The sequence below is a fragment of the Nicotiana tabacum genome, chromosome 6 (genome assembly GCF_000715075.1).
Source record: "Nicotiana tabacum cultivar K326 chromosome 6, ASM71507v2, whole genome shotgun sequence".
NCBI lineage: Eukaryota > Viridiplantae > Streptophyta > Magnoliopsida > Solanales > Solanaceae > Nicotiana > Nicotiana tabacum.
The window spans coordinates 157140135-157212223 of record NC_134085.1 but is presented as its reverse complement, the minus strand read 5'-3'; the positions used below and the strand labels follow the sequence as shown (position 1 = coordinate 157212223).

The following is a 72089-nucleotide window of genomic DNA, read 5'->3' as shown; positions in this document are numbered from 1 at the left end:
GGTCCGGAGGAACGACGAGGGGGAAGAAGAAGGAAGAAACGACTATGGCGGCCTCTGAAGCAAGGGAGTATCGTCATCCCAGGCCCCATTTTCCGGAAAGAGCCCTACAACATTACTACCCCCACTCAAATTTGGCATATGCTCATCAACCTTATATGGTCATGAATGCCCAACCTTATAACAATCCACCACAACAAGCCAACCGAGGCCCAGCTCCACCTCCCAGAAATCAGCATCCTTACCGCAACCACTATAACCCACAGCCCCCGCAGAATAACTATCGCCCCCAGGATCCACCTCGATGGCGGACTTTCACGCCCATCAGTGAACAATACTCTACTTTGTTCCCTAAGCTAGTCCAGTTGGGTTTCTTGCAACCAATTCCCCAAACGAGGCAAAACCCAACATCGCCTTCTTACAAAGCCGGAGTCAGATGCGCCTATCATTCAGGGGCCGAGGGACATGATACAAACTACTGCTGGTCATTGAAAAGAGTGGTCGAAAATTTGATAGAGCAGGGGAAAATAGTGCTAAGGGACGAAGAGATCCCAAATGTGACTAACAATCCATTGCCCGCTCACAATAATGGGCCGCTGATCGGAATGATTTGTGAAGACAAAGAGTTCGACCCTGCTCTGAAAGCCATAATTGTCATTGTCGACACGGGGAAGAGGCTTGAAATAGACCAGAAACCAGAAAAGGGGGAGGAGGCCAAGGCTATAAAGAGCAAGCCTGAAAAGAAGGTGGAGAAGAAAGTGGTACCAGCAAAGGGTGGAGTTCTTTACATACCACGAGGTCAAGCCGAGAAGACGCAGAACTTCGGGATCAAAAAGACAAAACCTATGTACGTGCCAAAAGGGGCCTATGTGGTCCGGGGGACGATTCAACCACCTCGGCTGAATGAGCCAGTGGTTATCGGACGCGTGCCACAAAAGCCAATGACCAACCCGTCCACAGTACCATGGAATTATCAAAAGACTTTGGTAATGTACAAAGGTAAAGAGGTCATGGGAGAACTTACAGAAAATACTTTCATTGGAGGGTACTCAAATACCCAAGAACTGAACAACGCCATACAAAGGCGCTTCCCTCCAAAGAAGCATGTGAGTGTTGAAGAAGCGGAAGTGTTCTTCCAACAAATGAAGATGCCGAATTACGAAGTGATAGATCAGCTGCGCAAGTACCCTGAGCAAGTATCCATGCTGTCATTATTGATGAGGTCGACTGAGCATCAAAAGATCCTATTGAAAACCCTGAATGAAGCATATGTACCAGTTGAAACCTCAGTGGAGCAACTAGAGCGGATGACAGAAAGATTCTTCGCCGTCAACCAAGTCTCTTTCAGCAAGAATGATTTACCCCCGGAAGGAGCGGCACACAATAAGGCTTTGCATCTAACAGTTAAATGCGAAGACTATTATGTCAAGCGGGTAATGTTGGATGGAGGCTCAGGTGTTGACATTTGCCCGCTCTCCACGCTACAAAGAATGGAAATCGGGACAGGAAGAATCCGACCCAACAATGTATGCGTAAGAGCTTTTGACGGCATCAAGAGAGATACCATGGGAGAAATAGACCTGTTGTTGGTCATAGGACCAGTCGAATTTCGAGTAACCTTCCAGGTAATTGACATGGACACATCCTACAATTTTCTCCTTGGCAGACCTTGGATCCATGCGGCAGGGGTCGTTCCTTCCACTCTTCACCAAATGGTGAAGTTCAAGTACGAAGACCGAGAGATCGTGGTCCATGGGGAAGATGAGCATGCCATTTATCGGGACCCATCCATCCCGTACCTTTAACCAAGAGAAGGAAGCGAGCATACGGGATCAAGCTTTCGAGGTTGTACTGGCAGAGCAGCACGAAGAGGGAATACCCTGCCCCCAGCCTTTCCTGTCTAATGCCTCGTTTATGGTGGCCAAAGAGATGAACCGGCATGGATTTAGGCCAGGGAAGGGACTTGGACGAACCCTTCAGGGAATAACAGAACTCATTACTTTGCCAGTCATCAAGAAACCTTTTGGATTAGGCTTCAAACCTACTCCAGCAGACGAAGAATGGGCAAAGAAAAGGAGAAATGAGGGTTGGAAGTTACCTCAACCACTGCCAGATTTATACGCAACTTTCATCAGGCCGAGGTACATTGAAGAAGAAGATGATGAAGTCTTCACAGCTGAGGAAATTGAGGAGATATGTGGGGCAATGAGAGAGATGCTCTACGAGGTCCACATGGTTCAACCAGGTGAAGGAACAAGCACTGCTGAGATGTTGTACATGGGGCCGAGCGCCCAACTTCAAAACTGGGAGGCCACGCCATTCCCGACTAGACGGAAGTCCGGGTAGACCTGTCCTGCCACCTTTCCTGTGTCACAAGTTATCCCAGGACATAACTTGAACGTTTTCTTCTTTTCAATTGTTGCTTTGAATTCCTAGTCGTAAACATTGTTGTCTTCCAACTTTCCAAAGAAAATATATAAAAAAAATCATCATTGCTTTCCTATTCTTTCTTTTGTTCTGATTTTTATTAGTTTTCCTTTTATCTTCCTTTTCAGTCCTAATAATGCGGCTTTAAATATGACATGCTTGCGGACTTCACGCCCAGATCACAATGAGTTATTTAACTGCGAATTAATGAACCCAGAACCAGAATATGATGCGGAAGAGGCTTTTAGGGAGATAAACTGAGAGTTGGAATATTTCGAGAATAAACCTAAGCCAAATCTGAATGACACTGAACCGGTAAACTTAGGAACCCCGGAAGAAGTCCGGGAGACCAAGATAAGCATTCACACGGACGAGAAGACGCGAGAGGCGATAATTCAACTTCTTTTTGAATTCAAAGACGTGTTTGCTTGGTCATATGATGACATGCCGGGACTAGGTGTTGATCTAGTGGTTCATAAATTGCCGATTCATCCTGATTGTCCTCCAGTTCAACAAAAGCAACGAAAGTTCAAAACTGAGGTCAGTGACAAGATTAAAGAGGAGATCACCAAGCAGTTGAAAACAGGAGTGATTCGGGTAGTCCAATATACAACATGGTTGGCGAATGTGGTTCCAGTACCAAAAAAGGACGGGAAAACTCGGGTATGTGTAGATTACAGAGATCTGAACAGAGCAAGTCCTAAAGATAATTTCCCGCTGCCCAACATCCACATCCTCGTTGATAATTGCGCCAAACACGAGATACAGTCTTTTGTAGATTGTTATGCTGGGTATCATCAGGTACTGATGGATGAAGAGGACGCCGAGAAAACTGCCTTCACCACGCCTTGGGGCACCTACTGTTACCGGGTCATGCCATTTGGTCTGAAGAATGCTGGGGCTACTTACATGAGGGCCATGACTGCCATTTTCCATGACATGATGCACCAGGAAATAGAGGTGTACGTGGATGACGTGATAGTCAAGTCCAGGACGCAGGATAATCACATCCAAGACTTGAGGAAGTTCTTCGAGAGGCTAAGGAAGTATGACTTGAAGCTGAACCCAGCCAAATGTGCTTTCGGAGTTCCGTCGGGCAAACTTTTGGGTTTCATCGTAAGCAGGAGAGGTATCGAGCTAGACCCAACTAAGATAAAATCCATCAGAGATCTGCCTCCCCCAAAAACAAAGAAAGACGTGATGAGTCTTTTGGGCAGGTTGAACTACATCAGTCGGTTTATTGCCCAGCTGACAAGCACGTGTGAGCCCATATTCAAGCTGTTAAGGAAAGATGCGGCGATCAAATGGACACCTGAGTGTCAAGAAGCCTTTGATAAAGTCAAAGAATACCTTTCGAATCCCCCAGTCTTGGTCCCTCCAGAACCAGGGAGGCCACTTTTCTTGTATCTGACAGTCTTGGAGAACTCTTTCGGCTGCGTCCTTGGGCAACACGACATAACCGGAAAGAAGGAGCAAGCAATCTACTACTTGAGCAAGAAATTCACCAGCTACGAGGCCAAATACACTCTGCTAGAAAGGACATGCTGCGCTCTCACATGGGTTGCACAAAAGCTGAGACATTATCTCCAAGCCCACACTACGTTCCTCATAAGCAGGTTGGATCCTTTGAAGTATATATTTCAGAAACCAATGCCTACTGGGAGACTGGCTAAATGGCAAATTTTGCTTACGGAATTCGACATAGTTTATGTCACTCGCACGGCAATGAAAGCCCAGGCGTTAGCAGATCATTTGGCCGAAAATCCGGTCGATGAGGAATACCAGCCATTGGATACCTACTTTCCAGATGAAGAGGTAAACACCGTAGAAGTGATCTCGGAGGAAGCTCATGTTTGGAAGATGTTCTTTGACGGAGCCGTGAACGCCAAGGGTGTAGGGATTGGGGCAATATTGATCTCGCCTTCCGGTCAGCATTATCCCGCCACAGCTAGACTGCGTTTCTTTTGCACAAATAATACAGCTGAGTATGAAGCCTGCATTATGGGCATGCATATGGCAATCGATCAGGATGTCAAAGACTTACTGATTATGGGAGATTCTGACCTGATCATCCGGCAAGCTCAAGGCGAATGGGAAACTCGGGATGTCAAACTTATCCCTTACCGACAGCATGTGGAGGACCTCAGCAAGCGCTTTACGTCAATAGAGTTCAGGTATATTCCGAGGTGCCACAATGAACTGGCAGATGCACTTGCTACTTTGGCTTCAATGCTACCCTACCCGGGCAACGCCCACGTCGATCCTTTGGAAATCCAAATCAAGGAAAGACACGGTTACTGCAGTGTAATCGAGGCGGGATCAAATACGCAGCCTTGGTACCATGACATCAAGAAATTCCTGAAGACACAAGAGTACCCCGAGCACGCTACTGGAGATCAGAAGAGGACCATTAGGCGACATGCAAGTGGTTTCTTTCTAAGCGGTGAATTGTTATATAAGAGGACCCCGGACCTCAATCTCCTAAGATGTGTCGATATCGAGGAATCGAGAAAGATCATGCACGAAGTACACGCATGTGTGTGCGGACCTCACATGAACGGGTATGTCTTAGCGAAGAAAATCCTCCGAGCAGGTTATTACTGGATGACCATGGAAAAAGATTGCTTTAGCTTTGTCCGGAAGTGTCATCAGTGTCAGGTGCACGGTGATTTGATTCATGCACCTCCCACGGAGTTGCATCCCATGTCCGCACCTTGGCCATTTGTCGCATGGGGCATGGACGTCATTGGACCAATCGAACCGAAGGCTTCGAATGGACACAGGTTTATACTGGTTGCCATCGATTACTTCACAAAATGGGTAGAAGCTGTCACTCTCAAGTCGGTCACTAAGAAAGCTGTAGTAGATTTTGTACACTCAAATCTTATCTGTCGTTTCGGTATTCCTGCGACTATCATTACAGATAATGCAGCAAACTTGAACAGTCACTTGATGGGAGATGTATGCGAGCAGTTCAAGATAACGCATAGGAATTCTACTCCTTATCGGCCGAAAGCCAATAGTGCTGTGGAAGCTGCAAATAAAAACATCAAGAAGATTTTGAGGAAAACAATCCAAAGTTCCCGACAGTGGCATGAGCAATTACCTTTTGCATTATTGGGGTACCGCACTACGGTACGCACATCGGTGGGAGCGACTCCTTATCTTTTGGTTTATGGGACCGAGGCTGTAATACCGGCAGAGGTAGAAATTCCTTCGCTTCGAATCATTGTCGAAGCAGAAATCGAAGACAGCGAGTGGGTTAAGGCTCGACTGGAGCAATTGACGTTGATTGATGAAAAGCGAATGGCCGCAGTTTGTCACGGACAGTTATACCAACGAAGGATGGCCTGTGCTTACAACAAGAAAGTCCAACCCCGGAATTTCGAAGTAGGTCAGCTAGTACTGAGGCGTATTCTGCCGCATCATGAAGAAGCGAAAGGAAAGTTTGCCCCAAATTGGAAAGGCCCATACATCGTAAGGAAGATATTGCCGAGAGGAGCACTGTATTTGGGTGATATCGAAGGAAATGACCCCGACACAGCAGTAAATGCAGATGCAGTCAAGAGATACTACGTCTAGATCATACTCCAAGTGGTCCTGACACATTTGAAAATGGCGAAGGTTTTATCCCCCGCTACTCCCAAACACTACCCAATCCTCTCTACAAAAAAAATAAAAAAAAAAGAAGAAAAAAAGAAAACAAAAACAAAACATTGATTGAGGCCTGAACTACGTTTGACTTGATTCCGAAAGGATACGTAGGCAGCCTCTCCCTGAGGTTTAGTCACACCAACAATAAAATCCCATTCACCCTGAAATTGAAACCGGGGCACGTCGAGCAGTTTAGAAGTTAGTATCATCTACTTCTCCTTACCAAGTACAAGCCTTCAAATCAATTACCAAAGATAGTGGGAAACCAATAAGCGTCACAAATGGAGACCAGCACACTCTGAATTGAGAGAGATAAAATGAGAGAGCCTCGGCGGTGAAAACCTTCGGGCACCACGAAGCGACGGGAGTAGAGAAACCAAAATGAGAGAGCTTGTTTAGTAAAAACTCACAAAGAGTGCTATCAAGCGATGACAGGAAGAGAAATGAGAGAGGTTAGCCAGCGAAAACCCGCAAAGGGCGCTGTTGGCCGAAAAAGAATGACTCCACCCCAAGGAGGTCTCGGCAAGTGCCACCTGTTTGGAATCGCAGATCCGTTCTGGTTCAGGAAAACGCAAGTTCTTGGAAGGTCAGACGTCCAGTCCAAAGAGCATGTCATGTCCTTTAAAGCCAGCGTTATCTTCCTCAGATAAGTCTTTCTCATCCCGAAAAGGATACTCCTTTTCTGATTTGTTTTCCCCTTTCTTTGTTTCTTTTCGAATCTCTTTTATGTTTTAACCCCAAGTTCAGGATACACCGGAAAGGGTAGGTGGCAGGTTTATTTGCACGGAATTCCGTCTCATAAAGGAAAATGCATCATCTCGTTGGTACGATTGCCCAAGCCTGATGAATCATGACCTTCGATGGTGTTTAAAGTAAGGAGGAAAGAGAGAAATCTTCCCCAGCAAGTCTGCCTTCGGACGAATCCCCACAGAGTCTCCCTCTGTACAAATCCCCACAGAGTCTCTCCTTGTACAATCCCCCACAGAGTCTCCCCAATATAAAAAAAATATATATATATAAAAAAAAAAAATCCCCGATGGAATCTCCCCAGCACATCCCAGCGAGTCCCTTTGTAAAATTCCTCAACAAGCTTACCCCGACAAATCCTAGAAAGCCCGCTTTGAAATAAATCCCCAGCATGCCCCATTGTACAAAAATCCACACAAAGAATCCACTTTGTAAATATTCCCCCCACAGAGCTTCCTTTTGTACAAATTCCCATAGAACACCTCCAATAAAACCCCCGTTGAGAACCTCCAATCAAAACGGGACAAAAAGAAAAAAAAAAGAGCCTTACGAGGCAAGTCATCGCAGAATCTGGAAATACAAGCCTGAACAGTTTAGAAGGGTTTCGCCATTCGAATCAAATCAATGGCGGAACTTCACAACAGAAATAAAGACGCAAGAAAGCAACTGGGAACGATTAAGGTCACCAAATCGACCGTCATTTCCGAACTAACAAATGATTCTTGGTCTAAAAAGTTGAAACAGGTCTGATCCAAGACAACCGTGCAAGAAGCAGGTGTCGCCCAAAGAAGAAGGTACACGGGTACAGGAAGTACTTCAGCAATGATGAATTCACTCGAAAGGTAAGCTTCCACGAAACTCCCTTTTATCTTCTATTAAAACAAGAAAACTCAAAAATAGATCGTGTAGTATTCTCGAGCTTTATCCCCAGCCAGTCAGCATTAGGGTTTTAAACCCTAAACTGAATTCTTTCCTTTAGTCAGCATTAGGGTTTTAAACCCTAAACTGAATTTTTCCTTTTAGTCAGCATTAGGGTTTTAAACCCTAAACTGAACTTTTTCCATTCAGCCAGCATTAGGGTTTTAAACCCTAAACTGAGCTTTTCCATGTAATCAGCATTAGGGTTTTAAACCCTAAACTGAACTTTTTCCTTTCAGCCAGCATTAGGGTTTTAAACCCTAAACTGAGCTTTTCCATGCAATCAGCATTAGGGTTTTAAACCCTAAACTGAATTTTCCTTTTAGTCAGCATTAGGGTTTTAAACCCTAAACTGAACTTTTTCCTTTCAGCCAGCATTAGGGTTTTAAACCTTAAACTGAGCTTTTCCATGCAATCAGCATTAGGGTTTTAAACCCTAAACTGAACTTTTTCCTTTCAGCCAGCATTAGGGTTTTAAACCCTAAACTGAGCTTTTCCATGTAGTCAGCATTATGGTTTTAAACCCTAAACTGAACTTTTTCCTTTCAGCCAGCATTAGGGTTTTAAACCCTAAACTGAGCTTTTCCATGCAATCAGCATTAGGGTTTTAAACCCTAAACTGAATTTTCCTTTTAGTCAGCATTAGGGTTTTAAACACTAAACTGAACTTTTTCCTTTCAGCCAGCATTAGGGTTTTAAACCCTAAACTGAGCTTTTCCATGCAATCAGCATTAGGGTTTTAAACCCTAAACTGAATTTTCCTTTTAGTCAGCATTAGGGTTTTAAACCCTAAACTGAACTTTTTCCTTTCAGCCAGCATTAGGGTTTTAAACCCTAAACTGAGCTTTTCCATGCAATCAGCATTAGGGTTTTAAACCCTAAACTGAATTTTTCCTTTTAGTCAGCATTAGGGTTTTAAACCTTAAACTGAACTTTTTCCTTTCAGCCAGCATTAGGGTTTTAAACCCTAAACTGAGCTTTTCCATGCAATCAGCATTAGGGTTTTAAACCCTAAACTGAATTTTCCTTTTAGTCAGCATTAGGGTTTTAAACCCTAAACTGAACTTTTTCCTTTCAGCCAGCATTAGGGTTTTAAACCCTAACTGAGTTTTTCCATGCAATCAGCATTAGGGTTTTAAACCCTAAACTGAATTTTTTCCTTTCAGCCAGCATTAGGGTTTTAAACCATAAACTGAGTTTTTCCATTCAGCCAGCATTAGGGTTTTAAACCCTAAACTGAATTTTTCCTTTAGTCAGCATTAGGGTTTTAAAACCCTAAACTGAACTTTTCCTTTAATCAGCATTAGGGTTTTAAAACCCTAAACTGAATTTTTCCTTCATTCGGCGTTAGGGTTTTAAACCCTAAACTGAACCTTTCCCCAGCTAGTCGGTATTAGGGCTCCAACCCTGAACTGAGCATGCATATCCTCTTTCATCAATTTTATGAACTTCCTGGCGAATAATTAACGAAATTTTCCGAGTGAAACTGGGGCAGAAAATTTCGTTCGTTTGTTTTTCTCCCGCAGGTCTGACCTCGAGCCACATGGATCGAAATGACCCACGAGATGACTCCCAGTTCAGAATCATGAGGAACAAGATTTGTTTAATATAAGCATGGGGAACAAGATATAATGGTGGGAAATAATGCAATTGTTTAATATAAGCATGGGGAACAAGATATAATGGGGGAAGGACAATGTATTTGTTTAATATAATGGGGGACAAAACATTAGATAGTGGGATTAAAAGGGGGATGAGTGGAAGATAGTGGATTTTTTAATTTTTAAAAAATTGCTGAAAGATGGTAATAAATAGAGAGGACTTGGACAGATTTAAAAGAAGAAGAGAGAGATAAAAAGAGAGAGCTGAATATTGAAGAGAAAAAAAAATTCCGAAAATATTAAGACTTCCAAAAATACAAATAATAACCTTCTGGAAATTAAAAGAGTGAGTAGTATACACCTGATATACAATTTAAGTATTCTGATATACGGATTCAGAAATTAAGGGTTAGAACATTAATTAGTCTTTCAAATCTGAAAAGATTCCCTTGGCTTCTGTCCGTTGATTGTTGGTGTTGCTGGATTTTTGTTTTGATTTTAAAATCCGTCACTAGTTTCTCGTTGCTGGTTGTTACTGGTTGCTGGGTGTTGCTGTTGTTGTATGCTACTGAATTTCTGCTGATCTCCCTTTTCTTTTGCCTCCAATATCAGGTACACAACTGACACGCTGGTTACTGTAAACTGAAACATGAAGCATGAATACGAAAATGCAGAGTTGAAGTTCTAAATTTATTTTAATTATATTCTGAATTTTATTTGTAAATATGAATTATTTAGCTTACTCTAATCAGAATCATGTAGTTGTTTAATATATATAGTGGAACATCTGACGATAGCTTAACGGACGAACTATCTATATATTGACTAAAAAATAAATAAATGGTGTAGTAACTCCGTTTAGTTAATTCGTTATTGTTGGATGATTACCATGTTTTAAAAAGCACGTTAGTTCATCAAACGAATAAATCATTCCTGAACTTATAGGAATATTGTTTAGTTAAATACTATTGGTTAATTTCAGTATGTAAATGGTCTAGAATTAAAATTAGATTGTTAAGTTTTTTTTTAATTTGATAAACTGTAAACATGCCTAGTATAATGTAACTAGGTAGTAACATGTGAATAAGATGGCCCAGGTCTAGTTTTATACCATACACGTTGGGCCTGGGCCCGCATTGGCAACAGACTGTCCTGTTTGCATCATTTTCAGATTTTATGAATCATATTCGAAACCCAACTATAATAACTCAAGCATATAAATAAATTAAGACGTTTTCTCTTTCATTTTGTAGAGACAAATTTAATAGATAAAAATGTAGGCATTTTAGGATTGTCCTTTAAAAATAAATGAGATGAGCCTCGCCCAATAAAACGCACCAATTGTGGGGCCCTCAATAAATGTTTAATTGAATATTTAGAATTCGGGATGGACTGTTTAGTGAATTTCACTGCCTTCCCCAAAAATAATAATGCGTTAGACTCTTTAGGCGCATTTTAATAATCTTACCTTCTTAAACTCGGGTGTGCATTTCATGCGACCCAAATCCAAATCCCAAAACATTAAATAAAATATGTTCCGGATTGAGGGTGCATTTCATGTGACGCAATCCAAAGACATATTTTTTTAAACGATGTTCACATTCCTTTAAAAATATAATAAAAGCGGTAAAGAGTTAAAATTTGCACATGAGCTCATAATTGTATAAAATTAGATAAACAAGCCTAATATGACAGTTGAACGACCGTGCTAGAACCACGGAACACGGGAATGCCTAACACCTTCTCCCGGGTTAACAGAATTCCTTATCCGGATTTCTGGTTCGCGGACTGTAATATGGAGTCATTCTTTTCCTCGATTCGGGATTAAATTGGTGACTTGGGACACCCTAAATCTCCCAAGTGGCAACTCTGAAATAAACAAACAAATCCCGTTTCGATTGTCCTTTAATTGGAAAAAACTCCTTCACCCCTTGCGGGGACGAAAAAAGGAGGTGTGACAGTATTGTATTCCCTGTTGCTATTATTTGGTAACAGTTATCCTTTATCTCTTCCTTTTTCTTTTATCTTCCATATTTCTTCCTTCCTTGCTTTCCTCTTCTCTTTTTTCCCTTCCTCAGCTGAGGGTCTATTGGAAACAGCATCTCTACCTGTATTAGGTAGGGGTAAGGTCTGCATACAGACAACCCTCCCTAGACCCCACTTGTTGGGATCAAACTGGGTTGGTTGGTTGTTGTTGTTGTTGTTGTTGTTGTTGTTATTGTTGTTGTTGTAATGTTTGGCCTCTTTCTCCTCAACTTCAGCCATACCTTTATGAGAAAAAGAGATTTGGCATCAAGCAATTCTATTATATTTTTTTCTGTTTTTTTCCTATGTTAAAACAATGAACGAATTATCACTTTTGAACGAGAAAAAATTGTTAATTTCTTTTAGCTTTTTGGAATCAATAAACAAAATAGCATTAATCAGAAGCGAGAAGATTCAATTGGAACTATGTTAATCCATTAGAAAGCTTAGAAGCTTTGAATTCGAAAATTAAAATTTGCAAAATTATTTTTTGTTTGGATTGGGTGTTATTGCGAATGGTTGGGAATATCCTTTGGAGTTTACATCTTAATTTTGAGATAATTTGGTGAAGATTCGAGGTGGGTTTGGTTGAAATCTCAGATTAAAACTCAAAAATAAGACATAAATAAATTGTATATATTTTGTATGTCGAGTGTAGAAACGGTATACAAAATATCTAGAACTTACATAATTGTATATAAGTTGTATATAAATTGTGAGCACGTGATTTTTGTTTCGCACGACAATCGCTCCAAAAGAAATAAAAAATAATAATAATTGGCCCCGCTGTACAAATTTTGGATTTTTACATGGCACTTTGTTGGTTATTTGCGATTTTTGCCCATTTTTACTTTATTAAAACAAAATACAAAAAATGTGTGTGTCATGCATAATTCGAACCGTAATCCGGTCGTTAAATAGAAAATCATAAATAGGCATCTTCGTCCATGATTTTATTTTTTGTTTAATTTTAACTGTTTTGAAATATTTTAGTGTGCATGCAAATAATTGAATTGAGTGTGTATTTAATTTTAATTTGATTTTTTTTGCTTAGCTTTGTTTTTAAAATAAATAAGAAAAAAGAAATAAAAATAATTAAAAAAAAAAGACCCCTTCTTCTTCCGGATTGGGCCAATTTTTTAAAAATTGGCCCAAACAAGCAATGCACCCAAACCAGGCCTGCCCGGTCCAGTCCAATTGATACTTAGTGTGTCCAAACGACGTCGTTTGGGTCGTGCCTGATCTGGGCCGTTGATCTCAGATTGATCAACGGCCAAGATCAAATTTCCCATAACCCACTAATGGCCCCGACCCGTTTCCACCCGGACCAACCCAAACCCTTTACCCTCGAAACGACACCGTTCCACTTAAGCCATCAGATCTAGACCGTAGATCTAGATTGATCTAACGGTTGAGATCAACCCACCCACTAACTATATAAGCCTAGAACCTTTACCCTGCCCCCCTATCCTAACCCCCAGGCTGTAGTCGTCCCCTTCACAAACCTTTCCCCTCAAACCCTAGCCGCCCCTGTATCCTTCACCATGAAAGCCGGCGGCACGGACGCCGGTGACCTCGCCCTTAACACCATAGAACCCCCGTGCCATCCTGAACCCAAATCTACCAACCACACGCCTCGAATCTTATCCCACCTTCTCGAATCTTCATTTGAAGATTCGAGTCGGAACCTAATCTACACCGATCTGCCTTAAATTCATACCAGACACTCCTCAGTACCCCCTCATGACCAAACCATACTTGGTTTGGTCCGAATCTGACCAGGGAAGCATGAATCCCAGATCTGAGTTTTGGAACTTTGTAGTTCTTCGTCACTGGTTCAACCGAAGAGATTAAGGTCTAATGGACTTTAATCAAAGTGTTTCTCATCTGAGAAACACCTCGATTAAAGTCCGTTCAGCCTTAAGAAAGGTCTGTTCGAATCCAAGTCAAGACTTTTGATTTTTCGAGTTTTAAGGTGAGTCTGCATTTTTTTTTTCTTTACTTGTTTTAGTCCGTGTGATTTGTTTTTAAAAGTTGTTCATGATTATTGAAATCTGTTGTCCTTGACTTTCATCAACTGTACCTTGACCACTTTGCCTGAACTTCTGTTGTTTGATTAAGCCCTTCCATTTGTTCTGATAATGTGTGTGTAAGTGTTGTGCAAGTAGCTGATTTTCAAATTTGGACTGACTAGTTGACTCCTCGAGTGCAATTCTGTTTAGTCAGTATATTTCGAATCATGCATCGATACTGTTTAAATGTCTGATTTTTTGCTACGATTGTGTATGTTAATGCTAATATAGTCGAGTCGACATGTGTCGTCAATTAGTTTCAACTGCCTGAACAAAATAAATTGATTTGCTTCTGTTGAACATTTGCCTGAATCAATTAGGAACCAAGTTCAGTTACTTATAGTTGTTAATATGATTTCAGAAACCTAAGGCTTGATCTGTAATTGAAATCTGAGTTGATGGCATGTGCACTTGTGCACAGCATGTGCATTGTGCACAACCTGTTTCCTGCATAAAAGGGTTTTTGAGTTAAAAATGGTTTGACAGCATATGCTGTCAGATATATTCTACTGCCCATACCTTGCTTTAGTTTAAAAGTATTAAACCTTTTAAAAGTTAAGTCTGCCAGGGAATGTTGATGGGGGTTAATACTTAAATAACTAATTGGAATCTGAAAATGTGAAGGCACATGGGAGGGTACTGTGATATTCTAAACAGGCTGTTAAAAGGGGTAGTGTGAAGGCTTATAAAGGGGAGGAGGACATCTGATGGGGGGAGATAGAGAGAGATACGCAGAAGAGAGTAAAAGAGAAAAGGATACCACCTGATATTAAAGAGAGGACATACACTGTGAGGATAGAAAAGAAAAAGAAGAGATCTGATAGATACACATAGATACAGAAATAGAAAGAGAGCAAGAAAGAGATAAAACAGATTAGGAAATCAGAAACTTGGTCTTGTTTGTCTGAAGTTCATCTGTTGTCAATACGTTGGGCAGTGTTGCTTCTTCTAAGTTTCAATCGAGTTTATTGTTAATGTTTTGTTGCATTTGGTATATCCCGGAATTGGATTGTCTGGAGTGTTGTTGCCATCACACTGTGTGCTGTTTCATTTGGTTGTTTCTTCATCAAACTCTAGTTCCACCTCGCAATAGAATCCTTTCTGTTGTGTTGTTCTGATTGCTGCTGTTACTCTGATTCTTGCTGCTGCTATTCTGTTTCCTGTTGCTGCTGTATTTCTGTCCTGCTGCTACTGCTAGTTCTGTTTCTTGCTGCTGCTGATTTCCCTACCTTTTTCTCCTTCTCCTTTGCATTTCAGTATTTCCAGGTACACATTTCGAGTCCCCATATTGGTGTAACCGAAATAGTTTTGAAAGCATGAAATGAAAAAGAGTTGAAGAAGTTCAAAGTTATTTGTTGTAATATTTGTGGTATATTAATGGGCCTGTGTGGTTGTTAGTTTACAATTCAACAGTACGAAAATGTATGTTAACTAACACTCGTCTGAGTTTAGTCCTTCATGTTTTAGTTTGTAGTTGTTTTGTTAATACGGGGTATAGATACTCCAAACTTATACAATGCTGCCCTGTTTTTATTTTAGTCCTTTTGCTGTGTCTCGTTAGGTAGTACATAAGATCACATTCAAATCCCATTAGTAACAATGCCTAGTAGTTAATCCCTTTAATCTTGCCTAAGTAAGTTTAGCTAAATTCAACTCAAGAAATGTTCGGAGTATGTAGCGTTTCACCAGCCTGTATGTCATTTTCATCAAAATCAAAGACAGGGTCCGCGAAATACTGCGTTTTTCATCTTGCAAACAATTCACCAAATGAATCAAATGATTGACAGGAAATCCGGATTTGGTTAAGTAAATTAGCACGTACCTTTTTCTTTTTTTTATTTATTTTTTAGAGACAAATATAATAGAAAATGTAGCTACTTTAGGATATCTCTCGTAAATAATAAGACGAGCCTCGCCAAATAAAAAATACAAATTGCGGGGCCCTCAACAACTAATCATAATATTTAGAATTCGGGCTAGGCCGTTTAGTGAATCTCATGGCCTTCTCAGAAAATAGTAACGCGTTAGACTCTTTAGGCGCGGCTTAATTAAATCATATTCTTAAATTCGGGTGCACATTGATGTGACCCAAATCCAAATCTCAACGAAGTCCAAATGTGTTGACGATCACGGGCGCATTGATTGTGACGTGGTTCGAGATGCATTTTCACGACGTTGCAATTCTATAAAAATAAGTGATAATAATAAAAGCGGTTTTAAACTTAATAAAAGCACATAAGTCACAACATGTATTTAAATCCGATATTTTGCCATTATAACAATTTAAGCGACCGTGCTAGAACCACGGGATTCGAGGGCGCCTAACACCTTCCCTCGGGTCAACAGAATTCCTTACTTAGAATTTCTGGTTCGCAGACTTCATTTGGAAAAGTCGAAAATTTCCTCGATTTGGGATTCAAGATAAACCGGTGACTTGGGACACCAAAAGCCAAACATTTCCCAAGTGGCGACTCTGAATTAAATAAATAATCCCATTTCGAATATTGTCACTTAAATTGGAAAAACTCCACCCGCGCATTTTTAACCCTTCGGGGCCGGGCGCGCAAAAAGGAGGTGTGACATAAATTATATGTAAATTGTATTTGACCGGATTTTGTACAACAATATGTATTTAAGTTGTAGATAAATTATAGATTTTGATATATATTTTATAAAAAACTTTAGTTATTTTTTGTAAATATAAAAATTAAAAAAAAACGGATAAATAAATTTAAAATCTTGTATACACGTGAAAAAGTGCCCAAATAAACGGGTATTACAACGTGCCCCATTTTTCAACCGGCCCCAATTCAACTTGGGGTAGTTCTGACCAAACAATAGGGGTTTAATTTAATCTGATCTAGTATTCTTATCATAATCATAATAGGGGATTTTACACAAATGTCTCAAATAAGTCTCAATTTAAATATCTGGCCATTAGTCATAGACTTACCAAAACTAGCCAAGTACATATAAAAATTGAAAAATCAAATAAATAAAGTTCTTTCTCTCAAAGAATCACATGCAAAAATCACTCTTCATATTTCTAAGCGTGATTAGCAACATTAGATACAAGACAGAAAGGAAATTTCATGGACGAGGTAGCAAATAAGATGATGAAATACAAAAAATACAAAAAATACAATATTCCAAAAATCTACGCAAAAAAGGAATTTTTTCAATGCGTATAGTTGAAATTCATTGAAAATATATAGATAATTCAATATACAAAATTTGAGGAAGATTGGAGGTGATTTGGACTAATTTTGTATCAAAATTCGTAATTAAAACGAGATAAAAAATTCTTCTGCGACACATGTATCAAACATGTATCTCACACATAGGTATACATGGATATACATGTGATACACAATTGATACAAATATGATACATATATGATATATATATGATACATAAATGATAACAGTGTGATACACATATCATTTTTTTTTCATGTTCAGTTTTTACTTCGAATTTTAATTCAAACCACCTCAAAACTTTACCAAATCATCCCAAAACTGAGATTCAAGCTCCTTAAGATGTACCCAATCTATTCTAATAACACCCACAAAAGGAAGCAAAAGTTTGACATTTTTTTCTACAAATAGTTAATTGGCTAATATTAATAATATTTGGTTAATATTAGTAATATTTTATGAATTGATCAATTTTTGTAATGAACTACTTATAAATGGACATAGCTGGCCCATCAAACATTGAGCGGGTGGATAGATGATACGAACTGGGGCAAATGTAGTCTTTCGACTACGAATTCAATTGAATACTTTCGATACGATGTATGAATTTAATTTATATGTAAAACCTACTAAAATTTCAATAAATATTATATTTGAACTCATAATTTTAACAATACATTAAAGACAATGCTAAAAATCCTAAAAATTTGACCTAGTTAAATTTAAATTTTGAATCTGACTCCGAACGGAATTTGGGCCAAATTTGACAGCTCTACTGTCACAACAACAACAACAACTACCCAGTAAAATCCCACAAAGTAGGGTCTGGGCAGGATAATGTGTACGCAGACCTTACCCCTACCCCGATAGGGTAGAGAGGTTGTTTCCGATAGACCCTCAACTCAGAAATACGGAAATAAAAAAATAAGAAAAAGACAATTCCTTAGTAACTCCAGTAGAAACCGTAATAGTAACAGAAGCATAACAACCAAAAGATAAATGACATGCAATAACAGTAATCAGTATCTAACGCCCGGGGCTAAGATAAACCGCAAGGATAGTGTGGACTCAACATAAACTGCAAGCCATCTAAGATCAACCCTAATCCAACTCCGCCTCACCCCGGGTATGAAGTAAGGAAAGCTCTACTACCTTCTAACCTACAACCCTAATGCTTGACCTCCAGACCTTCCTATCAAGGGTCATGTTCTCGGAAATCTGCAATCGTACCATGTCCTGCCTGATCATCTCTCCCCAATACTTCTTAGGCCTCCCTCTACCTCTTCTCGTACCCACCACGGCCAACCACTCACACCTCCTCACCAGAGCATCAAAGCTTCTCCTCCGCACGTGCCCGAACCATGTGAGCCTCGCTTCCCGCATCTTGTCATCCACAGGGGTCACGCCCACCTTCTTCCGAATATCTTCATTCCTAATCTTATCTATCGTAGTGTGCCCGCACATCCACCTCAGCATCCTGGTCTCTGCTATCTTCATCCTCTGGATATGGGAGTTCTTAACCGGTCAACACTCCACCCCATACAACATGACCGGTCTAACCACAGCTCTATAAAACTTACCTTTGAGTATCGGTAGCACTTTCTTGTCATATTATATAACTTTCTTTTATTGGCCCCGTCACATTACTGAAATTTAACCAAAAGGGAAAAGAGGAAAACTTGCGGCTTTACATTGTAATTTCTTGGAGAAATCTTTTCATTTTTCAAAGGACTTTTCCGCTAAAAGAAAGAAGAAAGTGGGCGCATGTGCAAATGTGCTTTGGTTCGTATAATATTTTGCTGCTACCACTGCTAACGTAGAGAAAAATGAAAAGAAAGAATATATCTAGCAGGAAAAAGAACAGTAAAAGAAAGAGTATATACCTTGCTTGCTTCTTCCCCAACCTCTCCTTTGATACTTATCAAATTTTCAGCAGAAAAAGTACAAAATGTTACAGCCTTTTGATTCCAAAAGCTCTTTCATTCGTACACAGCGCAGCTTCTTTTACCTAGAAAATTATGTCAAAAAATTGGATTCTTCAGTTCACTTTTTCTCATGGGAACAACAATTCCTTTTTTCTTCCCATTGAATTAGTTGACTTATCTGCTTTAGTGCTTTTTTCTCATTAGCTTCTTCTTTTACTACACCTCCGAGTTCTTTCATCATTCAGTATGTATTATATGGAAAGACGATCTACCAACAAGTTTGTGGTGGAGTGGTAAGTACTCCTTCATCCTTAACAAGAGGTTTCGAGTTCGAGCTTTTGGTATGCAATCGCCTTTATTAGGGAGCGATTTACCCCAATATGTAATCCGGAATAGTTGGGCTCCACTATGGATATTGGATATCGGACGAGAAACCAAAAAAATATATATGGAAGGAGAAGAACGATTTCATCTCTAATCCAGCTTCCGGAAATTATTGAATTATGCAAATGATTTAACTGCTTGGTAAAATTGCCGTAGAATTTGGTAATTAAATTTTAGGAAAAAGTTCCATATTTACTGGTTTACTAATCAAAATATCTTAATTTTACCGCATTATACTTTAGGATCATTCATCAAAATGTTCTTTATTTGCCCTAACAAAGCTCCTAGGTGGACCAAGTGAATTGGACGTGCCAAAATATTTTTCGAAAAAAGGTTCAAATTTATCCATCTATTTTTGCTATTGCTCAAAATTATCATTTGTTATACTTATTGTTGGAGATCTGTTAGGTCAAAGATATGCAAATTTGAGAGAATCTGCTAACGGTAATGATATAAATAGTTTCAAAGTATAACGAATAGTAAAATTAAAATACTCCGTATGATAGAGGAGTGATATCTTTTAACTGTTTCCCTAAATTTTATACTACTTGAATTCTCCGTTGACTTGAGCTATTCATTATTTCCATCCTATTTCTTAATATCTTAATTTCGGAGATGCCCCTTTTATCAGGCTTCGTTGTTATGAACTCAGAAGGATTTCATTACTTCATTAAATTTTGAGAGTAAGCAACAAAAGTGGATTCTTTTTCCGATAATTAAAAATGAACTCAAGCACCATGTGTACGTGTATTTTTTTACAGTATAATAAGTTAGCGTTATGAACGAATTTAACTTTTAATTATTCTAAATGATTAAAGACGTGCTAAAGCTGGCGAAATATACAACATAAAAGATATATATACTCACTCTTAATGAAGCATATGTGGACTAAATAACCATTTGTCAATGTTGAATATTTCTGCGATAGAAAGAAAATAAACTAACTCGATCTACCATCAACTGGTACGTCAGAAGGTTTGAGTCACGTGAAGAGTAAGTAGCTAGGACCACGGTTAATTTCCCGTGTTAAAAAGGGAAAAAGAACAAAATATATTAATTATTGCATCAATCAGAAAATGAAAGTATATCAAAGAGCTCGATTGCTAGCTTCTTCATGCTCTACTAGACCACTTGGACTTGAAGAAACCTCACTTGAATCATCATTACTCAAAGAAGAAGAGCAAGAGGAAATTGCTCTATAACTCAAATCTTCTCTCATAAAATCATAATACAATGTCTGTTTTGGTGTTTGGACATGCTGATGATCAGCCTCTAGAATGTCTTGATCACATTTTCCATTTCTTCTTTTCATGAATATATGACAAAGTACCCAATTTCCAATTTGAACCATAGAACTCTGCAATTGCAAAGAAAATGATATTAAATTCAAGTAAAACATTTGACATATATTAATAGTCTTTTTAAGTTTTAAACTTATAAAAGAGCAGCCCGGTGCACTAAGCTCTCGCTGGGATTCGGGGAAGAGCCGGACCACAAGCTAAGGGTCTATTGTATGCACCCTTACCCTGCATTTATGCAAGAGACTGTTTTCACGGCTTGCAACACGTCACATGGCAGTAACTTACCAGTTACCCAAGGCTCCCTTTCTAAAACTTATACTACTAGAAATGAAAATGGCCAAATGGAGCATTATATTACCTGAGAGGATTTCTTGAAATGGTGGAAATTGAAGGGTTGATTTTTGGGGAGAACAAGGCGATATTCATGCATAATCCATTCAGTTCTAGAAGCATGAGAACTCTTTCCTTTGTAGAAAACTAGAGTTTTCTTCATCCCAAGAATTGGCTTTCTTTTTGAGCATGTAATTTGTTTGTCTAAACCAGTTGGTTTCCAACAGCCACTTGAAGTTGCCCTGTTGGAGCGATTACCATTCCTGTATTTAGCTTCCTTGTTGCTGAAGAAATATCTATCCTGCTCTATATCACCTGTATATCATCAAATATATATAGGTAATTAAGTCTCATACTGTATGTGATGGAATTTTTTTACCCTAAACTATTCTTGAAAGTTAAGTTTAGGAATAAAACTCTTTTATCCTCATCAAGATGTTTTCTTAGCCATATTTTCTAGTACTTCTTCTATCAATAAGTAGTAATAAGATTATAAGCAAACTATATATCCCTATGCATGCACGTACGATTAGCAAGTTTTGAATTTAATTGGTAAAATGAAGTATCCAACCGAATGGACAATTCTTTCAAACTATGTACCGAGTTAATTTAATTTTCTTATGTAACTATTAACAATCACCGCAAAGAATTTAACTTTTGGAAAAAGAAAAATGAAGAAAGTATGGAAAAAGGGAAGTAGGAAAGAAATAAAGGGGGAGTGAAGTTAATTACCAGGCAAATCCCAGGGGTCGTGCTTGCAAATATTGATTTCAGGAATGATAGAAGCAGGTAAGGGGCAAGAAAATGTTTTGCGAATCAAGTATTGAAACACAATCTCTTCTTCAGTTGGCTGAAATCGAAAACCTGGAGGCAGTTTTATGGCTCCATCTTTTACGAAGTTGAACTTGTCCATAAATTAATCTTCCACTTAATTTATGCACTGTATATCTCTCTCAAGCTTTTGAGTGTTTGAGATGGAAATTAATGAATACCAGAGAGAATTAAGGAAGGAAGAGTAGTGAGTAGACGTAGCAGTAATATTGACTATTTATAGTAAGATCCAATGAAATTGAAAGGGATTCTATACGCAGCTAATTTTATCTTCTTACGAGTGGGGCCCTTTCTGATCATGAGACAAAAGTATCTTTTCTTTTTTAATTAAAAGTAAGTGAAGTTTGAACTCTTAATCCTTACGATTCCTAGCGAATACTTCTAATTGAAGTTCATGCAGCACATATATCAACACGAACTAAGCTCCCAATTTCCTTTAATATTCCTTCTATATTCAAACAGTATAATTATACTCTGATAATATAAAAAAATATTACTCATTACAAATGATACTAGAAGTTTGAAAAAGATAGAAGGGGAGCCTTGTCGTAACTAATATAGTTGTTGTCATATGACCAGGAGGTCACAGGTTCAAGCAGTGGAAACTGCCTCTTGCAGAAATGCATTGTAAGTCTGCATACAATAGACCCTTATAGTCCGGCTCTTCCCTGGACCCCGCGCATAGCAGGAACTTAGTGCACCGAGCTGCCGTTTTTGAATATAAAAGATAATTAGAGATATATATTACTCATTAAAAATGATATTAGTAATATGAAGAATAATATGGCAAGATTACTAGTTATGACATGTTAAAATAAGATGAATTAGTGTAACATGGTATATGGTTAAATCTATAATCAAATAGATAACTATATATATATACTATGCTCTCTCTTTTCCTTTCTGAAAATTGGGTAACTTTTGCATGAGTTAATCTTTTATGTCTTCCTTAAAACTTCAAAGAGAAGCAAAAACTTTGCATGGAAGTCGCGGCACACAATGTAATACTAGTAGCTTGTAATAAAAGCGGACAAACAAAAGGAAGTTCCTATACCAAATAAGGGGAATAGAATCCCTACACATGAAATACACTAGCTTCAGATTATGCTTTTAGTTCTTCTTTTATTGGGAACTAGATGCTAGTTAGGCAATTCCATAGATTTATTTATCCATTTACTCTTATGGATTGAGCTTTAATTCATTGGTAAAACTTCTATTTTTGCTTTAAAGGTGTATAAAATTTAAAATTCAAAGGTGAACAGAAAAAGGAAGAAAAAAGCCGTTAAATTCTTGTTCAATCATTCCATTCTTTTTACGTTATAGTAGATTATCTATAGACTGTCTAGTTAAAGCGTTTGGAAGTCGTTTCCTACCTAACATTTTAAAAACTCAACAAAAAACCAAAATGTCACTCCTATAATATAAATAAAATTAGGTTAAAAAAAAGAATAAATAAAAATGATCATGCGTAGAAATTGTTTGTTGACAACAATAACAAAGATTAATCTTTTCTAACTTTATATTTCAAAAGCAAGCGAAAAAAACTAAAGAGTCATAAAAGCAACGACTGGCTCACTTGCAACGTTTGACATTTGCTCTTGAATTGACTATTAATCCAACATATAAACTATTATAATTAGAAAAGAAAAAGAGATGCACGAGCCCGATAAAGTTTCATGCCCTCGTGTATTTAGGACGTGGTAAGGTTTACTTTATTGTGACTGCATTTTGGACACAATTGAGTCATAACCCATGTAAACAAATGCCTTGTTTTTTTCTTTCTCAAAACTTATAAAGCAATCAAAAGCAGTAAAGCAAACCATCAATAGTGCATGCTTAGCCCCCTATCTCTATTTTCACGTTTACAGATATATAAGTATATATCTTTCATTATTTTCTTTATTTTACTCACAGTTTTCTTTCTTACATAGCAAGGAAATAAACATATGACCACACTACGCAATGTAAATTGTAATAAAAATAAGGAATTGCCAAAATAACAGAGGGTCTGTCCCAAATTTCAATTCCAAATACAAGGAGAAATACAAATTTAATTGATACTGTTAAATAAAATTAAATTAAATTTTGTTCTGTGCTTTCTTATTGTTCTATTCATCCCAAAAATATACTCATATGAATATACTGTTATTTGAAGTTCAGTAGAAATGTGTGTAAAGGTTTCAAGTGTGAAAAGATGGCCTACGTATTACTCGATAAGACGAATTTCAGTTTGAAATATTAACACGTAATTATCAATATGTATTTACTTCTATTAGCTTGAATATGTGGAAGGAGATAAAAGATATCATGCAAGTAAGGTCAATTTTGGACCAATAAAAAAGAAAAGAAGTTCAGATTGCATTAAGAAACAATCTCATGTCATAATAGTGTTTACTTTTGAATTACTAATAGATATATAGTCTTTCACTTTAATTTGATATTGGAATTCTGACTTAAAAAGCTCATCCCTCCACATCTTCCTTGTTATAATTGCCTCACTAATTATTAATTGATTAATTAGTGAGAATTCGGCAGAGAGAAATCTGGTACTGTGAATTAGTGTAATTTCTTTTCGTCAGGGTTGTTTTTTGAAAATCTTTTGGCTCGAAAGTAATAAAAGAAAGGAAGAAAAAGCTATATGCTTTTTTTGCTTTGAGAAAAAAAAGGCAAAGATATATCCTAAGAAAAGATAGAGAGGTAGAAGGAGTGAGAGGGCCAATTGACTGATTTGGAATTGGATAGGTGCTTTGCTTCGTTGAGAAGATGTTGCTTAGCTTTTGTTTCTCCAAAAGATCTTTTCTTCATAAAAGTCAGCTCCCTTGTGGCTGATTTCATCCATGGATATAATTTATTTAATTTAACTTACATAAGCTGATAATGTAATGAGTTGAGTTTTTATCCGAACAAAGAATTTTACTCTGCTTATGAACGATTTCAATAGTTATCTTTTTAGTGAGTAAAAATTATTTTATAAATGTCGATATATAAAAGTTAAACTCTAATTTAAGTTCTTTTGTTTCTTAACCTCGAACTTGTAGAATATTCTAAAAGCATTTCTTTTTCTCTCTTTCTTTGTCAGTTCCTTCCGAGGCTAGGAAAATTTCATTGACGGGACAACATTAAGTTGTCATTCCACTGGAAATAGGACATAAATATCCCTCCATAGGGGGCAAAAAGGAAAAAGAAAGAAAGATAATTTAAAGGAAAAGCCATCATTAGATGGTTGGTTACCTTTTAATTAAGATATACAATAGAGCTTTACATAAGCAAAATTTATTCTACATTTTGGTTTGTCGAACTTGTTAGTAAAAAACAAAAGGAACTGCAATTTTTGTTTGTGAAAAAATGATATGCAGATTGCTTTTACCTCTTAAATTTGACATGAGTCAGGCTCGTGAATAATACATATGAGAAGGTAAAGTAGAAGATCTAATAACTTTTTGATAGGATTAGAATGTGCAACTATCAAATTGCAACTAATTTGAAATGATATATCCAAAGTGTATTCAATTTAAATAGTTAAAATTATGGACACTAATAGGGTAAAGAAATTAATTCTACACATTCAAGGTACTTAAAATCCAATTATAAGTATCATTGATAGAAACATGGAGTAGTAACCTATAGAACATGAAATGGCTTGTTGTTGTTAGTAAACTAAAAAATACAGTTTGAAATCTTTTTATATTGTCAATATATATATATATATAATCCAGAAATATATTTTTGTCTAACGAAGAATTTAATGAGCAGCATCACTTCAAGTTTTAACCGTATTATCTCCACATGTAACTAAATCTAAAGTAAATTAAACAGGCGATAAAAAATATCCAAATTAGGTTAATTGCTTCGTAGTGTCTAACAAATTCTTCAAAATCACTCGAGAAAAAGAATTCTTCAAAGATAATGACACCTTCTATGCTTTAAAACAGAAAAGGGAAACCACACATTATAATCGTTCCCATAAATAATTCAGTAATATATATATATATATATATATATATAGGAAAACTAAATATTTACATGTACTTTCTTCTATACTTATATATTTCTCGGAATGCCCCCCAAGATAAAATAAAATTCCTAGATAAAATAAAATTATATAATTCTTCTTAGATGGTATGGTTGATGATATGATAATAGTAAAATTATCAAATGAAGTTGTTTTCTTTATAGGTCTGAACAGATTCTCTTATTTTGTTTTAGATATATAAAATGTATGGCTAAATCTGTTATCGAGTAAAATCTGGTTTCTATGTCTAGCTTAAACTCTTCTAAACTTGTGTTTAGGCTTCTAGCAAATAGTTCTGGATTATAGCTCGGGAAATTAATAGGCATTAAATTTTTATTTTTATTTTATATATTGTAAGATCCTACTCAGTGCTCTTCACTCAAGATCTATCATATAAAGTCAATAAAAATAAGTATATAATTAAAAATCTATAATAGTCAATAACTTTATGGTACGGTAAAATTTATAAGGTAAAAAGATAAAAATTTTGTGGTAAAAATTTGTTGTGATTAAAGTCTTATGTCGTAAAATCCTACTCGGTACTCTCTCTTTCTTATTCTGCAAACCTATGTTGTTACGGTATTATCAAAATTATGAACTGAAATTACCCCTTCTATACTATATATATATATATATATATATATATATATATATATATATATATATATATATATATATAGCTAGAAAATTTATATTTTATGTAATTTTTGCGGACGGGTCATGTAACTTGCCCAACAAAAAACCCTTAGCAGGCTTATGCGTAACAGATAACAGTGGGCTAATAATCCGAATTTGGTAGGAAAACGGGCCTGTCCTAGTTCTGGTATCCAATTATAGCCCATCTCATATAACCCGTCGGCTTCAACCGACTTTTGTTAGGGTTTTACCTAAGGTTTTAGTCAAGAAATCTTTACTCTTCTCCGCGAGAACCAGAAAATAGCATTCGTAAACCAAAAGTTCCATGGATCCATCAGCCCTAAGCTCTCCCGAATTGCAGCAATTTCTCAGTGTAAGTTTCAATCATGAACAGTTTTATTTTATGTGTATTCACTTATCTATTTTTTTTGGTTCCTTATAGTTTATGCTTTGATATTCGTAAACTGATCTAGCCTATGAACAGTCTTTTGGCATAGTATTTTGAAAATTTATTTGGGCATTATATATTCGTAAAGCTACTCTGAGTCTCTGCTGCACTGGTTTTAGAAAGATTGATTCAGACAGATTATGCTTCTTTTGTGGATATTTGTTTGAGTGACTTAATGGGTAGGGAAATTATTACTTTGATCTTTGATCTTTTTGGTTTAATCTTGTCTGTAGTTTGGTGTAATTTGTCGGATATGCATATTCTTGTCTGTAGTTTGGTGTAATTTATAATTGTAAAACATAGAGCAAAAGTAATCTTGAATTAATAAGACTTCAATAGATATGAGTTAGAATGCATAACCAATTTTTCGCTACAAATGCAATGACCCAAATAACTTGTACAATAAATTGTAAATAAATCCGTTTTAAACTGATGGGTGTATATGATAACATTGTAAACAAAAATCACAATTGACAACCTTTCAATTTACAATTATTTATCAATTATATACAAATGTCTATTATTACATGACTTAAAGAACAGACGGCAGGTAATTAGAAAGTTTACCTCAAATCACAAGGATGTCGATACTATATCTGTGTCAATACTACTTGTTTGAAAGTTTACCTTTACGTCGATACTATCAAGAGTTTATGATAAAGAATGTAGAATATTGACTTCTTTTATGGAAGTTGTCGCAGCTTCTCCTTGTTCTAAATTATTTTGATTTTAATATTCTTCTTCCCTCGATGGAAAGGTGTGGAGGTCAGAATGGGTTCGCATGTTGATAGGTAGACGAGGGATTCTCTTAGTCTTACCGATAGTATTAGTAATATTCATATATTTTCTTATTCCTAGATCTTTTTATTACACGTGTCATTCTTTCCAGTAGAATTAGTACTATTCTTGTATTTCTTGTCTCTAGATCTTTGTTATTACACGTTTTGTCTTTATTTTTTATTTTTTTTTGTTCTTTTCTTGTTGTTGTTATTGTTGGTTGCTTCCTTGTCACTGTTCTTTGAGCCGAGGGTCTATCCGAAACAATCTCTCTATCTTCACAAGGTGGGGTAAGGTCTGCGTACACATTATTATCCTTCCCAGGCCTCACTTGTGGGATTACAATGGGTTCGTTATTGTTGTTGTATTCCAGAATCCTAAAGTGAATCCTAATCCTAAACAAAGAAAAGATACAACTATAGAATCCTTAACAAAGAAAAACCTAAAGAATCCTAAAGCTAATGGAAAGCCACACAGTATTAAAGAATCCTAATCCTAAACAAGAAAAACCTAAATACACCGCAGTTTTTATTTTTTCCCGAAAATAAAAATTTATATTACAATTACAATTATATCCAACTTAGGATTCACCTACTAAGGGTAAAAAAGATAACAATATTCCAGCAGGGGCTTTGTGCCTTTTTGATGAAGTAAGTGAATATTATTAACAAAAGGCATCAAGAAGATGCAGATGTTACAAAGAAACAGAAAGTATCAACCCAAAAATATTAACAAAAGATCTATCATAAGACTAAGGAGCTGATAAATTCCAAAAAGGATTTAGGGTTATAAATAGGGGTAAGATTAACCCAGCTAAAAAGATTAACTAAACATTTGGCTTTAAGAGAATGATTGGCAGTTGAGATCCCATCAAAGCATCTTTGATTCCTTTTGGTCCATATACACCACAAAATACAAGCAGGAACCATAGCCCAAGGGGCTTTGTGCTTTTAATATAGTATAGAATTTGTATTTTAGAGCAAAATTGTCTAAACATAACGTTCTTTAAATCTTAAACTCATTCTTATACTGCTATACATATAGTTAATGAAACAAATAGGACTCGTTGGCAACGCTGAACACTAATGTGTAATAACAGCGGTTAGGCGTTAAATTCAACTAGTTAGTATTATCATTATGGATCTTTTGCTTCTTCCGATAGATTGCAGGTCTTTTGACACAACTCTATTGATGTGATTTTAGCCTACCGCATTTCCTGTTAGCACATTCATTCATCCTTGTGTCATATCTACATACTGATGCATATTAAGGTGTGAATAGGATATTACCCAGCCATTTTAGGCAACTTTCCACATTGTCATTTACTCGTTACTTGTACCCCCTACTAGATGTTATAACCTAGTCAATATGCTTACTGAAAGATATACCATTTTTTAGAGGAAAATAATTGCAGTAAAAACTTTTCTTTCAGAAATCCTTCATCCACTTCCCAGCCGACTTCCTTCTTCATTTCCTTTACCTTTATAAGCTGCCAAAATGATTTTTTTCCCTTAAAATTTCTCTGACATTGAGGGATTAAAGAGAAGAAGTAAAAGTGCACAGAAAAATTGAACAGACACCTATTGTGTTCAACATAATACTGTTTACTGGTTTCTTGGAATGTTATATTAACCAGTTACAAGATTCAAAAGTCTCACTCCATATGAGAACATTTTAACTGCCTCCTTACAACTAGAAAGAGGAAACAGAGAAAGCAGAAACATTCTAGGTATAAAGCACTTGTTACTTAAGCTCATTACTGAGGAAATTGTTTCAAGTGCCCTCAGATTTTTCCAGTGTGTCAGTCCAACAGTACACAGTTTTAGGTTTGTCTTTAATCTATTGTCTGTCTTCCCACTTATTATTGTTTTTATTATATTATCGAGTATCAAAGTTTCCCTGGCTTACTATATTGTTTTGATACGTCGAGAAATGTATCACCATTGCTATTTTCCTAGATGTGTTGGAAGAAGTCAGAAGACATTGCATGACTACTTAGTTGCTTGATTTGATTTAGTTGCCCCTACTTTCATATTGGGTTTTAACAAAATGGCAGTTCCCGGTTTTGCTCTTCTTTGTGTCTTGTGGCTTTCTAATATTTGCACCTGATTTCTTCATTTATGCAGGAAGAGAAGGAAAGGGCCATGCTCAAAGAAGTAGTTGCAAAGCTTACAAGTTCCTGCTGGGACAAATGCGTTACCGGTACTCCTGGAAGCAAGTTTAGCTCTAGTGAATCTAATTGTTTAGCCCACTGTGCACAACGCTATATGGAGATGAGCGCGATCATTATGAAACGGTTCCAGGGCATGCACTGAAGAAGAATTAGCCTTATAAAATGGATATGATAATCCTTTTGATTCCTTTGCTCAAAGATATTTGAAAGAGACTTGTAATTTTTTTCTTGCTTTTAAATACTATTGATGTGGTGTTACTGATGATATAATTTTACGAAATGCAGAGATGCTCTCATTTTTATTTTACTCATTTTCTCCTCTTCATGAGCGAGGACCTACATCCCAGTCCACCTTCCCTCAAAAATCAAACTACTAGTAAATTCTCATGAAATATGTCAACAGCCAAGGCTAAATGAATTTTGTTCCTTTTGCTTGTAGTGAAATAAGCTGTATATTGTTGCCAGTAACATAAACCCTAACATTGACAGAGCGAGAGTAAAGGTGCGCTCTGTTTTTTTTTTTTTTCCAACACAAATAATATAATGTTTCAAAAGAGTTACATTATTTGTGTGCTTTTAGTCCTTGTAAAAGCAAACACATTGCTTAATTCAGGGTCAAATGTGTTAAGTCGAATATTATAATAAAAATAGCACGGTATAGCCAGTTTTCTGGTCATTCAAAAATAGCCAGCGTTTACCAAGTCAATAAAAAATAGCCACTATTTTGCTGCAATAGAGATCGGTCCAGCATAATATACTGGAGTTCGGTGCACCTGTGTATGAACTGCAGCATATTATGCTGGACCGTTATACTTTTGAAACTGGGCTATTTTTGAACGACCGGTTGTAAATCTGGCTATTTTTAAATTTCACCCAGTATTACAAGGAATACAGCTGACAAATTAACAAAAACATGTGCAAGGTGCCTTTTGCGTTGAATATCTAAAACAAACAAGAAAACAGTGAATTTATAGGGAAAAGTGAAGTTCTCAAATGAAATTGAATCATTTCTGAAAAGCTTTTATTCTAAGCTGGAATTATATTATCATAAATTGTTCGATTTTTTTAAAAAAGTGACTGGACCATAGGTTGGGAATCTATAACAAATCAACTGAGCAAAAAAGAGAAGAGAAAAGAGATGGGAAGCATAAGGAGGAACTTGATGAATATGAGAAATTGGGAACGGAGAAGACCATGAATTGCAGGAATCATTTCTTCCAAGTATCCCTTGCAAAATAAACACAGCGCAAAGAATTTTGGTTGCCTTCACATAAGAAAAGAAAATTAAAACCCCAAAAAGAAAAAGAGAAAGAAAATAATATACACACAGAGAAGCCTGGAAGATTAAGTTCACAGTGGTTGATCCCACCCATAAACTCCATCACCGTTGGCTAATGATCTTTACACTTGTCAGTTCTTTTACAATAATTGTAACAGCGCCCAGGTCAACAACTATTGCCCGTTTTCAGTTGGGAAAGCACCATCGCTGCCAGTTATCCGATTTGAGTCTCCAATCTCAGATGCCATAGCAACTACATCAGGTGGTATTTCCAAGGTCCCACTTCTTCTTCCCCAACTAGAGCGCCTCGGGTGTAGTATACTACGCCCATCTGCCAATGTGGCACCACTTAGCTCTGAGGATATAACTGATAGCTCCTCGTCCTTATCTAGTTGATTGTCATTTCTAGGTTGTCCTTCAAATTCATTTCCTCCTGTTGCTGGCTCATGCCAAGCAGGCTTCCTTCCCCTTTCTAAATCACTCATTGTTTTCTCCAAGTTTGGACTAACAAAACCACCTCCTACTTCACGAGGTGCTATCCCAGGTTCTCTTGCCACTTTGGCCCTGAAGTTGTTCTTGGAAGGAGGTATACTAGTGCAGAATATCTCCAAGAAATTATGAAGTACACCTTTGTTAAATGGGTTGACTCGACGATCATACCGATATCTGAAATTCTCATACGTTGACTGCAAGCACACAGAAGATTCAAATGTCAAAAAAAAAAAATTGGTACTTCAATCTCCGAAATTTACATGTTAGAGAACTAGTGCATGAGGGTAAGTTTTCCTCTTTGCCTAGAAAAAACAAGGGGAGTAATTTAAAGAACAAAACATTACCTGATTTGTGCCAATAAGATACAGATGGAAGACGGTCAGGCCACCAACAAACCAAACTGATATAAATGTATAAATGATAAGCACAATAGAAGCAGGAGTCTTGGCCATTGCCTTCCAGATTGAGGTCTGCTCACCATCCATGATCCTTTTAATGTAGACCCAGCAAAAGCCATGCACGTATATGCAAAGAAGTGTTGTTGAGAAGACAAACATGAAGAAGAAACGGTAATTCCTCTGCACCAACAAACATAATATGGTTAGAGTTAGAAAGCCAAGACACGAACAACAACATTACAGAAACTTTCTCTGAAAGCTCAGGCATTATAGAAGTAAACCTTTGCTGTCAGAACAGCATAACATCTGCCATGAAAATATAAAAGCAGGAGTCTAATACAAGTTCTAAAGTACTTACAAAACCACAGCTTCAAGATCAAGATGTCCTAACGGGGTTAAGATTAAAGGGCAAATCTACAGAATCATCACAATCAGAAAAGGTCTCGACTTAAAAGTTTTTGTAAAACAATTAATGAAAAATAAAGACCATTCTCCAGCAAAATCCACTCATTTTGGAATTGTTTAGTAGACTGATACCTCAAAAATTAACAAACCCATTTTGTTACAAAGATTCTCAGTGAGAAGAAAAACATCAAATATGCTTAGTCGTTAATACTTGAGCAGTGCACGGAATTGCAAGAATGGGCAATATCAGCTATGGAGAGTTGAATGATATACACATCACTCAATAACTGACCAGCACCCTTAGCCCGAAGAGTGCAGGGAAGAAAATGTAAATGGAAGCACTGGCAGCTCTTTCATGAGTTGTTCTAGCTAACCTTAAGGAGGAAGAAGACGACCCAGAAACATGCTTTTAGGGGAGAAGTTCTATGAATTTAGGGGAGAACTTCTATGAATTTTGGAAAGGGCACGCGATAGCGCAGTTATGCAGGACATGGTTTCACATGACGATGAACTTAGTTGTGCATGTCCTGAGAAATTTAAGAATAAGAAAAAAACAAACTAAAGGTGAAAGAAATGTGCCAATGTACCTTCATACATCAAACTAATACTAGATAATGAAAAAATCAATGACCAACACCCGTATAATACAGAACCATGGATTGAGAGGATAACTAAAGGAGGAAAGTCATGAATGCATTGTAGCATCAAGGTCAAAGTGAAAAAGCATTTCTTTGAGACAGCTTTTAATGGCAAAAGAAGATGTTTGAATTTAAAATGAGGTACTCACCAGTCCAATACATTGTCCGACCCAGGGGCAGTGATGGTCGAAACGTTCGACACAGTTGTTACAAATTGAGCAGTGTGAACAACGTGGAGGCCTGTACAGCATGCATGTATCACAATATTTGGACTTTACAGTTATTCCATTGACATTCACATCCTTGATGCGGGGCAAACGTAATTGTGGGGTTTGACCAGGTCCAGCTTGAGTACTTCCTTCAAAGTTTTCTGGTTCTGGAGGATGAGGATTGCGAGGAATTATACCGGGATCTCTTCCAGAAGTCAGTAGAAGAAGGACTAAGACCTTTGGAAAGAAAATATCGATTACTTCATATCGACTCATAAATGTACATGCTTTGTAGCCGTAAAACAAAAGAGATTACGGTAAAAACCACCCATTCATAGTTCATTTATCTTAAAAAGTTTAGCCTGAACATTGTAAAAAATTTCCTTACTAAGAATTGAGAAGGTTATCTGCTTCATGGGGTACTCGAGAAAATAAAGGTCGCCCACCTTCATGCAATATCTACAAGGAATTCATAAGACTGCAAGAACCTAGATTCATTCCCTTGTACGGCAAAGAAAATACAAGCAACTTAACATTCTCCATCATGAACAGACTAATGTAAGAACAAGACAAGATGCAAGGATTACTGCTTTTAACTGTAATTCTTGTCCTCCTGATTCCCTGGGTTCCTTAAGGAATTTGTTGATTCTCTTTCAAAAGTCATTTGCCCAAGCGATTGGTCAAGAATATCTCAAATGTCATTCTTTAAAAGTGAACTTGGAGAACAAAGGACAAACTTTTAGAACTCCTGGCAATTGATTTCTTCTGCTTAAAAACCTGAAGAAGTGGCAGAAGGAAAACGAATTTGAAGTTCAGCCAGTTCACCAGAGAACAAGTACTTACAAATTCAGATTTTTTTTTATAAGACCCAATTCAGAACTCTCATTGCTCAATCTTCACACAATACCCAGTCTCTGTTCTCATTCAAAGCCTACTTTAGCTGGAGAGTGTTGATCATAGACATGAAAGGGTTAAGAATCGTATCTTTTGTCACAAGAAAGTATCAGTGATACTTTACTACTCCAGATTCCAACTATTCAATCTTCACCCTTTTTTCTAAACTTCGTCATCAACTCAACATGCCAGCTTGATTCTGACAAATTGTCAGCAGCTTTTATATGTACTAGCATAAGAGTTCCACAGTTCCTCTATCATTCCCTTGCCCGGCAAAGCATAAATCTTGTTCACCATATAGGACCAAAATCGCTCTCTCATTCCTAGTTTCTAAATTACAGTGAGACAATACAAAATCCATCAGGCTCTCGTAAGAGGACTTTCACTTGGTTTGAATGGATGGACAATGGCAACATCACGTGATGCCTCTTGTTGCTCAGAAGATCTCAATTGCCAATCAACATTAGAAATAGCCTTGTAAACACTCTTGAGGAAACAATATCTATTTGTCAAGGGTAATGGTTCAGTACTTCAGTTTGTGCAGCCAGAATAAAATGGTGGAGCATGAACTAAATATTTCAAACCCAATACATTTTCAAAATATATCTGCCCTTCTGGCCACATCTCCGATCTCTTTTTTTGAGTCGACGGATTTCACATAACTATCGATCCAATCACTTTTTATAACAGTGCATCACCAATCAAAAGAGCCAAGTCCTCGGCAATTCTTGATCTAAAATGTCGTCCGAGCTACAAAGTTAATAAATGCAGAAGATCGATGTATTCAGATCAAAATTCTTAAATCATCACGATCACAAAGGCTTTCTGCCACATACCATATCCAGTCCAACTGCCGATCCAAAATAAAGATGTTTGTCACCTATGAACTCCCAGACTACTCATTCACCATTTTTTTTTTGAGAAGGAACTACTCTTTCACCATTCAATGCCCAAATTGAATAAAAATTATGCAAGCAAGAAAAGGAAATTGCCAGAGTAAAACACACAACATTTGCACAAACAAGGGAAAGGTAGTCAAGTTTTTGGAATAATTTATTATCTCGCTATTGAGAAGGCTAATATAGCCATAAAACTATACTTTAAAAATAACGTAGTCAGTGGAAGCAGAAGCAAAAAACAAACACTTACATAAACTGTGAAAACAACAGCGGCGATCATGATTGACCACCCCCAGTCACCAGCAAAATCATCCACCATTTTCCTCGCAACAAAGACACAAAAAACAGCAACCGGGGCAACAATAAGGAAGATGGTCATAAAGACCGACCTCACATCAGGCCCAAAGATAAACCTTCCTTGAAGAATAAATTTCTGCACAATGAAGAGGCAATAATGTCAAGAAAAGTGCGCAATCACTAGATGTTACCTAAAGAACTCTTTAATTGGTAGAAAATGTCGAATTTTAGCAACTACACATCTAATTTGGAGAGCATGTTAAGTTGTTAACAGTAAATGTCTTCAGAAAGCAAAGATAAAAAACTTCTGTTAATATTTACTAGTATCTCACTATATCATCCACGGAGATGTATCCTTGAGGAACACAGGCGAGTAAACTCCAATTAAGTTTGAACTTTGCTTCTATTTAACAGCAACAGAATATTGAGGCATCTCAAAGTTATGTAGAGTTTTAAAATTAATGCATTAATTTCTGCTTTCCTCAATTGCTTCTTTTTCTTCTTTCATCCTGGGATTTCAACTTAAGGTATTTGTCTTTACCTGATTTGCCATATTTTGCAGAAAATTCATGAAAAAGTTACCTACACAATCGTTTTTTTTTTTCAAATTAAGAATGTTAATGGGAACTTTAGTTTGTCCAAAAGAATCTCATAGGAATATATGAGGAAAGTTTGGTTTTGGAGTCTACAAATGCATCATTGATATGTATTCTTTTATTAGAGTCAACTTTACAGCAATTATGCTCTTCTGGTTTTATGTTATGTACTTCTAAGAGATGACTCAGCTAACATTTATAAAGTATTACGAAAATAATTCCAAAAATATCAAACATTAAATGCTCATTCGATAATTGAGACTCATAGAAATAAATTATGAACTTGCAAAAGAAAATCTGAGATTCAAGCAATACTCAATAGGAAACCTACATAATAGAAGAGCAGAGGGAAAAGGTGAATCGCTTACATTGCTGCCTTTCCAGGCCTGATAAGTCCGGATAAAGGCGGACTGATCGGCGGCACCACCGCCGGAATCTGAACTGTTGGGCGGAGCCAACCCATACATCTCTATTTTTTTTTTAAATCTCTTTCTTCTCTCTCAATTAATTAGAATAAAGTAAAGGAGAGAATATTTAGTAGTAGTACAACTTGGATTGGGAAAAGGTCAATGAAAACGAAAGGGAAAAAGTAAAAAAGGCGGCTTTGTTCTCTTCTCTCTAACTTTTAATTATTACTTGCGAGTTGCGTGGAATGAGTCAGCCACGCGGAGTCATTGCGTCAGATCCAGGTGACAATAGGTAGCACCGGCGGCGGCGCACGGCAATTTTGGTGGCAGTGAATTTTGAGAATTAGAGAAGTTGTTTATTACTGTGAAGAAGAGTGTGGGCGAAGTTATGTTTATTAGAAAGAGTGTGTGTGGGCGTGAGTTGGAAATGAAATGATTGAAGGAGGAGGAGGAATTTTGAATAACTTGAAAACACCACCCTCTTTTCTCTCTCCAAACTTTCCTTTCTTATGGGACTTCCGCGGCTTATCAACAGCGGGTAAAACCTCAACTTTCATCTAAGGTAATAATAACCCAACGCGGCTTATAATGTTATTTAGCATTATATTTTTTAAGTTATGATTTATATATACTATTTATTATAATATTAATCACTTATTATATTATAAATTATGCTCTGCATAATAAATGGAGTAATAGATTAAGATAAACCCAGTACCATAAGGCTCGATACGCCCCTGCCCCTGACAATTACATAGGATAAATAATGATAGGTACATAAGGTGTAAATAAATTTTTTATAATACATAATTTGCAGAAATTAATTTTAAGATGAGCAACTTCTCATGACAAAAGCAACGATATACTTATAAAGTACTAGTTTGATCTATCATTTTAGATTTATGGGTTCCTACAAAAATTAAGTTAATATACAATATTAACCGGATTAACGAATTGGGTTCCAAGCTAAATATTCTTATAGATTTAATGAATTTTTCAATACAAAAACATATTCGGGACAAAAGCTACTGGGTTCACGGGAACCCGTAGCTAATGAACTGAATCCGCCTCTGTTTCTATGCACGTGCGTTACACGTATATGCTGAATCATGTGTTATACGATTTGAAAGAAAATAATATCAATATTATTAAAATAAAGTCTTGAGTAAAATTACACATGGAAGTAAAGTATAGGTTTTTGTGAATGATCAATGTGAATCTTCGTTGTGACTTGTTTGACTAGGTCAACATGATTGGATATCGTCCGAACTTATAGATTGTTCAATAATAATTTAATATTATATATATATATATATATATATATATATATATATATATATATATATATATATTATGATTTTTTACTTCTTTTAATTTTATGTGCAAACATGTAATGGAGCATATCTCAGGTAACAATATTCCTGCTGCATGTAATTTCTACCCACAAAACAGATCCAAACCTAGTATAAATCAGTCGAAACTCCACACCAATATTAATAATAATAACTAATAGCAAACAATTGTAATTATGGATGACATGACCCAGGCAGGCAGGCCAATATTATCTTTATCGACTTCATCATCAATATCTTTAAAGATGGGGTTTTGTAGAAATTTTTTTGTATATCTTGACTACACCATCATACTCACTGTAGGGTAATTCTAGACGATCACTATCTCTATACACATTTTTAATAAAATTCAAATATTGTCTATTTCAATTAAAAATTTATTCCTTATAAAAAATCTATCTATATTATTATATAAAAACACGAATGTTTTATGCTAAATGTTGAACGACTAAAATATTCTTGAAATATTGATCGACTTATATACCCTTAATTAATTGGATATCTCTACAATTTTAATGTACAAAAAGGTAAAAGTCTTGCAATTAAAGTCCAAGGTTTTGTAAATAAGACCAAATTTTACGTTGAAGATTGTATTTTACAATAAAGAATACTAGAAGAAAGAGATAATTTTTTATGAGAGTTAGGAGAACGGGAAGCTTAGTTGGAAAAGAAAGCCATATTGTAGCCAGATATAATTTGAACACAAACTACCCGTTTGGACATAAGAATTTTTTCATTTTCTAAAAAGATTTTTCACTTTTTTTTCGAAATCAGTGGCCATAAAATTTTCAATTTTCATTTGAAAATGAATTTTGAAATTTTTCGAAAATTTGAAAATCTGCAAAAAGTTATTGTCAAAAAATTTACTCAGATCACTCACAGAAATTCAAAAACAACCCAAAATTATATTCTTGTCCAAACACAACTCTAATTTTCAAATATCATTTTTACTTGATTTTTTTTTTTTTGGAATTTTACAATTTTTATGTCCAAACACCCAATAAATAGTCTAAAATTTGTGTGTCCAATATAGAGTTGAAGTTTCAAAGCAATATCACTTGGACTAGAACACTGTGAACCACTTATTGCCTTTATATGAAGGTCACAATTTATTTTAACGAGTAGTACCTTTTTATTGGAGTATCACTATTTTGACAGGTAAATTCATTATTTCTTCCATCACGTGAATTCTATCGAAATTTAATTTTTATGTATCAGTACGGGAAGGAAGCAGTCATCCATAGTAGCATTTATGCCTTGAAAAATATAATTAACGTTCAACAACTATTGTTGAGCTGCAAAAAGTACAAGAAAGCTTCGAGAAAGCAGTGGCGGACCCAGGATTTTGTGTAAGCGGGTTCTATCGGAGAAGTCCATAACTAACATAAGCGGTATAAGCCGTATAAGCGGGTTCAAAAATAAATTTTATACAAAATTTACCTTGTTTTAGCCATAATTTATACATATACGCAGTATTATTTTTTGACGAAGCGGGTTCAATTGAACCCACCTTTCACTACTTGGGTCCGCCCCTGCGAGAAAGTTGTTTCTGCAATGAACAAGCATTGATGTCTAACAATTTCTAATTAGGGAAAGAAGGTTGAATTCGTGCTTGGATTTGTTTAGATTTTCAATCATGACAACTTTCTAAGTTTAACTCTCTAAACATAAGAGGTACGAAAGAGTAGACATAACTTGATAAGGTAATTTTCATTTAAGTTTGGTCTAGGATTTTGTTTACGATAATTTCATAATCGAGTTCATTGTTGAGATTGGCAAAAGCAAATTGTATCTATCTCAAGTTTTTAATATGAAGACATCACTTCCGTTGTGCAATCACCTTCTTTTTACGCTAGATATTAGATCTTGGATATAGCTGACCAATGATTTGAGGACTTGCGTTACAAAGTTAAAGTTTTGTGTCAATTTATTTAATGTTATTGTTTTATGTGTTTGTTGTATAGGTTCAATATGGAAGTTAACAGAACTTTTCTAAAACTTTTATCAAGAAATTTTATTTTGTCACAGATCTGAGTTTAGGAAGCTTGATTGTTGTGAGAGCTATGATTACGGGAAAATCACTTTAGATTTGTTATGTTACTATATAACTATTGATATAATCTTAAAAGGAAGAATAAAAGATTAATTACAAGGGAAAAAATTATCAAGTACGTAGCATAAATTTGCTAATTAGCTACGAAGTTGAAAAAAAAAAAAGGACACGTGATTCATAAACCAAGTTCAAGAGATATGCAAATCTATTTGGTTATGTTCTTTTTTAGATATTTTTGGGATTAAGAAATCACAGGCTATATAACTCTTTTATAGGAGTAAAAGTTATAAAATTTGAACGAGAGATTTCTCATATATAATAGGGAAAATTTCACATAAGAACAACTAGGCTCCCTACTTTTTAACTTTATAGGTCATATTTCAATTTATAACCAATTAGTCCAAAAATAATAGGCTAATACCCAACATTCAACTCCAACGGATTCTCAAAATTACTATTTTATTTTTAAAAAAGATGGCTCAAGCTTTTAAGTTAATTTTTGAATCAGTAACTGTGACTCAAATATTAGTTCAACAAACCAAATCTATTTGGGTGGTGAAAATTAGATTTTTAACAAGCTAAAATATGTGGGTTTAAATTTCGAATTTGATTTTAAAGAAATTTAGAGTGGGTGTTATTTAGACTTGTTAGAAATAGTATAAGGAGGTTGTATATAAAATTTGAAGTCATTTAATGGAGATTTGGACTGGTTTTGAACAAGAATTGTAATTGAAAATCGTGGAAGAAGTTCGTCTACAGACGCTTGTATAAAGGTGTATAAAAGTGTATAAGATATGTTTATACACTCATATACACTATTATACAAGATTATACAAAAAACTGACTTCGTCTTCTACCTGCGTTTACTCTGAAATTTAACTCAAATCTTGCTCAAATCTACTCCAAATCACTTCAAATTTAAAATTTGACCTCCTTTTGATATTTTCAATCAATTGGAACAACGCCCAATCCAAATAACTAACAAACTCAAAAAATCCTATTTTCGAAAGCAAAGCTTTGAATGGCCTTCAATGGTGGACTTCTACTCTTCAATTTTCTGACATTGCAAACAGGGGGAGAAGCAGAAAATACGCGGCCCATTGAAGCATATGTAGAAGATGTAAGAAGAAGAGAGAGTGAAAGCAAAGGTTGTGAGATTTAACTCTATAGCTTTTAGAAGCAATGGTTATAATAACACATATTTTGACTTTGCTAATACTTTCATGTACAATATGGGCTAGGTAGGGTAAAACTTAAAAATATGGGCCATTTTTTGTTATGATGTGAAGTCATGTGTATTTCTTCCTTGTAATTCTTTCTATATAATATCTTTATAAGTAGCATGAAATTAATATTGTCTGGCAACTAACAATCACTTATAAATATAAATTGATAATCGCATCTACGGAGTACACTTTTAATACCTACTTTCTTATATTATTATTTTATTTATTTATTATAAATGTCGAACGATGAAAGTATTTAAATTTGGACAAGAATAATTTTAGTTACACTTGTGTTTCGTAGAGAAGATAAATAAAGCGCATGATCATACAATCTCAAATTATAGACTGCCGTTGTTGCTACATGATTTCTCGCATGAACAATTATATGTTGAATTTTTAAGAGGGATATTAATGTCAACTACAAGAATTTGTTGTTCCTTCTTATGAATAATTGACTAAATATTTACGTGCAAAGCACGTATATAGATATTAGTACTATATTAAAAGCACGAAAGCCCTTAACGAAATATCGTTCGCCTTTTTTTATCGTTTTAAAATAGAGTTTATATTAGACAACATAGTCATTATATTATTTTCCTTATATTTAGCACTTTATAATCAAGTAAAATTTTGCTTATTAAAGTTTTCCTTATTTGAATTGCTACACACTGTCTCACCCTTTTTACCCCTCAAAAGATAATGTGTGTTATGGATTGTGGGTTAAAGAGTTTTTCCAATTAAAGTGACAAATTTGAAATAGGGATTATTTTATTTACAGAGTCGCCACTTGAAATTGATTTTTGTCGGTGTTCCAAGTCACCTTTTATTTGAATCCCTATTCAATGGAAGGTTTGACTCTATTATTATTGGTCTGCGAAAACAAAGTCCGGGTAAGGAATTCTGTTGATCGGGGAGAAGGTGCAAGGCATTCCCCGAGTCTCGTGGTTCTAGCACGGTCGCTTTATTGACTATATTTGGCTTATATTATTTTGGATAACTTGTGTTTTATTGGATCTCATCTTTTACCTATGTCTGCTTTTATTGCCTGATTAAAATTATGAAAAAAGTTATCTTGAAATAAGTTAGGCGTACTAATACTTATTTTGGTACGTATCACAATTATGCCACGGAGACCATACACATAGCCATGATATTTAATTATTTAAAGCGCACCTAAATAAACTAGCGCATTTGAATTATTTTCCTAAACTAATTTAATATTATTGTAAGGCCAAGAGTTATGGAATTGTTTGTGGAAAAAATGTATGATTTTAGATATTTGAATAAATAAACTATCATATACCAATACCCTACATCCCAACAATTAAAGTCTAAACTTATTAGTGTCCAAATCTTCCAAACTTTTAGCAAGTTTAAATACTATATTTTCAAAAACATGATTAAGCATATAACATTTAAGGATTGATTCACATTATTATTTATAAAGTTTAAAGATAAATAAATAAAATCACATAAAATAAGATTAAAAAACAGAGGGAAAAATAAGCCTTTTAATGCAAGATTTCCAATCTCCAAGAATATGCACAATAACTTAGACGAACGCCGAACAAGCATAAGCGAAGATGATCATCAAAGCCGGTGAACAGAGCTCCAACGTAATCCTCGACCTCGACTGTTAACACCACTCTTTGGCGTGTAAAAATGGATGTTTTGAAGTATTTTTGTTGGTTTTGGGGTGTTATATTGCTGGAAATTTTCGAAAGAAAGAGAAAGAAAGAATGACACGAGTAGAAATTATCGTAGCGTAGAAGAAGAAAAAATTTGTTTCTCTCAATTCTCTCCTCTCTTTTCTCTCCTTTCTTCTTCATTTCTTCTCATATTTTCTCTTCTATTTATAGCAAAAAATTTCAAAATTATTCAGATTTGTTGTTTTTCTAAAATATTTTTTAATTACTTTTCTTTTAAAAATTCTACTTTCTTTTACTTTTCTTTTTTTTAAATTTTCAGCCATCTTTACTTTTATTTTTTAATTCCCACTTTCTTTTACTTTTTATTTTTTAAATTTCCACAAAACTTTACTTTTATTTTTTTTAATTTTCCACTTTTTGTTTTTACTTTTTAAAAGAGAATTCCACCTACTTTTACTTTTATTTTTTAATTCCCTACTTCCCTTTTTTCCTTATTTATTTAATCTCTCCCGAAATAAAAAAAATTAATATTTTCGGATTTTTTTAATTATTTTAAAATAAAATAAAAATAAAATAATATTAAACCCCTATAATAAAAAGTGTAACAAAGCTAAAAATTGTAGTTAAAACCCCTAAAATATTTACATAGAAAAGTGACAAAAATTAAATATTGTCAAAAATTAGGTGCTCACACACACGAAAACCTAATATTTAGGACATCCAAATAAAAAAATTAACTTGTGCAATCAAACAATTTATTAACTAGACTATTTGACTAGCACACGGTACCTACATCATCCGAAAATTACCTAGCTTTTTTCTTGTCTTTTCTGCAATTGGAATTCAAGTGTTCAATTAATTTCATCAATCCAATGTAATGAAGTTACATTTTTGCCATCTACTTTAAAGGTTAATAACTGCTTTGAGTAGTAAATATTTCCTCTATTTCAATTTGTGTGCTTTACTATAGTTTTTTTAAAAAATTTGTTTAAAAAAGTATCTTTTTATGCTTAGTAACTCTTTAATTTCACCGTTTCACATGACATATTTAAGACAATTAGATTCAATTATATTTTTATCAGCGGATACAAGATTGTATTTATTTCTAGAACAATAAAATAAAGATTAATTATATCTATCTATATTAATATCTTAATATCTATATCTATCTATATTATATTAAAAGCACGAAGCCCCTTAGCGAAATGTTGTTTGCTTTTTTTACCATTTAAAAATAAACTTTACATTAGATCAAATCTTTCTTTATTTGAATTGGGTAGGAAGTCTTAATAATAAGGATTTTAAAGTAGATATTATTTGGGGAAATAGGAGTAATATTACGTTTTCTTTTCCTTGTATATCCGACGGCAATTTCAATAGAAATATGTTTCACATTCATTCTTCTTATTGGGAAATTTATAATTCTAACAAGATGCACTTTTAAAAGTAAGAGATATTGTACTAACTAAATATATATTTTAATTATTAAATATAGTTTTAAATATTACACAAATTAATAAAGAGAATAATATATTGTTCGAGTAGGAAAAAAGTTCAAAAATAGTTGGTATCTTCTATACTATCATAAAAGAATGAAATTTCAACAAATAATTAAGTCGTTGAATTAATAAATTAGAGGGGGAAAATGATTCATTTTTTTTTCAAAATCATTATGTAAGTAAAATTATTTATCAAGTTGATAAAACTCTTAAGGTACTTAAATTTATTTTCACAAGAAGAGCATTGGCCATGAAAAAAAATTAGAGCAAAATTTATTTAATATAGCATTAAAAGTTAAATAGCTAAAAATGCTAAGTTAAATCATTAAGGATGTAACATAAACAAAAGGTATTCAAAAGACGTTGTCATTATTTTTTTATATTCATTCCCATAAATGATAGCTTCCTATATTTTTTGATATAGTATTATATTATTTTTATAATTCAATATTAGTCATTTAAGACTTTAGATTGTTATTTATCAATATCTTCTAGGTACTATAGTTCTACCTCATCACTCAAAAATTTCTAAAAGATCAAAAGATTTAGATTTTCAATTTATTTTATTATTTTTAAATAATTATGGTAAAAGTATTTTTTATGTTATTTGTTTATAGTATTCGATAACAAAGATAACAATTAATTTAATAAGATATTTCACTCCTCATAAATCATAATAAAGCATATTAAGACTTATATGAAGTATGATTTATTTGTTTTATCGGGTTAGCTTAGTGAGATTAACATTAAGAACTTATATATTTAATATTTATTCAATAATTCAAATATATTATCTAATAATATTTACGTAATTTTTAAAATTATATTTATTGATATAGGTACATCTGCAAAGCGCGTACCCTAAGACTAGTATAAACTAAAAGAACGGAATGACAATTGGGGATATGAATATTCCGTGAATAATTATAGTGTTGTGACCTCTCCTACAGCCAATTTGCAATATAATAAATACTGCCTCAAACGTATAATCAACATTACCCTTTTGGGGGTTGAATAAAGTAGTCGTGATAATGATGAATTAATGAAAGTATGTTTAAGTATCTTAATGAAAGAAAACCGAGCCTGTTTGGCCAAGCTTCTTTTTGGTCAAAAGTATTTTTTTTTTTGCCAAAAGTACTTTTGGCCAAAAATTGAGGTATTTGACCAAACTTTTGGGAGGAAAAAAAGTACTTTTGAGGAGAAACAAAAACAATTTTGGAGAAGCAGAAAAAAGTAGTTTATCTCCAAAAGCACTTTTTTGAGAAACGCTTTTGAGAAAAATACACTTAGAAAAGCTTGGCCAAACACTAATTGCTGTTCAGAAGTGCTTTTCAAATTAATTAGCCAAACACAAACTGCTTCTCACCAAAAATACTTTTAAAAAAAGCACTTCTCAAATAAGCTAATTTTTGCAGCTTGGCCAAACGAGCTATAATCTGATCAACTACTCCTAAAGAAGAAAAAGAAGTGACGTTTATCAATTAGGGGTCGTTTGGTAGGATGCATTAGATAATCTAATGCATGCATTAACTTTGCGTATTAATAATATATTGCTTGGTAGACATTTTGAACATATGCATTAATTATGCAAGCATTAGTTATACATCCTATTTGGTATTATCCTATGCATAACTAATGCATAGAAAACAATGGTATTAGCAATGCAATGGGTTTTAATGCATGCATTAGTTTAGTTAAAGACAAAATTGTCCTTCAAAATTTAACTTGATTAAAATATGCTAGTTAGTATATTAATGCAAGTTCAAAATAATCCAAATAGTGAGAAATAAATTTATATCCCTAGTAAATAAATAAATACTTAGCATATTTCCTTTTTTATAAATAAATATTTAATTTTATTTTACAATATAGGTAGACAAATAAAATAATTTTTTTAAAACTTTTTCATATAAAAATATTTCTCAACATATGTTTCTTTTAGAAAGTTAGAGTGTGGACTAGTTTTGAGGGTATTTTTGTAAACAAACAATTCTTTTTAGAAATTGTACAATGCTTTAATACATCAAACCAAACAATGGATAAGAAATATATCAACATAACTAATACTAGCATAATTAATGCAAGCATAACTAATACCAGCATTACTAATACACCCTATTCAGCATTATTCTTATGCACCCACCAAACGACCCCTTACTGTTATCTATATCCATTTCACACCACTTTGTTATCAAGCAAATCTATAACAGAAAAAGCTAAGTAATTAGTACTTAATTTCATTCACTTTTACTTGTCAACTATAATTATAAATATATTTTTATTTTTACTTATCCGTTTTAGCAAATTAAGAGAATTTTTTTTTCTTATTTTATCTTTATCATTAACTACTCATTTCTAAAATTATTTTTTAAGATTTTTTGAAATGCTATCATTATTAAGGGTTATATGGTAAAATACATACTGCAATTATTATTTTTTAAGGGGTGTAAAAAGTTCAAAGTGGATAAATAAAAATGAATAGGAGGAGTAATACATATTATCATTAATGAAGACGTTACATGTAATTACACAAGGTTGTTGTGTATGCAAATAATCAAATCCCTAGCTAGGGCATCTGTTTCGACCACTTCTTTAACGCCTTTGTTGAAAAGTGTTTGAATTTATTTCTCTACTCTCTCAAATTACTCAAAGTACTATGTTTTTGATTTCTCATCCGGTATTTGGTATTTATATTGGGATCCGACTAATCCGGATTCGCACCGGGAAGTTCCACATTGGAGGTAAAGTGCTCCCTAACAAAGGTGAATCTATACCCAGAGGCTCGAACTCGAAACCTCTAGTTAAGGATGAATGAGTATTACCACTCCACCACAACCCTTATTGGTTCGAAGTACTATGTTAATTTAGTGCTTCCGCGTTTTCGGTACATAGTCGAATTGTCAATAAAGTTAAACTTAACTTGGTTTCATGCCACTTCAATCCTCTTTTCTTAAGATTCACAACTTTTATTTCTATTGTACATAGTGCTAATAAAAATAATACTCCCTATTTTGAGTTAAAATTAGAGTTTTAACTACAAAAAGAGACATAGTTCAATTACAACTTTTTGGAGAGTTAAAATTCGATGGATCAATTGAACATGAACTGAAATAGAATTATTAGAAGACTTCATTTAAAACGTGTTCCCTTTTAAATACTCTTTTATCCAATAAATCATATAATGCAAGTGGCGTTGAGATTTTGCACGGCAAAAAATAATCTTCAATATTGTTTAGAAATTTGCTACCTGTTGTTAGTCCATACAATTGCACAATTTAACTTTCCATACCACTTCAATCACAGGTTGATTCCTAATCCGCTAAATCCAGGCTCATCGTTCTGCATCCTCACTGAATTACAAAAATTTATTTCAAAACTGACATTAATATCAAGTATAAAAAAGTTAGGGAAGAAGAAAATGGCGTATGAAGGTGGGCTTGGGGTCTGTTTTTAGCCATTATGTTTTTAAAGCATCCCTTCATATGAATGTAGCGTTTCATTTTCCTTTTATAGGTAGGGTACTTGGGTTTTTAAAAAGATTTTTAGGTAATTTAATTTTCTTTAGTTTCAGGGTATTTAGAGAAATTGTTAATAAAGATACATAAAATTAGACTGATTCTTTCGTCGGTGATAAGATTAGAAGTTGTTAATAAAGTTCGACATTGTAACTATTTATAAATATTTCAGTAAGATAAGTCCTTTAGCCTAGCTTGCCACAGGCTTATTATAGAAAACCACATATGACAATTATATTTGTCACACCTCCTTTTTGCGCGCCCGGCCCCGAAGGTTAAGATGCGCGGGTGGAGTTTTTCCAATTTAAGTGACAATATTCGAAATGGGATTATTTATTTAATTCAGAGTCGCCACTTGGGAAAGGTTTGGCTTTTGGTGTCCCAAGTCACCGGTTTATCTTGAATCCCAAATCGAGGAAATTTTCGACTTTTCCAAATGAAGTCTGCGAACCAGAAATTCTAAGTAAGGAATTCTGTTGACCCGAGGGAAGGTGTTAGGCACCCTCGAATCCCGTGGTTCTAGCACGGTCGCTTAAATTGTTATAATGGCAAAATATCGGATTTAAATACATGTTGTGACTTATGTGCTTTTATTAAGTTTAAAACCGCTTTTATTGTTATCATTTATTTTTATAGAATTGCAACGTCGTGAAAATGCATCTCGAACCACGTCACAATCAATGCACCCGTAGTTGTTAACGCACTTCGACTCCGTTGAGATTTGGATTCGGGTCACATCAATGTGCACCCGAGTTTAAGAATGTAATTAATTTAAGTTGCGCCTAAAGAGTCTAGCGCATTATTATTTTTTAGGAAGCCATGAAATTCAATAAACGACCTATTCTGAATTCTGAATATTTATTATGATTATTTATTGAGGGCCCCGCAATTTGCATTTTATTTGGCGAGGCTCGTCTCATTATTTTAGAAGGGTATCCTACAGTGACTACATTTCTATTACGTTTGTCTCTAAAAAATAAAAAGAAAGATGATACCGAACTTACTTGTTTGAACAAATACAGACTGAATCTTTACTATGTTTGCCGAACCTAAATTTGTTTGATTACCTGATTGATTGTTTATGAGGTGAGAGTTACCTCATGCTTTGTCTTCATCGAGTGAATACGCTTATTAATTTGCTAAGTGAGATTGCAAGCAAACTAACTACATATACTGAGTTATATTTAACGACCTCCAAGTTTTATTTTTAAACGCTAACCTATTTGGACATGATAAATGAAATTGGTTGTTTATTAGGAAAACTACTACTAATTGAACTCAAAAACGCCTATTAGTTTTCCTCAACAGTCATCGCATTATTTCGACACAAGGAATCTATACCGAGACCCGATATCGAACCTATATCGGAACAAATAATTTGACAGGAGAGCTGGCATTCATAGCCATACTCTTAATGTGACTGCATGAGAGTTTGTTTGGGATACATTTATCCCAGACCAAGTACCACAGATTTGTCAATTCAGTGGTCTAGGCAAAATACATACAGGTACTTGCCATGGTTCTATGTTATACTGTCATAACTAAATCAAACAGAATGTTATACTGAACTGAATGTATACTAAATCAAACATACTGTCTATGTTATACTGTCATCACTATTAAACAATGCTATCTAATAGTTCATCTCAAACAGAATGTATGTTAGTTTATACAGAGCAGTTGCAGTTGAGCTTAAACAAATGCAGGCCGACTACCATTCGACCTATGGCCATGTTTTGAACACGGGTATTGTGAAAGAATCAACATTCATTTCTTTTATTTCTGCTTCAAGGCTTCAAACTTTCAACAACAAATAGTTTCAGAAGTGTGTACCTGGAAGTCTTTTGACAATTGAAGAAAAGGGAAGTCAGCAGAGCAACAATGACAACAATTGTAGCAGCAGTAACAGCAGGTAACAAAAATCCCAATGCAAGATGCAGTTATAGCCAATGGGAAGAGGCAACAAAAAATGACAGCAAAAAGCAGAGGAGTGGGCTCAGAATTCAAATGGTCCAATTCCAAAAGAAAGCAAACCAATAAGAACCAAACAACAGAAACCTAGCTGATACTTGAGAGGAAATCAGCACTTATTTGAAACAGGTTGAACAAACTGGGAATCGAACAATCAGCAGGAAAAAGAAGACAGTTTCTGCTTTCTGTATATTCCCCCTCTATCTTCTTTCTTTCAAAATCCAAATATCAATCTTCAGTTTTGAAATTATACTGAAGTTATTAAAAGAAATCTTTTCCAGTTCCTTCTGTCTCCTTTCCTAACATTAGGTGGTATTCTTTTCCTCTCCTCCTCTTTTGTCTCTCTGTGTATGTCTGTGTGTGTATACTCCTCAGTGTGTATCCCCTCTCTCTCTTTTTTAAAGATCCTCCCCAGAACTGATGGAAGTGCCCCCTTTTATTGAGCCTCAAATCATCCCTTTAAACAGCCTGTTTAGACCATTCGAACACCCTCCCATGTGCTGTCTTCTTTTCAGTTCCACTTAGTTATTTAAGTATTAACCCCCATCAACATTCCCTGGCAGACTTATCCTTTAAAAGGTTTAATACTTCTTAAACTAAAGCAAAGTATGGGCAGTAGAATATATCTGACAGCATATGCTGTCAAACCATTTTTAAATCAAAAGCCCTTTTATGCAGGAACTAGGCTGTGCATAATGCACATGCTGTGCACAAGTGCACATGCCATCAACTCATATTTCAATTACAGACCAAGCCTTAGATTTCTGAAATCATATTAACAACTATAAGTAACTGAACTTGGTTCTTAATTGATTCAGGCAATGTTCAACAGAAGCAACTCGATTTATTTTTGTTCAGACAGTTGAAACTAATTGACGACACATGTCGACTCGACTATATTAGTTATAACACATACAATCGTAGCCAAAAATCCGACATTTAACAGTATCACACAAGGTTCGCATTATATTGACTAAGCAGAATTGCACTCGAGGAGTCAATTAGTCAGTCCAAATTTGAAAATCAGCTAATTGCACAACACTTACATACACATTATCAGAACAAATGGAAAGACTCAATCAAACAACAGAGGTTCAGGCAAAGTGGTCAAGGCACAGTTGATAAAAGTCAAGGACACAAACAAAACATGAACAGACCTTTACAACAATCAGATGAACCAAAACAAATAAGAAAAGAAAGAACTCACCTTAAACCTCAAAAGATCAAAACCTTAACTCGGACTCGGACAGACCTTTCTTAAGGCTGAACGGACTTTAATCGAAGTGTTTCTCAGATGAGAAACACCTCGATTAAGGTCCATTAGACCTTAATTTCTTTGGCTCTAACAAGACACGGACCAGTGACGAGGAACCCTAAGGTTCATAAACTAGATCCGGGATTCATGCTTCCCTGGTCAGATTCGGACCAAACCAAGTATGGTTTGGTCACGAGGGGGGTCTGGGGAGTGTCTGGTATGAATTTAGGGCAGATCGGTGTAGATCAGGTTCCGACTCGAATCTTCAAATGAAGATTCGAGAAGGTGGGATAGGATTCGAGGTGTGTGGTTGGTAGATTTGGGTTCAGGACGGCAAGGGGGTTCTATGGTGTTAAGGGCGAGGTCACCGGCGTCCGTGCCGCCGGTTTTCATGGTGAAGGGTACAGAGGCGGCTCTAGGGTTTGATGGGGAAGAAGGTGAAGACGGGAGCTGGGGTATTGGATAGGGGGCAGGGTAAGGTTAACGACTTATATAGTTAGTGGGTAGGTGGATCCTGGCCGTTGGATGAGATGCGATGAAGGGCCAGGATCCTTCAGCTCGAAGGAAACGGTGTCGTTTCATCTTTTAGAGGGTTTGGGTTGATCCGGGTGGAACGGGTCGGGTTTTGTTTGTGGGTATGGGAAATGTGATCTTAGCCGTTGATCAATCTGAGATCAACGGCCCAGATCAGGCTGGATTAAAACGGCGTCGTTTGGATACCCTGGGTATCAGCTTGGACTGAACCGGGCAGGCCTGGTTTTGGGCATTGTTTGTTTGGGCCAATTTTAATAAATTGGCCCAAGTCCGAAAAGGGAAGGGCTTTTCTCTTCTTTTTTTTATTTCTTTTTTTTTTCTTCTTTATTTTAAAAACAACATAAGCAAAAAATCAAATTAAAATTAAATACACACTTAAATACGATTATTTGCACACCATTACAATATTTCAAAACAGGTAAAATCAAACAAAACAAAATCACGGACGAGGATGCCTATTTATGATTTTCTATTTAACAACCGGATTACGGTTCGAATTATGCATGACACACACATCTTTTGTATTTTTTTTTTAAATAAAAATAAAAATGGGCAAAAGTCACAAATAATTAACAAAGTGCCGTACAGAAATCCAAAAATTGTACAGCGGGACCAATTGTTATTATTTTTATTCTTTTGGAGCGATTGTCGCGTAAAAAACAAAAATCACGTGCTCACAATATTAGACACTACAGTTTGATACTGTGTAACTCTATAAGACTAACATTGTACCAAAAACAAATGAAAAGATGAATAAAGAAATGGAGAAAAATCTTTCTATTGTAAATTAGGATTTTCGTGAAATTAAAATTATATTATCTTTTTAGCTCTTATGTTTTAGATAGAGTCAAAAGAGAAAAACTGAAGACGTTGGCTCTAAGTGTAACATAAACTCCATGTTATTCATATTTGTAGTACCAAGGTACAAAAACATAATCCTTTAGCATTTCAATAAAATAAAATGATTCTACAAAGATCGCTTGTTTATTTTCAATTATCTTGTCTCTAAAAATATAGATACATGTCTTGGAACATAAAATTAAAAACAAGATATAATAGATCACAAAATCAACAAGCATACCAATGTAGTACTTTGGGGAAATTTCTTTTATGAAGCGTGAACCACTAACGTATTGGATAGTTAACCAACTTTCTAAAGTGTACAAAGACAGCTTATTCACCATATGAGTTGGTGCAAAAGGCAAAGGTGTACCAGAAAAAATGTATACTATTCGAGAATATAATTGCAACGTTGCATTAATTAATTAGAATTATTGACATAGAGATTGATATCATGCCAAGCGCCACCAGCCAACGAAACAAGCAGCGTCATCGGGTCCCCATGATACAAATTGTGGGTTTTAACAGGTAATTTACTTGTTTTTTCCTACTTTCTTGTCCATTCAAGTAAGCAATCTTCAATCGCCACATGACAAAAATTGAGAGAATGAAATAACAGCTTAGAAACGAGATAAGCTTGTTCCTTTCCTTTTTATGACAAGACAGGTGCTCAGACCGCAATAAATTTTTTACACCTTACTGAATATGAGAAAATTTTATTTTGTGTGTCATACAATTTATAGCCCGTTTGGCCAAGCTGCAAAAATTAGCTTATTTTGAAAAGTGTTTTTTTTTAAAAGTGCTTTTCTCAAAAGTACTTTTAATAAGAAGCAGTTTGTGTTTGGCTAATTAGTTTTAAAAACACTTCTGAACAACAATTAGTGTTTGACCAAGCTTTAAAAAACTGCTTCTAAGTGTATTTTTCTCAAAAGTGCTTCTCAAAAAAGTGCTTTTGGAGAGAAGCGACTTTTTTCTGCTTCTCCAAAACTGCTTCTGCTTCTCCTCAAAAGCATTTTTTTCCTTCCAAAAGCTTGGCCAAATACCTCAATTTTTGGCCAAACAGGCTATTACACTAGTTGTATGAGACATCTTTTTTGTCTCACAGTTTTGTGGAACTAGATTTTTGTGGACCCAGAAGTGTAATATTGGGGTCCACAAATTTGTGAGACAAAAAGGAGCCTCATACAACTAATGCCAGTTGTGTGAGACACACAATAAAACTTCTCGGATTTGTTCAGTTTTGTCGGATTTTCCGAATTTTTTGCGTTTTTTTGTTACATAAATATTGTTTCAATCTTACTTTGTCAAATTTTTGATAAGCAGATATATTTTCAGTAAAAATTGATAAATATATGATCTATTAATATACTCTTATGAGAGAATTTTCTTAGTAACATATGATAGTTATTTTTTTAGTCGTCTGACAATAATTTTTCGTTGATGTACACTTTCAAGGTTAACTAAATTTAGTAATTAAACATAAAAATCAATATGTTACCTATATAATAATATGTTCTATTTAATTTTAAATTATCGAAATACCACTTCAAATTCGACAAAAAATATAAGAATTTAATAAATCTTGACAATATGGAAGAACAAAGAGATTGACACATTTCACTAACACTTGATAAGAAAGTGATCATATAATCTATTATTTAAAGTTAATAAAAATAGGGCACTTTATATTTAACTAAATATTACATCCCATAAGAGAATCACAAATATTTCTAGATATTTTCTAAAGAAAATTCTGTGAAAAATCTTAAAAGTATATATAAAAATGATATATTTATATGTCGATTTGGTTCGGATATTTTTACTCAATACAAAATCAAATCAAACCAAACCTAATCGGGATTTTTATTCAGTTTGATTCGACCTTTTGGTTTGATACAATTTTTCGGTTCGATTTGTACACCCCTATTACTTATAATTATATCGTTAGTTTTTTAAGTCTTCTCTTTAATTATTCTACCGTTTCAACCACTTTCTTTTATTGATATCTATTGTAACATTCAACTTCGTAACTTCTAGTGATTACGACTCTACCTAGCGTCAACTACTTTCAGTCCTATCAAATGTTCTAGATTCTTTTTAAAACAGTGAGTATTTGGTAGTAAGAGTTTTGTAGATGAAGAAGAGAGGTTTAGGGGATATATACAACAATTTGAATTCAAATGAGAATCTTAGCTCTGTGTCCTTATCCTTATCATGCCCCCGCAAGATTGGCTCCACTGGCTGGAGGCCAATCTTCGTCACAAAGTCAGAGAAAGGTCGTTGATGTAGAGGTTTTGTGAGGGCATCTACAAGCTGTGAGGCATTGCTAATGTGCTGAACATCAATTTGATTCCTTTCAACTTGATCACGGACGAAATGAAAATCAATGACCACATGCTTCATTCTACCGTGGAAGACAGGATTACGACTGAGATAAGTGGCTCCAACATTATCGTATAAGATTTTGGGCGGAGTCTTAGGTGGAAGATGTAGTTCCTTAAGGAGATTAACAATCCAGTTTACTTCAGCTACAACTCCTGCAACAGCTCGATACTCAGCTTCAGTGGATGAGCGAGCAACTGTTCGCTGCTTTTTAGAACACCAACTGATAGGATTGGACCCAAGAAGAATGACATAAGTTGAAGTGGAGTGTCTGGTATTAATCATTCCGCCCCAATCAACGTCAGAGTAAGCCTGAAGTATGGTAGTGGATGAGGGCCTTATGAGAAGTCCATAGGTGAGTGTTTCTTTGAGGTATCTGAGTAAGTGCTTAGCTACTTGCCAATGTCGAATCGACGGAGCATGTTGGAATTGAGCAAGCTTATTGATGGTAAAACAAATATCCGGCCTTGTAAAACTAAGTTACTGAAGAGATCCAATGACTTGTCTATACAGCTTCACATTTGCTGAACAGGATCTATCATTAATGCTTAGATGCTCACTGGTAGACATTGGAGTAGCAACACCATTTGCTTCGAGCATGTGAAATTTATCTAATAGCTCAGCAACGTAATTGCTTTGAGTAAGTAAGAGGCCATCTGAATGTGGAATGACTTCGACACCAAGAAGAAAATGCAAAGATCCAAGATCTTTGATAGAGAACCTGTTTCCCAACAACTTGATGGTGTGGTCGACATGCTTTATTGATGAACCAGTGATAACAATGTCATCGAAATACACCATAACAAAGATAAGGATATTGTGTTGACACCAGACAAACAGTGAGTTATCCGAATGAGTTTTGCTGAAACCACATGAAAGAAGAAAGTTCTTGAGCTCTGTATACCAAGCTCTTAAAACTTGGCGAAGTTCATAAATGGATTTATGAAGTTTACAGATATAATTGGGATAAACAGGATCAACGAATCCCAAAGGTTGTTGCATATAGACTTCTTCATGCAAGGTGCCTTGGAGAAAGGCATTGTTGACATCTAGTTGTCGTAAGGGCCACGTGAAGACACTGCTAAATAGATAATTAGACGAATGATGGTATGTTTAATGACTGGACTGAAGGTAGAATGAAAATCAATACCCGGTCTTTGGTGAAAACCTTTTGCAACTAGACGCATTTTATAGTGTTCGATTGATCTATCTGGATTGTGTTTCACACGAAACACCCACTTGCAGCCTATCACATTTTGTGATGAAGTTGGAGGAACTAGGGACCAAGTAGCATTATTCAAAAGGGCTGAGTATTCAGCCTGCATTGCATAATGCCATTCAATATATTTGTTTGCTTGCTTAAATGTATGAGGTGCTAGTGGTAGTGTTTTGTTGGGCGAGACAACAAGGTAATCAAAAATTTGTTTGGGCTTGAAGACATTATTTTGAGATCTCGTCACCATTCTTGAGGGAGGAAGAGGTACCACTTGTGTAGTAGAAGAAGAGTGAAGAGGCGTAGTTGTGGAAGAAGAACAAGGTGGAGAAGACCGTACCTCCAGTGAAGGTGAAACATCATCCTGCAATGACAAGCTCGGTGAACCTTCCATGGGTGGCTCCTGACAAAGAGAGTTGCTTGAAGGAGGCAATGAGATAGGTTCAAAGGCAATATCTGATTGGTTTTGTGCTGGAGAAACATTGGTTGGTTCTGTGGAGTGGATCCAATGGTACAAGAGTGATGGTTCTATTCTGGGAAGACCTAGCTGAGTATTTTTTAATTGAAATATATGTTCCACAAAGAGGATAAGTCTTGAGATGAATGTAGACATGTGATTTTTGACCCTCCCCAAGATTTTACATATTTTAGCACTTAAATACTTAGTTTAGGCCTAATATAGTTATTTCAACTAATTTTGACTCTTTTACATTATTTTTATCACATAAATAAAAATTACGAAAATAGTTTCCATATTTCTCTATTTAATTCATGTATTATGTATTTTTAAAAGGATATGTTACTTTGAACCTATTTTAGTGTATTATAATTCTTGAAAATATCAAAAATAGCTTCATGTCATAATATAGTTTGTTTTGATTAATTAGTAATGATTTTACAATTTTATAGTATATTATTTTAGAAAAGAAATCAACATTTTTAGTCTTGCTTGTAGCCCAATTAAACCAATCTCTTAGCCCAATACACATTACCCATTAAGCCAACGCTAGAAGACTTTCTAGACTCTTCTTAATAAAAAAAATAAAAAAAGAGACCCTAGAGCCAAGAGTCTCGGCCAAGCTGGGAGATCTCAAAAAAAAAAAGCAAAGAGAAAGCCTCTAGTTCTGTTCATCTCTTTAATCGTGTCTGCACTTTGAAGTCGTCAAAAACTTCTAAGGCTTTTTGTCAACCAAGCTCAACTAACACAGTGAGCATCTTTAAGTTCACACAACCTTCCCTTCTTTCTCCTCTCACCCATGACATTACAGTGACTGAAGCCACCTCCGATTCTATAACAAAGAAGTGACCAACACTAATTTTCCGGCAATTCCAACTTTTACAGCTACTTTCGATACTGTTGAAGGAGACGGCTAGGCGAATTTCGCTGCCATTTCTGAAAATTCGATTTAGATAGGCAAGTGAAATGAAAATGGGTTATGCTTGAGATCTTGTTCGTGTTCGAGGAGTCGGGGTTCCCAATTTGTTCGAGCCTTGGTCTGCGGATTCTTGTTGGCTTATTCCGATTTTGTTCGAGTCCTGGCGTCAGCTTTTGCTTGTGTCTTTTCTTTCCAAACAGAGAATCGTTAAAGGCTATTCAGGTCCATCTCATCTCCCTTTCTCATTTTTATAATCTATATGTGATTGAAATATAATAAGAACCACTAAAATTTGTTTAAGTTTTATGGGTTAAGGGATTTGAATTTTCTTAGTTGAATTTTGGTTTATAAAAATTTGATTTCTGTTTAATCAAGTTTGATTTCGATTGGGCTGTTGTTCGTGATTCTTACTTGAAGAAAGTGGTTTAATTTCCGAGAGTGTGCTGATACTGTTTGTTCACTTCAATTCCTTTTTCCCAATATTTTCCTTCTTAGAGGTTCTAATCAAAAGGACGTAACATATGCATATGCTTTAGTTATTATTTGCATGCTTTAAGATTGGGCCTGGCTTAATGAAAAAATGAGCACGAAATGAATTTCATTTGCTTTAGTTTAATTTTGTTTCTAGTTTTATTATTCGTTAGGAGCATGTTTAGGCCGACCACGCTCGGGTATGCAAGCCTTAGGATTTTTGTTATTTTTGAGGCGAGAGGTCGTTCCCTTAGTTAAATTTGTACGGGGAATGCCCCGAAGGATTTGTACATATTTTATTCTGAGCAATGCCCCGTAGAACTTTGTAATGGGAGACCGAAAAATAGAACCCTTAGTATTTTTGTTTTATTTTCATTTTCTTTTTTCTTTATTTTAGGTGGGTACGACCTCGAGCCTCTTTTGATTGCTTTTTTCATTTTTATTTTTACCTCAATTTGAATTCTGAAAGCCAACTAGATCAAGTATGCAACCGTACTAGTTACGGGACTCGGGGAATGCCTAACACCTTCTCCCCGAGTCAAATGAACCCACTTACCCGAATCTCTGGTGCAAACTTAGTTTTGGAGTCTCAAGTTTTTTGAAAGGAAAAATTATTTTTAGAAAAAACGGAGACCTGACACACCAATATCAAATGTCAGGTGGCGACTATGAGTTAATCCTTTTGAACACTATTTTTTGTCACTTCAAAATTGAAAAATTCTTTTCAAGCGTTTACTAATTTTTTTTATTTATTTAAGAGGGTTAAGTGAAGTTTGGTTAAAAAGGGGTGTGACATCTCTGGCGGCTCTGTTGGGGAGTTGCAAGTTCGAGCTAGTACTACGATCTTGTTGGCTTTTAGAATATCTGGTTGAGGTTTCTGTGCTTTTTCATTATCTTTACTTGATTTTTAGTATGTTTTTATATTTTTGTTATTATTTTCTAGTTGTTTACGTGTTTACAGTTTTTACTTTATGTGTTTACTGCTTTATAACTGTCATCATTTGCATAACCCCGAGTCTTCTTTCTGCAACAAGTCTTCCGGAGTACGTTTGAGCGTACACGGCCTTTTCGCGAGTCACCCGTGTCTTTAGGGGGTGGCTTGGGAGCGTGGAGTGGGCGGACAGCTAGAGCAGCCGCCATCGACCACGTGCCGCCCCGAATTGCTTTGTCTAGTGAACCCCAACCGTAGGTCAGCCTTTATGTCATACTTATGTGCATCATATCATTCAAACCTAGCCGGGTTCGGTCCCAGGCACCGTTGTAGGAGGCCTACACAAATTATGTCAAAATGGGCTCATAGCCCAAAAAGACATTTAATCATTCCTATGTGCTACATATTGCATCTCTTTAGGGGTAAAAGGGTCATTTGACGGACCAATGATATTTGAGGGTGAAATATAAAATGAAGCAGGTGATTTTACACTTTCCCATTATTTTCCAAAAATGAAAAAGATAATCCAAAAAAATATTTTACACTTTTCCATTATTTTCCAAAAAAGACAAAAAAAAAAATTAAAATGGAAAATCCAAAAGATTTTACACTTTTCCATTATTTTCCAAAAAAAATCAAAAAAAGGAGAAAAAGAAAATCCAAAAAGATTTTACATCTTTTATCATTTTTCAAAAAAATCAAAAAAAGAAAAGAAGAGAAAATCCAAAAGATTTTACATTTTCCATCATTTCTCAAAAGACAAAAATATGGTTTTCCAAATTAGTTGCATTTTTTTAAAGGCTTTCTCCCCCGTCCAATCTTCCTGAACTACGCGAACCTGATTCTCATCTCTCGGGGCGAGATACGTAGGCAACCCACATAGGGTCCGATCTTCCTAGTGTCTTAGGTTCTTGGCTTTGTGGGGTCTTAGCCATATCTTGCATTTCTAGCCACTTTCGGCCATTCTTGCAAATCGGGGTCATTTTCACAAAAGTGGTTCAATAACCCATGTCTTAGGATCTTGAGTCCACAACGAGGTGTCATATTATTTTAAGATCCGTCCTTTTCAAGTTTGCATCTTTAGCCACTTCTGGCCATATCGGCCGTTTTTTGCAAAACGGGCCATTTTTGCAAATTAATTTTGGGCCATGATTATTAAGAGTTAGAATTCATATAAGCTTTAGTGAGGTATTCCCATGTATTTGAGTTCACCTTTCTTGAGTTTGCATTTTTAGCCACTTTTGGCCCCTCAGGCCATTTTGCAGAAATAACCCAACCGTCCCCTAGGAAATGTTGTGGTGTCACATAATGTATCGAGTCATTAACCATGTTTTTCCCATTTAAGTATGAATCCACTCACCAATGCTAGAGTATTAATGGTGGTCAAAGTCCCTAGAAGGCTAATAAAATGGTGGAACATGTTCACATTACTTGAGCAGCGTGATTTGATGGGTAAATTAGGGACTCTTATTTCTTTGATGGACATCACTCCCCGTCCTGACCTTGTAGAAGCAATTTTAACATTTTGGGACCCACAGGGAATGGTATTCAAGTTTGAGGATCTTGAGATGACACCCACCTTAGCTGAGATAGCCGGGTTAACCCGCCTGCCATACCTAGACAAGGATTTGATTTACACAAGGGCTCATTCAAGCACCAAGTTCCTTAAGATCATAGGGATGGATTTGGAAGATCACATGGGGTGTCTAGATCAATCTTGGTTATCTTTGGACTTTTTATTCGAGAGGTTTGCTCGTCATACTGGGTATGAGACCTTCGTAGATGAATTTACCATATCATATGATTCTTGGAAGAAGAGGCGTCCTATGGTCTTTGCTATTGTATTGTTGGGTCTCTTGGTATTTCCTTTGGAGGGTAGACATATTAGCACGCATCTGGGGTTAATAGCCTTTGCACTCTTCCATGATAAACACAATAGTAAAGTCACCTTGGTTCCGACAATTTTGGCAGAGATCTATCGTGCTTTGACCAGTATTCGAGAAGGTGAGAGGTTCTTTGAGGGAAGAAAATTGTTGCTACAGCTGTGGATGATGGAACACTTACATCCCGCCACCATGTTTGAGAAAGATATGATTGACCGTTGTCTGAGAGATCGAGTGAAGTGCATCGAGCATAGGATGGCGTTCGATAAGTTTGCCTTACCACTCAGAGTTCAGGATTGGGTTGATTATTTAGGATCCTTGACTGAAGAGAAGATTTTGTGGTCATACCAATGGATTGATTTGGACGTGATCTTAGCAGGGTCTCGTGTGCAAGACTTCTTGGTACTGATCGGACTTTGGTGTACTAGACCATATACCCCTACTAGAGTGATGCGTCAGTTAGGGAGGCGACAAAAAGTCCCCTACATTCCTGATTCTCGTGACTTCATTAGGGAATTTGACACTAAGCCGCATAGGGAGGTCGATATTTAGACCCATTAGCGGCATGCAATGAATATGGGTAGGGATACTTTAGCTACTGACCCGCATTCACCTGGGTATACCCATGAGTACTTCATATGGCTACAGTATACTTAATGGGGGGTTAGCAGGCCATTGCCCCGACGTGTTAGAGGAGTATTTGACGAGGAGGCCACCTCACGGATATTGCTTAGATAGTTGATGGATCAATTTACCCATGCAGAGGAGGCCCATGCAGCAGAAAAGGTTGGGGTTCGAGCTACACTTCAGTCACTGAGATCACAGATGACAGGGTTGGTAGAGAACATGAGATAACACCGTGAGTACCTTACTAAAGTCAGCCTTCCAGATGCAGGCACGCGTTCCGGGATTATCATTCCTAGCTTTGAGGTGTCCTTGCAGGGTATAGTGCAGAGCTTAGATTCGACAGGATTGACGGGGCCATCCGGATCTTCATCGGACCCGTCCCAGCCAGGACCGTCGCATTCAGGAGCAGTTTGAGGAGTCATTCTATTTAGACGTTTTGAGATTGTCTTATGTTGTCCTTTACTTTCGTGTCTTGTCTAGGAGTACTGAGTCCTTTAGGTAGTGTCGGAGTCTGTCATAGTGTAGTTGAGTCTGTCATGTTTTTCATTATCGTAATTCCCATTGTATTTTAATATCGAAACGTTTTCAAATGAAAAATCCCAAAAAAGATTTTATTTTTAGTTTATTTTCCATCACTTTTCCTGAACTATGCTCGGTCTCATTCATGAGGGACATGATACGTAGGCAACCTACATCGGTTTCAATCAAATCATTTTTGATTCAAAAAGAGAGAGAGAGAGAGAGAGAGAGAGAGAGAGAGAGAGAGAGAGAGAAAGAAGACATAAAAGAGAAAAAAATGATAAGAGGTGTTGGAAAAGAAAGAGAAGGAAGAATTGAAATGAGCAAATCGGGATGATGCCCTATGACCCTGCGACCCTCAAAGCCATTTTAGAACTGTTAATTGTTGCTAGGTGTATTGCACGTAATGTGATATTATTATTTGATAAATGCCCTAACGCTAACATGGTGGTTTTTTGTTGTTGTCCTCTGTTATCTTTATTTAATAATAGGAAGGTGGTTAGTTGTTTGGCATCATGGCAAATCATCCATACAACACCCGATCAAAGAATCAAACAGTCATGGCTAGCAAGGAAACAGACACTGGAGTTGTAGACCCACCAAGGGAGATTGTTGAGTCGGAATCGAAATTGCAAGAGGAGGTTCGGAGGTTGAAGCACTAGATGGTGGAAATGTATCAGGCCTGGATTAAGGGACACCCTCCACCCTCATTCCCTACCAACTACACAGAAACCCTGCTTCCATTCTACCCCTCTCTCAATCCCAGATTCCCAATACCATTGATATTTCCCCACAACACGCACCTGACTTTACCTTTTACCACAACTACCCCGACACTTCAGCCCAAACTGTTCATGCTCCGCCAGCCAAAACAACCTCGTACCCTGCTCTGACATCTGCTCCTATTTTTGTACCCCCTCCATAAGCTACCCTCTATCAATCCTCTAGTAAGCCCGCATTCCCTGCTCCACAGATGCCCACTACTATGCACCGGAGCCCACCTTCAAAGTCCCAGATCCTTACTCTTACACTCCCCAATTTGAGCCTCATGTTGAAACTGACAAACCACCCAAGAACGCAGAGCAAGAAGAGATGTTTAGGAAGGTACAAAGTCTGGAGCAATCATTGAGAAATATGCAAGGGTTGGGAAACTAGGTGAGTGTGGCCTATAAGGATTTGTGTTTGTCCCCCGATGTCCAACTGCTTGTCGGGTTCAAAATGCCCAAGTTTGACTTGTATGACGGACTGATCCTGTAGCTCATCTGAGGGGTTATTGTAGTAAAATAAGAGGCGCTGGGGGAAAAGATAAATTACTAATGGCATACTTCATCCAAAGTCTGAGTGGGGTAGTTTTAGAATGGTACACCCGCCAAGACGCCAGCATGTGGTACACCTGGGACGATATGGCTCAGGTCTTTGCCTGACACTTTCAGTATAATATAGACATTGTTCCAGACCGCCTATCTGGACGATATGGTTAAATACTTTCTTCAAGCTCTGGAGCCCACTTACTATGGCCACTTGATCTTAGCCATTGGTAAGTCATTCAATGATGTGGTGAAGATGGGAGAAATGGTGGAAGAGGAGCTCAAGTTGAGTAAGATCATGAGCTATTCTGCTATAAAAGCAACCACCCAGGCAATCCAGAGTGGTACTGGAAGTTTGTTAGGCAAGAAGAAGAAGGAAGATGTCGCTATGGTTGTCTCTGGATCATGGCATGGCCAGAGGGGTTCACCTCATCAATACACCCATCCTCGACCCTGACCTCAAACCTACACCTAAGCTCCATATAATCCACCTCAACATTATTTTTCCCCGCGAAACGCCCAATACTCAGCCAGGCCTTCCCAATACCTTGTTCATCATGCATAGTCATATGCTCAACCCCCTCCTTACCCGCAATGGTGTGCTCCAGCTCCCTAGAATATCTACCCAGCTCCATAAAATACCTATCCACCCCCAAAACCCTATCAAAACCCCAATGGTTCAAATTTTCGATCAAGGCCAGAGTATAGAAGAGAGAGGCAGCAGCGAAAACAAACTTTCACCCCGCTTGGAGAGTCCTATGCTAGTCTGTTTCAAAGGTTAAGGCAGTTGGACGTTTTGAGGCCAATTGAGTCAAAGATACCAAATCCTCCTCCAAAGAACCTCGATTATTCCCTGAGGTGCGCCTATTGTTCTGATGCTCCAGGGCATGACATAGAGAAGTGCTGACATTTGAAAAGGGCAATCCAGGAGCACATTGATACAAACCAAATTGTAGTCCAAAGCCCAGACGCGCCAAACATCAACCAAAACCCTTTGCCATCCCATGAAGAGACACATATGATTGAAATAGTTCACAAGGTTGGGGAGCCCAAGAAGTCTTCTAAGTCGTCATGATGATTTGGGCCAGTGAAACTAATTTGGTTAAAGCTCCAGACTCTACTAAAGCAAAGCCTTTGACAATTGAAGGGGCGACAGAAAAGTTGAGCTCGCTCAATTTGAAGCCACCGGTGTTGGTCGTGAAAGGGCTTTCAAAAGATATTGGGGCAAGTCCGGAAAGTTCAAAGGTGGTAGTGCTAGGGATTCCAAGTAAGCCTGTCATAGTTGTGAAGGGGGCTCCTATTACCCCTATCATCATTAAACCAGTGACCCAGCTGACCCAGCTGCCAGTGATCGATGCCAAGGCTATTCCGTGGAACTATAAACAAGTGATAGTGACATATAAAGGAAAAGAAATAGAGGAAGAGGTTAATGAAACTGGAGGATTGACTCGTTCTGGGAGATGTTTCACCGCAGAAGAATTAAGGAAAGCCAAGCCATTCAAGGATAGCCAAATGCCAATAAAGAAATCGGTCACCAAGGAAGAGGCCGAGGAATTCCTGAAAAAGATGAAAGTGCAGGATTATTCCATTATAGAGCAGTTAAGGAAAACACCAGCTCAGATTTCTCTCTTGTCTTTGCTGATACATTCAGATGAACACCGCAGGGTCTTGATGAAAATTTTGAATGAGGCACATGTTCCTGATAAGATCACAGTGAATCATTTGGAAAAAGATAGCTAGCAAGATCTTCGAAGTAAACAGGATCACTCTCTCAGATGATGAACTTCCTATAGAGGGTACAGAACACAACCGAGCTCTTTATCTCACGGTGAAGTGTGAAGATTCTATTGTCTCAAGGGTTTTGGTTGATAATGGCTCCAGTGTGAATATTTGTCCCCTGTCTACTCTGCAAAAACTGAAGATTGGCACCGAAAGAATCCATTTGAACAGTATGTGTGTTCGAGCCTTTGATGGGGGAGGTAAAGATTCTGTTGGAGATATAATGCTCGAATTGTTGATAGGGCCTGTTGAGTTTACCATGGAATTCCAAGCGTTAGATGTGGCTGTCTCTTACAATCTGTTATTGGGCAGGCCATGGATATATGCTGCTAAGGCAGTCCCGTCTTCTCTACACCAAATGGTGAAGTTTGAATGGGACAGGCAGGAAATAGTTGTGCACGGTGACGAGGACTTGTCAGCTTATAATGATATAATTGTTCCGTTCATCGAAGCTGAAGATAATAAGGGACCTTGGGTCTATCAGACTTTTGAAACAATGTCTATTGAGAAAATTCCTGAAGGAAAATGCATTCCGGGTCCTAAGCTATCCTCTGCGTTTGTCATGGTTGCGAATGAAATGTTGAAGAATGGTTTTGTTCCAGGCAAGGGTTTGGGCTCATCTTTACAGGGTATTGTGCATCCAGTGCGTCCTAGTGGGAATCCTGGTACGTTTGGTTTGGGATTCATGCCCACAGAGAAGGATGTGAAAAGGGTTAAAAATCTGAAATAGAAGGTATGGTCGCTCCCCAAGCCCGTCCCACACATCTCTAAGTCTTTTGTCAAGCCAGGGGCCGAAAATCCTCCAACCTCCTCAATCCCAAAACCTATGGTCAATGTTGATGAAGAGCTAATCAAGAGGTTCCAAAGTCTGTTCGAAGAGGTCAATATGTAGAAGTTAGTGAAGGCTCTAGTAAAGCAGATGTGCAGCTCGTTGGACCAAACATGAAGTTTAGCAATTGGGAAGCTACTCCTCTCCCCTCCAGGAAGGAGTTTTGGTAGTTTGCTTTGTTTTCCTTTCTGTTATCTAGGTTATTCCAGGATTGTAATCCAGATTTTTAGTTTTGCTTGTTTTGATGTTCAAACCCTTCTATCCTTTTTTTCAATGAAGTGCAAGTTCCCGTTTTCCGTTATTCTTAATAGTGTTTTATTTTGTTCTTTTTTCTTTTGTACAGTTCCTTTTATGCTGGTTGTAGTGACATGACATGCATGAAGAATTTTTAGCCGAATCTTAAAATCCAATCTAATCCTGAAATAACAATCCAAGAAGTAGAATATGATGATGAAATAGAATATGACGAAGAAGCAGCATTTGAGGAAATCAGTAAAGAGCTAAAATAATTTGAAGAAAAACCAAAGCCTAATTTAAGTGAAACTGAAGCAATCAATTTAGGGGACCAGGATGATGTTAGGGAAACCAAGATAAGTGTGCATTTAGAACCGCAAGTTAAGGATGAAATAATCAAAATATTGTCTGAGTACAAAGATGTCTTTGCATGGTCATATGACGATATGTCGGGACTGAGCACTGATCTGGTAGTTCATAAATTACCAACTGATCCAACATTCCCTCCTGTTAAGCAAAAGTTGCGAAAGTTCAAGACTGATACGAGTGTGAATATCAAAGAAGAAATCACAAAGCAGCTTACTGCTGTAAGCACGTGATTTTTGTTTCACGGACAGTCACTCCAAAAGAAATAGTAACAAAGGACCTCGCTGTACAATTTTCAATTTTCCGTAACGTGTGCTGCTAGTCATGTGTGGTTCTGTCCATTTTTTGTCCATTTTTACATTATTAAACAAAATACAAAATGTGTATGTCCTGGTAATTAGACCATAATTCATTCAGTAAAAGAAAAATTCACAAAAATATTCTAGGGTGCGATTTAACCTATTTAAATATTTTGATAATTATGTTTGTTTGAATTTCAATTTTATTTTTTAGTTTTAAGATTAAAAAAAAAAAAAAAGAAAAAAGAAAAGAGAAAGGGAGAAAAGAATGAAGAAAACGGTTTGGGCCAAGGAAATAAACCAAAAATAGGCCCAAACCAATTCGATCAGGCCCAGTCCAAATCCGGTTGCCCAGACACCTCCTGAAACGACACCGTTTCAGGCCAATCCATCTCAGCCGTTCAAACTCTCGATCCAACGGCTCAGGACCTCTATCAGTAACCCGCTTCAAAACCCGACCCAGGAACCAATCCGATCCAACCCCTCACTTAAACCAAACGACCCCGTTTGACTACCAAACGACCCCGTCTCATTTCTCAGCATCAGATCCCAGCCGTTGAGATCATCTGATCTAACGGCTCAGATCCAATCAACCTCCCCATATATAAACTCAGCCCTTTACCCCGCACCCCCTATCCGAACCCCCCCCCCTTCACTCGTCTCCTTCCCCGAACCCTGAAACCCCCAAACCCTAACGCCGCCCTAGTTTCCCTTCCACCAAAACCCGGCGGCATGAACGCCGGTGGCCACCTCCTGAACACCCTAGGACCACCTCACTGTCCTGAACACGAATCCACTAACCACGAGCCTCGAATCACTTTCGTTCGTCTCGAATCTTCATTTGAAGATTTGAGTCGAACCCGGATCTATGCCAAACCTCCCCATCTTCATACCAGACACTCCCCTGACCTTCCTCGTGACCAAACCAAGCTTGGTTTGGTCCGAATCTACCCACAACTCCCTAAAAATCAGATCTGGAAATCCAGACTTTAGAACACATGCACCTGGGGAATCCGACCGGTTTGGACATGGGTTTGAGGTCTAATAGACCTTAATCAAGGTGTTCTCATGTGAGAACACCCTGATTAAAGTTTGTTCGGCCTCAAAAGTTCGAAGATGAATCAGATTTGGGTCTGTTTGATTTAAACATTTTCGGTAAGTTTTCCTTTCTTTTGTGTTAGTTTTGATTAAGTGGTCAGCATGTTTCGTTGTGTTTGTTTGTTATTTTTTGTTATTTTTCATTCGGATTTCTTTCATCTCTGTAAAGACCTTTTATTTGGTCAATTGTTTTCTGTGTATGATTTGAATGTATTCTGTAATGTACATGTTCGATTAGATTAGTCGTCAAATGAATAAACTTATATAGGTTCCCAGTAATTGAACACAAAATTGTCTGATGCCCTTTAGGTCCCTGAACATATTGTTTATGTGAGCGACTGATTATTACCTGCTATAATTAGTATAGTAGACTCGATAAATGTCGTTGATTAGTTTCTATAACTAATGAATCAAACGAGCTAATAATGTCGCATGACTAATTGAACTTTGCCACTGATTGAAGGCCCCAGCATTGTTTGAAATAGTTTGTTTGCATTGAAAAATGACTGAAAGGTTCAGTCTAGGCAGTCTTGAATTTGAACTTTCATCAGTTCAAAAATGCCCTGATGCTGCAAAGGGTCAAGACAGTGATAACCAGGGTTTAACAGGGGTAGTCTGGGGTTTGAAAAGAACAAAAATGATTAGTTTAAATGAGCTGACAAGTAGGGTACTAATTTAGGATTAAACTAATACCAATGGGGAACAAGACATAAGAGTATGGGGCTTGAAATGAATAATAAAATAATGCCCATAACTCTTGATTAAACAAAAGACCAGGCGTGGGGAACAAAAGGGGCTGGCACAAAAGATGCTTAGGCATGGCTTTAACAGAGTATGGGCAGGCTGCAAAGTTGCAGCACGAGGGCAGCTTAGCTGCACTTGGCCACTTTGGCTTATAAATAGGCCAGTGGAAAACTTAAAAAAGGGCTGGACTTTTGAGTCTTCAGAAAGAAAAAACTTTAGTCTGAAGAGAGGTCTAGTGAGTCCCAAATCATAATAGCGTAAACACAAGGTAGTTTCCAATAGACATTGTAACCAAACACTGCCTGAAAGTTGTACAAGAGTGCATATTGGTCAAAGCTGTCTTGGCCAAGTTCTGTTGCTTGCATTGGCTGAGTTGTTTGTTGGTTGTTGAACTGTTAGTTTTACTGCATTTGAACCCTCAGTTACTGCTGTTATTTCCTTACTCTTTCCTGGGATTGCTGGCTTGGTTTCGACTATCTGCTAGTCCTTGTATTCTGGGAGATATTGTTGGTTATCTGTGGCTGTGGAAAACACTTGGTTTAGTTGGTTGTTGCTGTGTTGTTGCTGTGTGTCTGCTGCTGCTGTATTTACTGCATACTGCCCAGCTGATCATTCCTTTCTTCTTTTGTTCTCTATACCAGGTACACACCTAATACACTGTCAGATGTAATTGGAAATTGAGGATGAATACAAAAATGAGAAAACCTGAAGAATGTCTTTTATACGTAGATTGTTGCATTAAATATCATGTAATGTAGAATGATTTTTATTTTGGTTTGGATGCTGGAAGTAGCTTGCACGCCTAGTAGATGTCAATGCATGGTAATTGAATATCAGTTTGTATACGTATGCTGCTAGTTAAAAGTATTCTCAATAAATTGGTTTGCATCTCAGATTTAGTTTACTTTGCCATATATGCTGTAATGTAGGCCAAAATAGGAAAACTATCCACATGAGTTAAAGTTCTTTCCCCTTTTGCTAGTTTGTCACATATAAATTGATAAAGAACAAAGAATCAGTTCTAGGCCTCCACCCCAGGAAGGCCGAGCCCAAATCGAAAATCAGCTAGGCCTGTATCGGAAAAACAGGGCCCAAGTCGGGCCATCTCGCATGAGCTGGGTTTGGGCCCATAATTTGCGACTAGTTGTCCATAAATGCAGTCACGTTTTATTATTCTGTAGTAGCACTTTAAATCCGGTTTTATAATCAACTAAGGCTATTTACTGCTTTCAATTGATAGAGACAAACACGACGAGAAACATAGTTGCTATAGGATATCCCTTAAAAATAACAACGAGATGAGCTTCGATAAAAATAAACAAAACGCAGATACGGGGCCCTTGTTAAATGCATATTAGTGAAGCATTTAGTTTCCAGGACGGGTTGTTTAGCAAATCTCACAACTCTCCTAAAAATAACAATGCGTTAGACTCTTTAAGACGCGCCTTAATAAATCTTACCTTCTTAAACTCGGGTGCGCATTTATGTGACCCAAATCCAATTCTCAACGGAGTCGAAATGTGTTTCTGATCACGGGTACATTGATTGTGACGTGGTTCGAGATGCGTGTCCATGACGTTGCAAATTCATTTTTTTTTTTAAAAAAAATAAGAATGAGATGAGCCTCGCCAAATAAAAATGCAAATTGCGGGGCCCTCAGTAAATATTTGCTTTAAAAATTGTTTAGACTTCGGGATGGACCGTTTAGTAAAATTCCACGGTCCTACCCAAAATAAATACGCTAGTCGCTTTAGGCGTGCCTTTAATAAATTTAATTTCCTTAAAATCGGGTGCACATTGATGTGACCCAAATCCAAATCTCAACGGAGTCAAAGTGTGTCGACGACCGCGGGTACATTGATTGTAACGCGGTTCGAGATACATTTTCACAGCGTTACAATTCTTGATAAAAACAGTAAATGATAAAAGCGGTTAAAAGTTAAATTTTGCACATAAGTTCACACTTGTATAAAATCAGATAATCAAGCCGAATATAACAGTTGAGCGACCGTGCTAGAACCACGGAACTCGGGAATGCCTAACACCTTCTCCCGGGTTAACAGAATTCCTTATCCAGATTTCTGGTACGCAGACTGTAATATGGAGTCATTCTTTTCCTCGATTCGGGATTAAAATTGGTGACTTGGGACACCCTAAATCTCCCAAGTGGCGACTCTGAAATAATTAAACCAATCCCGTTTCGATTGTCCTTTAAATTGAAAAAAAAACTCCCTTGTACCCCCTCGGGCGCGGAAAAAGGAGGTGTGACAGCTCTGGCGACTCTGCTGGGGATCATAACCTAGAACCACTGGTTCAGGGTTAAGAATTCGAGCTTGAAATAATTGTTATTATTTGGCTTTATTTATTATCTGGTTTTTTTTACGTGTTTAAGCCTAATGTGCTAAATGCTGCTTTTACTGCTTTGATATTATTTGGACTGTATATATAAACTGTGCCGAAACCCTTCTCTTCTCTCTTGAGGAGCGCACGCTGGTCGTGGCTTCTTTCTGTTAGTGTCATATGCCAAAATAGAACGAGGATTCGGAGGAGTTGCAAAATCGGATGGCCTTTTGGTTACCGGTACACAGCTCCCATCCTCGGCTCGAGTTGTCCGCTCGGGTAAGCCAGGTCTAGAACAAACACCTAGGCTTTACAGCTTAGCATAACATAGCTTCATGCCGGATCCCTAGTAGGAACGCTTATTTGCATCATGTGCATTTGACTTAGGGGACTCAGCACAGGGGCTGGGTCCGTCTAGGACAGGCAACCTGAGAATAAAGGCCATCCTGCTACATCCTGTTTGCTTTATGCATTTACTTGTTTCAAGGCTTGCATGCTGACCGGTTTCTGAATATCGGGAATGTTTGGAAAGGGAAGAGGAATAACGGTTAATGGGTTACTTATTTATTCTTGAAAAGTCACAAAAATGGTCAAAGCTCTGCCAGAATTTTGAAAAAAAAAATGTGTGTCTTATTAATTTGTTTAAAAAAGAAAAAAGGAGTCTTTGATTCATTTTAAGAGAAAATAAGGTGTCCCCAAAATTCGATTTATGCCCGAACTACGTCAGTTTGATTCTCGCATGGTGCGGGATACGTAGGCAACCCCCATCGGGCTCAACTTGTTCTTTCAAAATAGAGGTACAAACCAAATAATGAAAGTTTTAAGGTAACATCGTACTTTTCAGAAACAACCAAAATTTCGTTTTTCTAGAACATAGTGTGTCGATTTGTGTATTTGAGTCTAATGAGTCTGGATCTTCGCTTAATCACCCCAATAAACATGCAGAATGAGCATGAGTCCAAGTTTGCCGATGACAGTTAGAAGCAAAATCCCCCTGGAAGTGCGATTATGGTGGGAGGATTTGGAAAAGCCAGAGCAAGACAAGGTCAAACTGCATCTGGGGGGTTTGGTTGATTTGTTGAAAGTCAGGCCTCGGTGCGACATCATAAAGGCTTTGGTTACATTCTGGGATCCGGCCCACAACGTGTTCCGTTTCTCATATTTTGAACTCACCCCAACCTTAGAAGAAATGGCGGGTTACATGGACGTCACTGAAGGTTTGAGACACAAATACCTGATCGCTCCAAGGGCTGTGAATTCACACAAATTCATGGATCTGTTGAAGATAAGCAAATGAGTCCCATACGCTGAACTGGATAGAGGTTTTTCTACCCTACAATTCATATACCAGAGGTACGGGAGCATAGGAGGATTCAATGATCCAGAAAGTGGTGTTTGCAGCAGGGAAATCTGGTAAAATGGAATGAGCATAGGCGGTTCGCTTTTATGGTGGCATTTTTGGGCCTTGTGGTGTTTCCCCAAAAAGATAGAAATATCGACCTAAAGGTGGCTGGAATCGTCAAAATCCTGATTACCAACGATAAAAGCATCCTTGCTCCCATGATAATGTCAGAAATATACCGAGCCCTCACGGCTTGTAAGGCTGGAGCAGACTTCTTCGAAGGGTGCAACTTGTTGTTACAGATGTGGATGATCGAACACTTGTGTCACCACCCTCAGTATATGCGCTACATGTCTACAAATGGGGGCTGCATTGAGGGTTATAGCCTAAGGGTTTCAGGTTTCCGATCACCGGGAGGGTTTGAAGAATGGATATCCTATCTCCGGATCATCACCGCAGACCAAATAAACTGGACTTTGGGTTGGC

The 72089-nt window shown here is 36.5% G+C and overlaps 4 protein-coding genes across 5 annotated transcripts; 2 read left to right on the top strand and 2 right to left on the bottom strand.

Moving 5' to 3' along the window:
- Positions 1–19816: 19816 nt before the first annotated feature.
- LOC107802973 (NAC domain-containing protein 83) lies at positions 19817–21609 on the bottom strand. The gene is made up of 3 exons (XM_016626560.2): positions 21311–21609; positions 20607–20893; positions 19817–20304 (listed from the first exon to the last, which is right to left on the bottom strand). Exons 1-3 carry the CDS (start codon positions 21489–21491, stop codon positions 20035–20037), a joined length of 738 nt encoding a protein of 245 aa, XP_016482046.1. The 5' UTR covers positions 21492–21609; the 3' UTR covers positions 19817–20034.
- Positions 21610–26274: 4665 nt separating this feature from the next.
- On the top strand, positions 26275–29766 carry LOC107802976 (mitochondrial import inner membrane translocase subunit TIM8). The gene is made up of 2 exons (XM_016626563.2): positions 26275–26430; positions 29409–29766. The coding sequence occupies exons 1-2, from the start codon at positions 26383–26385 to the stop codon at positions 29595–29597; spliced, it is 237 nt and encodes a 78-aa protein (XP_016482049.2). The 5' UTR covers positions 26275–26382; the 3' UTR covers positions 29598–29766.
- Positions 29767–30627: 861 nt separating this feature from the next.
- Positions 30628–36505, bottom strand: LOC107802974 (putative protein S-acyltransferase 7). The gene is made up of 5 exons (XM_016626561.2): positions 35931–36505; positions 34920–35102; positions 32817–33113; positions 31571–31804; positions 30628–31420 (listed from the first exon to the last, which is right to left on the bottom strand). Exons 1-5 carry the CDS (start codon positions 36027–36029, stop codon positions 30908–30910), a joined length of 1326 nt encoding a protein of 441 aa, XP_016482047.2. The 5' UTR covers positions 36030–36505; the 3' UTR covers positions 30628–30907.
- A 19903-nt stretch (positions 36506–56408) lies between these two features.
- LOC107802975 (uncharacterized) lies at positions 56409–68820 on the top strand. 2 transcript variants are annotated; one of them, XR_012710851.1, is made up of 2 exons: positions 56409–57056; positions 68563–68820. XR_012710851.1 is itself a non-coding variant. In XM_016626562.2 (2 exons), exons 1-2 carry the CDS (start codon positions 56895–56897, stop codon positions 60669–60671), a joined length of 1059 nt encoding a protein of 352 aa, XP_016482048.1. In that variant the 5' UTR covers positions 56497–56894; the 3' UTR covers positions 60672–61366. The 2 variants fall into 2 exon arrangements, 1 of the variants encoding a protein (XP_016482048.1); XM_016626562.2 differs by lacking the exon at positions 68563–68820 and adding an exon at positions 59775–61366 and having other exon boundaries at positions 56497–57056.
- Positions 68821–72089: the final 3269 nt, after the last annotated feature.

Excerpts from the sequence above, each read along its gene's own strand:
- LOC107802973 (XM_016626560.2), bottom strand. The coding sequence starts at position 21,491 with ATGGACAAGTTCAACTTCGTAAAAGATGGAGCCATAAAACTGCCTCCA. Across the intron at positions 20,894-21,310 it reads CGACCCCTGGGATTTGCCTG|GTGATATAGAGCAGGATAGA; the intron begins GTAATTAACTTC and ends GATGATATACAG. Across the intron at positions 20,305-20,606 it reads ATTTCAAGAAATCCTCTCAG|AGTTCTATGGTTCAAATTGG; the intron begins GTAATATAATGC and ends TTGCAATTGCAG.
- LOC107802976 (XM_016626563.2), top strand. The coding sequence starts at position 26,383 with ATGGATCCATCAGCCCTAAGCTCTCCCGAATTGCAGCAATTTCTCAGT. Across the intron at positions 26,431-29,408 it reads AATTGCAGCAATTTCTCAGT|GAAGAGAAGGAAAGGGCCAT; the intron begins GTAAGTTTCAAT and ends TCATTTATGCAG.
- LOC107802974 (XM_016626561.2), bottom strand. The coding sequence starts at position 36,029 with ATGTATGGGTTGGCTCCGCCCAACAGTTCAGATTCCGGCGGTGGTGCC. Across the intron at positions 35,103-35,930 it reads AGGCCTGGAAAGGCAGCAAT|AAATTTATTCTTCAAGGAAG; the intron begins GTAAGCGATTCA and ends TTCATTGTGCAG. Across the intron at positions 31,805-32,816 it reads TCGGACAATGTATTGGACTG|AGGAATTACCGTTTCTTCTT; the intron begins GTGAGTACCTCA and ends TTGTTGGTGCAG.
- LOC107802975 (XM_016626562.2), top strand. The coding sequence starts at position 56,895 with ATGCTTGAGATCTTGTTCGTGTTCGAGGAGTCGGGGTTCCCAATTTGT. Across the intron at positions 57,057-59,774 it reads AATCGTTAAAGGCTATTCAG|GGAATGGTATTCAAGTTTGA; the intron begins GTCCATCTCATC and ends TGGGACCCACAG.